The following is a 72,089-nucleotide window of genomic DNA, read 5'->3' as shown; positions in this document are numbered from 1 at the left end:
TATACGTCTTGAGTGGACCTTGCTCAGATTTGTTAATTTCGTGATGATATCTTCAATTCTCTAATTTTGATGAATATATTTTGTAATTTTTGATAAGAAGTTATATTTTCGACTTCTTGTTGTAAACCACAAGTCGATTCCTTTGTTATTATACATTTAAGTACCTCAGATGTACCTCCATAAGATTTGTCTATGATGTCTTTGGGAAGATATCATAAATACTCGGCAGCTAACACCCGAGAGGCTGCTTGTTTATTTATTTTCTCAGCTCGTAAATAGTTGAATCAATAATTTTTTTAGACATATTGTAGAATTCTAGAATGGTAGCAACACTCACTATGCAAATGAGATAGATGCACTTAATCGTGCCATGTAACTCCCCATGTTAACACAATCGCCGTTGCATGCGCAATTGCGTTTTTAAATATTTCATAGAAATATGATATATTTATGTTTTACCATAACTCTTTTTATTATTGTTTTACGATATATTATACTATATTTTTGCCAAAACACAATTATTTAAGCAAATTTGTCCGTATATTCTGATGACGTAGAGAATTGTATTGTTTTGTAAAATAAAGAAAAACAAGACATGAATGTCACAGTCCCCGTCATTTAATTATTTTAATTATAAAATACTCATGTTAAAATAATACATGGAACATCTGCAAACAATTGAATTAATATGTACTCTATGTGGGTACAATTCATCATAAAGTGATTTACCTTAATCTAGTATTGTACTGATATAGCTGAAAATTCCATTGACCCATGTCCAAAATCTCAGAGTGCACAAGTGCAACTATGTCTCATACATGCTCAAGAATCTGCATTCATAAATCTGAGTAAACCTTGATGTACCTTTAATAACAACTTGACTTCTTTGTTAATTCAGGTCTTTTTATATTACCAGGACCTAGGTTTGTTTCATTATCACCACTATAATTCCCATCAAAATGTACGCCTGACACCCCTCTACAGTTTCCATTGAGATTGGTAATGGTATGACCCATTTCCCACTGATTCAGATCATGGTCATAACCAGGTCATGGCATCACTAAAAACCCTGGCATTACAATCTAAGCTAATTATTTATTCTGAGCATGCTCAGTTCTCTCAGTGGTGTTGGGAGAGGTAGTTTTGGATAAAAATCATGAAAACGACCTACTTAGGATTTTCAGATCTGGAAAAAAAATTACGTGCCTATTCGGCAGAGACTTGTTCATAAACCTGCCAAGTTTCATGGATATCTGCTGCAGAATTTCTGAGCAAGTGTTAGAGACGTCACAGACGGAAACCGGAAACGAGAAACTATACCGCCCTTTTCAGGCTGTGCCTGAAACGGGGACTAAAAAACAAGTAATGAAGTTTACTTATATGGAGAATGTCAAATTTCACTTTATATCGTTGCTACTTTAATGACCGTAACTTTATGCTTCTTTTTTAGTGCAAGTTTTTGTTTTGCTTTTTTATACTCTGCTTTCTCTGATTCGTTTGGGTTTAATAATATTTCAAGAACTTTGGCAACCAAGAAAACAATCAAAATCCCTCCAGCGACACCAATAGCGATTACGGCATGGATATTCAAAGGGTCATAGTTCGTGTAGAAACTAACACAGTTTACATCGTCCGCGGACGAGGTGTAACCATCACTTATATTGATGACGTAACATATTGTGTACAACGTTCCCGGTGATAAACCGCTCAGGTGGTATGACGTAGTCAAAGGGTCATTGATAATGATTGTCATTGAGTTATATGTCAGGGTATAACCTGTAATGTTTTCTAACGTCACGTTAGCAGGTATTGTCCAATTCACAGTTGCGGTAGATTCGGTGATGGCACGTGTATCCATGGAAGCCATGCAAGGAACATTCGAGCAGACGATAATAGTTAAGATGAGTAAAGCTGTGGCATGCATCGCCATGATCTTGAGTATCTGCAAGAAACAGCATCGTTTAATTAGACATTGAATAAAAACAATTAAATGTTCATTACACGTCTTGCATTATTTCATAAGAATAATTTGGAATGACATTGGAATAATGAAATCCATGAAAACACAGAGCAGAAGTTACACAATACAAGATAAACATGATATACATGTATATGCATCCCGTATATCATTGCAGTTTTTACAGTAGCCTGACATGTAGGCGTGAGTGACGAACGGAATCAGACCCTACTAACGCCTCACAGAATATTGTATGTCTTGTCGGCAACATCAATACTGCGAATTAACAAGGTTCACGCCCTCTTGCAATGAGTTTCATTCTATATTCATGTTAGTGGTCATGGTAACAACAACAATCAAAGCCCTGTTTGCATTGTTCAACAAGATGATATAATACATTGGGCTGAAATTTGCCAGTACCTTATTATACATTATGTCAACAAACAAATAAACTCGTGAATAAATGGTTACTCTTCGATGGCTGTCACTATCTGACGTTCTTGCAATTTGATTGGTACCGACAAAAAATCGTCGGGGAAGTGAAAAACTACATCGTTCTGTCAGGCGTGTGTTTGATTTGGAGTACCGCGAAGGGCGAAACTCACGCGACCTTGTCATGCTAGTATTCCTATAATGGAGAATTTTCAATATACAATATTTCATTAGTCATGTCCAGGATTCGAGATGGTAAATGTTAGTGAATTACTTGCGTCAGCTGACTGAGCTGAAAACATGTGAAAACGACGTCACTGAATTACTACACTCATTTTAACTAATATCACGTTTCACTCATCGAAGATCATCTTTATCCTGTGAATCCGTCGCATCCCATCTCATTTGCATACAAGAACATCGTTCTGTGAACGGACATTTTACTGAATGTTAGAGCAAATGCTGCAATGGTCTATACACATCTCATGAGATCTCGGCAACGGTACATTTGGGTAACGAATTTGTTGAGCTGCCAAGTTAAAGGGCGGTAGTCGTCGCGCCACGCATGCGCGAGATATATGAGTCACATATAAACAAAGACGGCGACTTTGACTGTTGCGCAGATCAACGAGTGCAAACTGAGACGTTACCAAGCTTTAATTAGGTATTTTTTAGGTGATTGGAAGGTATTGAAGTAGTCACGGCGGCGAATAGTGCAAGTCGTGAGCAAATGTGATTTCCACTAGAAGAGCGCATTGGATTGTGGGAATATCTATGTTTATCAACACAAATGTCGCACATGCGCAGCGCGATGACTGCCGCCCTTTAAGTTTGAGATAGAAATTTCAGTGAATGTTACCCGGCCCGGTATATAGCGAAATGATTCAAATTCATTGAAAATAGTCGCAAGTCTTCAAATGTTTTTGCATTTATTGAGATGACGCAAGAACCATGAATTTCGCGCAAGGTCCAATCGAATTGCATATTTGGGGTGAGATACCGAAAATATCCAATGTGTTGTACAATCACCTAAACCTAAGTTCGGTTCATGGAAGTTTTAAATTACAGTAAACAGGAATAGTTGGGCAGTTCCATATATGGAACAAAGTGATTTCTCGCTTAAAAATCGCAACTCTTGACCCCGCGACACAGCGAATGTGAATCATGCGTCATTAAAACGACGCCACACCGCACATTTCATTCAGTGTATGAATCTTCGGCGAATATTTTAAGTCATGCATTAACATTAACCACACAGTTTTATTTTGCGCGATAAAGTTTATTTTTCAAAGGAAATTCAATTGAAGACTACCACAGTATTGTAATGATATGTTCATTTGTGATTCACGTGACGTTATGACGTAGTTCCATAGGAAGGTCCTGACAAAGACGTATATCACGAAGTTGTGTTATTATATATAAAAAGAACTACTATTATATGTTATTGACAAAATATCGTTTTTGCAAATTACGGCACAGGCATTGTATTATTCATCTAAACGTGATGATTATCAGAGAATTTTTTGTAAACGCCTATTGAGTAATATTTTGAATTAACTTTGCGATGATAGTTCGTGGTATGCAGGTAATGTTAGATACCTTTGTCAGAATCTTCACCTGTCAAGGTTTGTTTATTCGGCATTCGGCCATCTCCTCACCATTATACCTTTCGGCAACTCTGATTGGGTGCATGTTCTTGACGCGCTTCCAATCAGATCTGCGTATTTTACCGCCATCTATCGGCAGAATCAATATGTTTAGTTTACATCGAGTTTACAAAATTATGCGATTTAGACAACGCTTGTCGGATGAGTAATCCTATTTAATTATGGTTCATGGTAAAGTCATCAATAAGAGGTTCGATTTAAGAATTAAATATTCTTGTTTTGCAGTAGTTAACGTTCAGTTACGACAGAATAGGACGGTCTGCAACAAATGTTGAGGACCATTTTGTTGAAATTCTTTCAAATGGTAATTTGAACTCAATCGTTAAAATAATGATCACATTCAATGTATACCGTCATGAAAAACAGCGTGCGTGAAACAAAGAGTTGATTCGTCGCGTCATTGTTCTTAGTGGCGTCTATAAACAGTGGTGAGTTTTCAATTGCCCCTATTCATTGTATGGCAGATAATAAAATGTAACAAAACCCAAAAAATGCCGTTGATGAGTACAAGCCACCTAACAGTCGGATGTCGGTATGGTTGCTACTGTAAATCGAGATTTCTAAACAAATCAATATACCTATGTTAAATGGCGACTTGTTATGAAATGAATGGTCACATAAGGTACCATCAAGGAATATTGCTGAATTCTTCTGTTAGCAGCACAGTTCAGCGCCATACTATCTAGATTTGTGACGTAGTAGTGACAAAGGTGTCGAATACAGCATCCATCTAATTGTCATTCAGACAGTTAGAATGACAAGACGGAGATCAATCAATTGAGCTGACAATAATTACGGAGCGCGTATTGCACTCTAACATATTATTTTAATTTATTATTTTTAATTTTAAAAAAATCTGATTATCATCTCAAGAAAACTATCTAATTTATCTTAGGCTTGACTAAATTAAACTTATGCACTTACCTTAAAAAGTTTGTCCTCTTCCGTAACGTATTAATCAGACGTACTAATAGTGTAACCCAGAATCCTCTTTATTGTTTCGATACCGTAAAGCACGTATTACGTCACATACAAAGAATGCTGGGATATTCATCTGACAACTTCCTCTTCCGGTTAATGTTTCGTGGACGGGTGTCATTTTCGTATTTATCTTTAATTAACAATTGGGGTGAAGTTTTTAGCCGAATACGCACACCCAAGGAGAAAATATGAGGGGGTCAACAATACCGTGAGTTTTAACCAGCCATTGAGATTTATTTGCCAACGTCGAGACGCGATTGTTTTTCACAAGGCAGCTGACCAATAAAGCCAAAAGTGTTGAATATTGACCCTGACCGTGGGTGAATACATAGTTTTCACTGGGGGTACTCCTACAGTTGAAATACTGGGGCATGTGACACTGTTTTGACTCCCATTTACATGGTCCAGACGATCGATTTGTCGTCAAATTTTAAGTATTTCAGCAAAATTTATGCAATTTTTTGCAAAAAAACGTATTTTTTTAGTCATTGCGCCCTCAACGTCCAGTTTTCAACTGGCTGCGAAGCACTGCCACCCAACATCCCCGTGAGTATCTCTCTAAGTGTTCATGCATGACACGTGTGTGCATTTTGACCAATCATCGTGTCAACAATGACTTAATATTTATCGCAGATGTGGTATAACGGTTAGCGCGTCCATCTGTCTAACAGAACATGTAATAGACTAGCATACATTCTCTTGTTTGTTTTTGTTTTTGTGAAAGTTTGTGGGGGACGATACGTTGCGGATATGGAAATGTAACGAAATATAGTATGCAAAATTATCTGCTACACAATCAGCACCAATCACCACAGAAGAACGACTTAATGAAAACTCAGAATTTATTCACTAACGGAAAACCCGCTGGCAATCCGGAGACTTACAACTCGATATCAACGATATAACACAACTTGTAAGAATGATACAGAACTGGCAGTATGCCCTTGATATACGTCGATAAACTCTTGACCGTGTAAGAAAATTAGTGGGAAAACTTCTAATTGGATGAATATAAAAATTGAAACAAAAGAACACACTGCGGTGGTTTCTACCACGTTCGCATTCATGTCGTCGTCTCACTTCAGAATCCGTATTTTGCAACAATGTATGTCAGAATACAGTATTATTGAACTTGTATAAAACGAAATGAATAAAGCGATTAACAAATATTGCATGTTTCAATTACAATGCTTCACAGATAAATGATTCAGAAATTACTCCGACAAAGTTTCAAAGTACAGCAAATAAGCGAGCGAGTACGAAAGCCGAGAAGGGACCTCCCACTTCGTACTTCCCATTTCTCACTTCTTACTTCTCACTTCCCATTTCTCACTTCTCATTTCTCACTTCTTACTTCTTACTTCTCATTTTCTGACTTCCCAATTCTTACTTCTCATTTCCCACTTCGTACTTCTCATTTCTCAGTTCTTACTTTCTCATTTCTCACTTCTTATTTCTTATTTCCACGTATCTGCCCACTTTCCGTTCCACGTGACTAAGTTGAAAGGTCATACAGTATGCGAACGCGCAATTTTTGATGAACATGGCGACAAATGAACAGACGACGCAGCTGCGAAAGGTATGTATTTAGCACCTTTTACGCATATTTTCCCAGTGTGAATATGTGTAGTTGACACGCTAGTATAGACTACGTCGTGTAAAGTTGGACAAACATGACCAGAGTTGCAAAAATCGCGCATCTTACGTGTTACCACAATCGCTACACTGAAGGTTGAATAGATATGTGGACGGGTCATGTGACTTTACGTAGAAGTTCGTGCACGAAAGTTTCTCTATGGGAAATATTATCCAATTTATTAGCATGTCAGTCCTTTGTCCCGAAGACACATCGGTGTGTAATGTCAATCGTGTAGAAATCATCTGTACTTGTCATTCTGACTAGTGCCATTTGTTATTGAGGCTCATTTTATTATTTTGTGTTATTTTGTGTTGTTTTGTGTTGTTCACTTGGAACATCAATGCAATTTTTGTTACTGTACTTGTCAAACGAGCATTAATACAGGCCACCCTGGAAAATGTGCTCATCTATAATTAGAGTGGTAAACATACTTTCCCTGTTTTGGTGTGGCGCCAGTGTATTTAAATTATCTGGACTGGTTTTCTAGTAATTATCATAGACTAATTGTTTTTTTCTTTTTTTCTTAATTATTTTGTTTATAAATGGTGCCTCCTGAGTCTAAGGACATGTGTCTCTCTTCATGTGTTCTTTCTACTCATTATCCTACACTTAGGGACGAAAAGGGGAATTTTCGTAATAACTTGTTTTAACGTTCGTAATGATGTACTTTAAATAAATAAATAATTAACATATTCCATAGGCATGGGCAAGGTATAACATGGAATCAGCTATTTTATTCCCCTGTATTTCGTACAAAGATACTTTTAGTTGTAAGCATATATTTTCCACATTAATTGTCAGTATTCATACAATATCTTCGATACTGGACTCACATGTGAATGGTCGAAAATAATAAAAAATTGTAACATGTAATTAAAAATTTGCTTTATATATAAACTCTAAAAACTGTTATTTTTAACGTAAAATGGAACTTTTATTTCCTATAAAAATGAAAACACCGTTTTTATTTCCTGTAACCTGACCAGCAAACAACTCCCCCCCCCGCCCCCATTTTACACTGCCTGGAACGAAAACAATTTCTTCACACTTCACACTTCAATGCATACTCATGTGTTTGTTTTGCAGCTGTTGTGTGAAATCTTTACAACAGAAAGAGGAAATACAATTTATGAAACTTTTTTGCAAGAACAGGTAAATGATCAAAGATGCACTTTTATGCAAAATGTAGTTTGAGTTATAATTTTCAATGTTAATAACTAAAGCTTGGATTAAAAGATAGTACCGTACTTGCTTTATTACAAGTGCATCTCCATTAGAATTGCACCATTGCATTCATTGTATATTGTAATATAAAATATTACTTATTGCGATCATAAAATCACCTGTCATTAACGTAAGTGCATGACTCTTCTAATAGAGCAAAATCATTACTTATTTAATTCACTACTTTAATTTCTCTAAAGGTACTTGAAAAGGAAACTATTTCTCTAATGAGTAATGAAGACCTGAAAGGAATGGGTCTTAAAGTTGGAGAAATTGTAAAGTTAAAATCTGCAATTAACAAAGGTAAACTTTAATTAATGTAATTCATTGCCCCCCCTTCCTGCCTTGCCTATCAAATATAGTTGACTATTATCCCATATTTAAAAATTATAGCCGTGTAACGAGATGTGTTGCAACCATAATTTTGCAATTCAAGTGACACCAGTACATAACTGGTAACTGTGCATATAAACATAATATTTCTATACACAACTCTTAATCATTACCTTCATTTACTCATGATATCAATAATCATGAAAATATAGCTGACAAGTCATATTTCACCACAACAATCTTATGTAGGCTCCAAGTATGACTTTCATTGAATTGAATAACAATGTTATAAGATATGCATTGCCATTTTTTTTCCAGATCAAAAGAAAACACGTGTTGTGGAGCTTGTGAAGCAGATAAGAGAGAGAAAAAAAGGGCTCGTGCAATAAGAAGTCAGTACCCGGTACTTCTAGAACTGCAACAAAGGTATGTTTATTAATTACTTTAGTGGTATAATGTATACTATTGATGTTAATATAGAAACAAACAATCAAACAGTGATCAACATTTATTTCTAAACACTGGCGTGGGTATAAAAGTTGACCGAACGGAGCTTATCATATTACTGATTGTCCGTCATTGTCCGTCCGTCATCCATCATCTTACATTTTCATCTTCTTCTTCGAATGCTTTCAAATTTGGTGTTTTGGTACCTTAGGAGGATCTCTCGCAGATTTGTTCATTTTATGTCAAAATTGTGACATTGGATTTTTGCTGAATATTTCAAATTTTTTATTATGGTATCTTAGGTTGTCCCTCTGATTTGTCTAGTTGCTAATTTGCATAATTTTAAATACTAGTATTTAAAAAAAATACAATTCTAGTGCTACATCAACATTTTTTAGACATGCTTTGACTGATTTTTCTGCAAATTTGGTATGTTTGAACAAACTATAGGGGTAACATTAAGAATATTGTATTACGTCAGTGCTTTATTTCTCACCAAACAATGCCACAAGATACTACAAATAAATGCAACAGGCTTTATAATAAAGTCTACATTAACCAGTAAACCAGTGAATTACAATATCAAAATAATTTAATTTCGATTTCTATATTTTCTGGCCATATTTTCCATTGACGCGAGTTGTTTATGAGAATTTTGGAATCTGTTTTTTTTCGTCACCTGTATAAATTTTCACAACTGGCTCATACTGTTGAGAGAAAAGCAAAGTAAATGTGAATATATCTCTAACGTGCATAAACTTATACATATGATTCCCTATCAGGTACCCTGCCCTATACCACGAAAAACACAGAAGAAGTTATACCTTGGTTGGTTACACTCGGAAAACGGCAAGCCATTCAAACAAATAAGATTCAATGATGGAGGTGGTACAAGGGCTATTGATTATGATGATGAAGATATGACTGTTGAAACGATGATCAACAAAGCAACAAAATTGTTTCAAAAGAGCATTGAAAAACTTGGCAATATCATTGAAATGAAGAAAGAGTTAGGAAATTTTGCTAGAGACAAAATTGATTCGTTCACTGACATTGATGGAGAACAATGCAGTTTTGAAGAGTATTTAAAATCACATGGTATTTATGCCAACAAATGTAAACTTTACCTTATGACAAGCACGAATGCAGATACAAAAGATGATGATATGAGTGAGAGTCAACCGGAAATACATGAAGCTATGTCAGATATTAGCAATGATTCAAGCCCTATAGCTAGTAGTACAGTTGCCAGCTGCAATTCTCAGACAGACTCCAGTATTTGCAACAGTTTGGAGGAAAAAGTATTGAACTTTGATATTGAGAGCCAGTCATCTTCCCTACAGTCTACAGGAGAGGATTTAAGTATTTATTACTTTCAAGAAATGCAGTCAAGCTATTCAGAAGTAACGTGTACAATCACAGCTTCATCTAGGTCTGAGTGTCGTGAATTATGTTCATTTACACAACCTAATGTAGAAACTTTATGTGAGTTTGACCCACTATCCAATGGATACAAAGTCAAGTCATTATCAAAGAATCGGGTGTGTTATCTGAATTATGGGTGTGATGAAAATGATGCCTTAAGATTTGTTTTCCCAATGTCGAATGGATCAGAAAATTCTAAAATCATACTTCATGGTCCAGAAGAATTATGGGGTTATGACAAAACCAAACAACTAATACTTGCTGTTATTACATCTTGTCATGGACAACCAAGAGCTAAATACACATGGAGAAGAAATGGTGCCATTACTGTTGAAGATTCTGATCGTTGCTGCATTTTTGTGAGTGAACCTGGTATGTATAGCGTTGTCGTAACGTTTGATGACTTGTTCGAAGAATCTGAAGCCGTGAGTATTGTTAAAGTATGCTTAGGACATTCAGCAAATCCAAATGAAGGAATACTTGTGAAGGAAATCAAAAGTTCCACAGGAAATAATAGCCAAGTTTTAAAATGTGGAAAAAGGCCTACTACAGAAGACATGGATAGCCAAATTTCAGAATCTGAAAAACCTGTACCTGTAGCAGCACTAGATGTACCAAAGATCAACAGAAAAGATTTGAAATTTGAGAAAAAAAATGAAATAGGCAGAGGATCATTTGGAGTTGTATATAAAGGGAGTTGGATCGGCACAGATGTTGCTATAAAAGAAGTCAAAGTCAGAAATGCCAGGCTTCTGCAAGCAACTGTTAGAAGAGAGATCCAGGTGCATAGTAGAATCAGACATCCAAACATTGTTCAACTGATGGCAGTTGCTACAGAGAAAACTAGTATATATATTGTGTCGGAATTTATAGATGGAGCAAATATGGAGGACATTTTGTTCCATGAGACTGACTTCAATATACCTGAAGCCCAGAAATCGTATGTTGCTAAGCAACTTTGTCAAGCCGTAGCTTACACGCACAATGCTGATATAATTCACCAGGACATCAAACCTGCCAATGTACTAATATCTCGTGATACATTGAACACCAAGCTATGTGATATGGGAATTAGCAAAGTTAAACAAGTGCACAAAACTCTTCAACTAGGCACAGGTATGGGGCTTCCTGGTACTCCTTCATATATGGCACCAGAGTGCCTGCTTCATCAAAGAAATGGTACAACAATGTCAGATATGTGGTCTGTTGGAATAACCTTACTAGAACTGTACACTGGAAAGGACGCTTGGGGTTTTGATGATGATTCGCAAATATCTGAAGGTGACAATGCTGGAAATAGCGATGCAATAGCTGCTGCAATAGAACCACTGTATTCAATGTTGCAAGGAGGAAACAAACCAAGTTGCCTGAAGCTCTTGTCATCACATGCATATATCCATGATATGTTGGCTGTGAATATTGATAATTGTTTGGACTATGACCCAGAAAAAAGACCAACAGCCTTATTGATTTTACAGAGCATTATTTAAGCATGTCCCACTTGAGCACACACAAACAATAGAAACATGTTGAGTACTAATCTTATAACAGTTTCAGAATAGTTAAGGGTCTAGTCTATGGATCTGTATATGTTAAATGAAATGCAAAGTAGAATGAAACAAACAACTCTTTACATAATATTAATATCACTTCTGAATCGCTAGATATTTTACTTTAAATTAATCAACATGAAGCCTATGAAGAACTGAGTTGGCAGCCAGTGTATTATGCAAATTAGTTGGAGGCAGCCATAGTGCGACATAATATCCTCCGATATGAAAATATCAGAAATGATTTCCATTGTAACTTCATAACTTTGACTGATTGTACAGACACATGTTACTGTCTGTAAATACCTTGTGAGATTTATAAATACAGCCTTATCTGTGTCGAAAATGTATGTATGCCTAATAAATATGTTAGTTATCAACCGTCACATACGACTTGTAGTTATTTGCAGTGTATTGATATATTTGATTGTTGACAATATGTATGCTATATACTATACTATATCGGTTCATGCAGAATACGTTTATACTAAGTCGATTCGCAATGAATGAATACACAAAACCTCAAATAGATTCACAAGTAGTATGCATAGTTCAGTCTTTATTTTATTTTATTTTATTTTATTTTATTTTATATTGTTATTCTTGATTGTAAAAGTTTTAAAAATATTTGGTTCAAATTCAGGAACTGATCAATGTGATTTATGGGTTGTTAATACTTAAGCTTGTATTAGTCGGGTATTGAAACTAGTGTTCCCTTAGGTAATGTACATCAACTAGTAGTCAAGCCACCTCATGTTGATAGAGGATGTTACTGTTACTGTTTAGTTGTACCATAATCAAGTACTAGCACTTGCTCATGAGTCATTTATGGCAGGTCATCTTGGTGCTAAGAAGACTACAGAATAGCAATAGCCATGGATTTTATTGGTCCGATCAGTCCAGCGACTGAGAGAGGTCATAGGTACGTTTTAACTGTTGTAGACTATGGTTCACGATACCCTGAGGCTGTAGCGTTAAATAAATTACCCCCGAGGTAGTTGCCAATGCATTAGTATATATAGGAGGTTGGTGAACCCAAAGAAGTTTTAACTGATTTAGGGACACAGTTTGTATCTGACATTATGAAGGAAGTGAGTAGAGTGTTGTCTATTAGTAACTACTTCATATCAGTCAGCATGTGGTGGTTTAGTTGAGCAGTTTAATGATAATTTGAAAAGTATGTTGAAATGCATGTGTCAAGAACGGCCCGAGGATTGGGATAGGTATCTTGACCCAGTACTGTTTGCCTATAGAGAAGCTTCTTGGGAAAGTTGAGGGTTTTCACCTATCTATCTTATTCATGGTAGAACTGTGAGTGGCCCAATTAGGAGAGTTGTGGACAAAGGAGACCACTACTTCAGAGGCTGAAACTATTTACCAAAAATGCCTTGATTTACGAAATCGCCTTGAAGAGACATGTAAATTGGCTCAAGCTGGGTTAGCTAAGGCAAAGGTTAGACACAAAAAGTATTATGAAAGGAAGGCCAGGGATAGGAAGTTTCAACATGAATGCGTCCACTGGCAATTCGCCTCGTCTTGGTTACTGCTGCACTGCTCAGTTGCTTTCCAAAGGCAAATGGGGGAATGTTCAAAGTGGCTCCTTGAAAGGCAAGTAGGTCACGTATCAAAAATCCCCGATCAGCCATAATATCATCACCTGTCTTCACTTTGTCCAAAAAACCACTATCTTTCACAATCTGCTTGTCGGACACTGATCCAGTCCACAAATCAGTCACAAAAGTAAAAGCTCCAGTGGGTGAAATTGCTACAAGTGCCTTGAATGTATTGTGGTACTTATAAGATGACCAGGTAATTCTTTGTGAAGAGGGGATTGATGGCTTTTGAACAAAAAATTCTGTGCAGTCAATAACGGCGACAGTTCTTTTGAAGTGTCGAAATGCTGCTGGCAGAGATGCTCTTACTTGGTCTTGTGTTGGCCATTTTATGAGAAATGAAAGTTCTTTATTAATAAACTCTATCCAAGTATAGCAGTAACGGCTTGCTGTGGATTGCGCAATTCCAAAAGTGTCTGCAAGGTGTTTAGACCTCTTCTTAGTCGAACAAGTACTAAGACAAAAGCCTCAAAATTTGATAGTGCTCGACCATGACCATCACGCCGACTTGTAGATGTGGCTTCTCCTTTCCACAGTTTTATTCTTTCTCCCCTTATTTTTATCCAATTGAAGATAAACATTAACACCTGTATGGATGTAAAACCTACAGGAAAATCAGTAAAAAACATAAAAATATGGTTCTATAAAAAATAAAAACAAGTTCTAGAAGAAATGGATTTACTATTATGTAACAATCACCTGTGTAAAATTTGCAGGACTTGGCATCCGTTAGTTCATCTTTCATAAAGAGATCTCTCTTCAAAAAGTTTTGGTCTGTGAGTGCCCTGTCTGAATATTCACCCAAATGTTCATGGTTGATATCATTGTCTGTGTGGCAGCATTGCACATATATGGTTTGGTCTTCTGAAGTGGTGACTTATCCACAATGGTATTTGTATTATTGCAAGTTAAGGTATCTGAAATGGCAAAAAAAAACATTAACTAAATAGTAAATTATATGCACATAAACGCTTGACATATGTGACAACATGCAGACACATTCACAACATGATGCCCAGCCCCATTTTTATATATTGAAATGTTGTAAAATTTAAAAACAATCCTGCATAAAAAAATAAAATGTCAAAACGTGGATCAGCTGTCCGCCAACACTTAAATATAGATAGAAACCTTTATTTTTATTGTTGATATTTAAATTTGTACATGTGTTCATTTCATTTCATTTGTTACACATATAAATCTAAGAGTATTGTACAAAATAGAATTTAAAATAGGTATAGGGAAAAGAAAATAGCTGCAGTTCCCCGTTCAAAAAAAAAATTTGGATAAATAAATTATAGGACGAAAAGTAACGATACATCATACTATTAATTTGTAATGAATTATATAATAGAAATATATAAATAAACACTAAACCTATATATATGTTTATATTTATACACACACACACATAATCAAAACTCTGATGTATAAACAGAACAGTTTATCAGGAGAAGTTAGAAACTGGAAGCAAATACTAAATATGTACACTCCAGTGACTCCAAATTTTAACTGTCAATTACAATTTTTAAGTACATAGAGGACAAATAAAGCAATATGCTGAAAGTAAAACCAAAATGCGAGAAACCACCAACAGAGACATTTTTTATTAAAATAAAATTACATTTTATGATTTATACATATCCATCCCTTAAGTGTTTTTTAAATGATTGGCGAAAATGTGATTTTGGAATTTCTTCCCTGATTTTGATTGGAATGTCATTTCAAAATTTGGGGCCTGTATATGTTATAGCAAATTGTCCTAATGTTGTGTTTGCATGAATAGAATATAACAATTTTTGAAGGCGATGTCTTGTATTATATTCAGGGTCAACAAATGTAAAATAATCTGACATGCTATCACAGCATATTATTTGTTTGTGAATAAAAGGTGTATAAAAATTGATAAAGACAGTGTTATGCATACATACCACAGGCATAGGCTATATTATTATTATTCTCTTTGTTGGGTGATGTAATTGGGGTCTTTTGTACATTATTCATATTATCAGTGGTAAGTACAGGGTTCAGACATGGTGGACTCTGAGGAGGCACGATAGGTGTATTTCTATCAGTTACCTGAAAATAAGAAACCATACTAAGCATCACTGCATTCATGTAAGATGTGTAAAAAATATGTATAACAAACATAATGGAAGATTCATAATAAAAAACAATGTTGCTGTCCCATGAATAACGTGTAGAAATGCTCTATATACATGCAGACGTATAAACATACAACTACAGTTAGGAAAAATATCAACTGACTTCAAAGATATTTTGTTTCCATATGTTTTATATTGTTTATATATATATATAGTGAAAACATATACTAACAAGATATGATAGTAATAAAAAAGAATGGGGTGAACGGTCTGGTCTGTCGAGCTTCCTTTCCAAAGAAAAGATACACAGTACTCACCAACTGTTGTACCTTTGGTCGTTTTGGTATATTTCCTGTAACGGTAACGGTTCGGTCTTTCGGGGGTGGTCTTTTCTTTCTTGTCACAAACATTCTCAGTTCTACTCCTCTAGCTGTGGCTGGTATAGGATCGGGATGTTCTTCCGTAGGACCATTACCACCAACAAAATGTAAAGAACATACGTACGTGTCTTGTTTGATTCGATGTCTTCCGAAGTCGTCACCACGAGAACACGCACTGATCCACCGATCACATTTTTCTGGTTGGCGTTTCGGCTTCGGAAAACGCGCAAAAACACTCCATTCATCCTTCTTTTCAAACCTCGAATCACTCTTACATTCGCCATACGCACAACGTTTAACTCCCATTGATGCTTTAAATGCCGATACTGTTGAGTGATTGTTGTTTACAACACTGCAATCAATATGGTTGCCACCGTCGTGAATGAAAAGCTTGACCTTTGTCGCGCGGTTGCTAAGTGCGTGATTTAAGTCACACGAGATTTCGTATGATCTCGCTTAACGCGGAATATGGCTTATTGAGAGAGAGTGGGTATGATGGATTACAGAATGGATGTGAAATGCAAGGTGAAAATTTATCATACTAACTTGCTGAAAGCATATTATGAAAGGGGAAAGAAAGTGGTTACAGGTGTGATGAACTGCGTGCACTGCAGCTTAGAGAGATTGCTGGAGTTATAAGAGAAATTTCCGATGTTCTCAATGATTGTCCTGGAAAGTCTAAAATTGGTGAGCATGATATTAAATTGGTAACATCTGAAGCAGTTAGGTCAAAACCATACCATTTACCATCCGATATGACAGATATAGTGAGGTCAGAGTTTAAGAGTATGTTAGAGATGGGACTAATTGAACCATCAAATTCACCTTATGCCTCACCCATTGTTTTGGTAAATAAGAAAGGGGGAGAATTGTACAGGATGTTTTGGCTCGTTTAAGGAAGGCAGGGTTAACTGCAAGACCTTCAGTGTGTTTCTTTGGTTTTACTAATTTAGAGTTTATTGGTCTTCAGGTAGGTGACGGTATTGTGCAAGTATTATCAGATGAAATAGAAGCCATGCAGCATGTAGCCAGACCTGAAGCACTAAAGCAAGTAAGGTCATTTGTAGACATAGCTAGATATTATCGCAAATTTGTACCAAATTTTGCTACAAAAGTAGCTCCTCTCAGTGATTTGACCAGAAAAGGTAAGCCTAGAAAGGTAGTCTTGGGAGATCCCCAAGGATCTTGAATCACTTGAAAGTTGTATTGGGTAAGCAACCAATGTTAAGGTTGTATGAGTTTTATTTATCAGAAGTTTGTTTTGGTGTAGTCTTATTGCAGCAATATGAGAAAGGAAAATTTCAAGTGCCATACGCCAGTCATAAATTGCTAGCCAGAGAGAAGTCTTATTCTGTAATAAAAAGATTGTTTGGCAGTGATTTGGGCATTGCATAAATGTTCAGTCTTGATGAGGGGGCAATGTCAGCATCCTTTATTATTATGTTTTTGTCATACCTGAAAACCCTGCAAATAGAAGTGTGCATGGAATCATGGGAAGAAACTGTGCATTTCCGTGTGATAACTCTCATAAAAATGATTGACAGGTCATACTTGTTTACAACTCTAGAAGGACAATTGGAATCAACGAGGTGTGTTTGTGATTTACATAACAAAGGATGTTTACCACTCTGGAGGACAATTGAATCTTCCAGGTGTGCTTGTGATTTATATAACAAATGATGTTTCCGATCTACTGAGTTGCCTGCGTGAAACACCTGCTCGCAAGACCACATTGGCTCATGTGAAAACCCAGGTGGTATACCTGAATCTACGCAATTTATGCTTATGAATAGGCTAGACTGAGAACTGCCAGTTATCTATTGCTTTTCACAATCTTTTCAACAGATTAGAGCGACCATTGCTAACTGCAATAAGCAATATTTTATTAAATTTTATTAAATTTTCATGCGCAAAGTTTTAAATTGTATTAAACATAAAAAGTCAATCTTTACGATTTTCTACAAAAATACTTTCAAATACGTAATTTCAAAGTGTTCAATGAGTGATTTGTTGAGATGGTCTCCCATGCAAGTATTTGACACGTCTGATGAGTCTTAACATTTCATACAGACTGATCTGATCACATAACTAGAGTCTAACTAATATGATTTTAACTGGCGGGTGTTGAATCTTTCAAAATTTATATTGATTGTGCTTGTATGCTCCGAATTTGATCTATGACCTAAACATAATTCGAACGACAAATCAAATATAAGAGAGAATATTTGAGAGGCTTTTCATCGTTGTTTCAATAATACAACCACTTAGTTCAATTTTCCAAACAAGCCTAGCAGCTTTGCAATCGCTTACGTAACTTTGTATGATATTCCTAACACTTTACTTTCAGGTCGTATGACCATCTGTTTTGCATATAGGGCTTTCAATCGACTTTTGGGTATGTTTGCAAACGTCTAACTGCGGGGTTCGATATGACAACCATTTTGATAAAACTTTTCAATCGCTTTTCACAACTCTATTTTCTTGCATTGTACGTTCAGGTCAAGCGACAGTATGGTAATACATCTAGTGCTTTCACTCGACTTAACTGTGGGCTTCGTACGACATCCACTTAGGTTAAATTTTCAAACAAATTTACCAACAATTCATCGCTTTTCACAAATTTGTAAATTTTTTCCAACAGATTTAGGTCACCATTGCCCACTTCATTCAACAGTATGTTATTGAAATTACGTGTAAACTTTAAAATTTCTTTCAACATTAAAGTAAATATTTACGATTTTCTACACAACTATTCGTCATCACAGTCACAAAAACGACACATTCAATTGGAATATGTATTTTATTCAGTTATTCGTCAATGCAAGTACTTGCCATGCTTAGCATTTCATACGAACAGATAACCAGATAACCTCTTCTATAGAGGTCTATTAAATTTGATTCTTTTTGGCGTCTAATGTTTGGAAACGTTATAATGAGTACATATTTTGGCACATTCAACCACAGCTGTCGTTGTCTGTCGTACGCCGTCCATCAACTTTTTTCAATCAAACGCCAAAACAGTCAGCTGAATTGCCTTGCTATTCATGACATACCTAACTGTCAGATTTGTTCATTTCATAACACCACATGTGAACCTCTATTTTGGGGGGATATTTTTGTCATTTATGGTTAAAAATGATTTTTCCACAACCGCTTGTCAGATTTCTTTGAAATTTAGCATGAATATTGTTGACATGGATTACTCTCAGAGTTATTATTTTCATAGTACCATATACAAGTGTATATTTTAGTGCAATTTTTTTGGCATATTTGACTTCTAAATTCATAATGTAGACACGTAGACTGGATCCTTTTTTTAAGTTTGTTCATTTGGTGCATATATCTCCATTTTTGTGGAAGTTATGTTTTTTGGATGTATTAGTTGGAAACTGGGCTTTCTCACTATTGTTTTCTAAAAATGATCAAGTTCAGGTCAAGGTAATTTGAAGGTTTATATGTTTGCTGCTTCTATATGGTAGACACTGAACAGTGAGGCTGGGAGGCACTAAAACACCTTTTCAAAATCCTCAACGCCGGGTCAGGGTCATCGCAAGGTCACATATTGATTGCATGTGTATTGGGGATCAGAAGGTCACCCCTCCGTCAAGATCTTTCAGGGAAAGAATGATTATCTCAAGATCACGTGGCATTTTGTCATATAGTCAAACTTTGTCATTCTCAATTCAGTCACAAATATTGCAAAAATACATTCTGGTGATAGTGACAACAACTTCGTGTTTTAGCTTCAATTTCCTGTACACCCACATCATCAATTATACATTTCCATGCATTACATACACAGATATATTTCACATATATGTCTTGATTATATGCACTTATATAATATGGAATAACCAGTGGTGGGTGAATACTAGTATATGCTGTTATTAATAAATAAATAAATTCCAAAATACCAAATCTCTGACATTTACAAGTTACTTGTTTGGTTTTTACTTTGTGGATTTACAACTATTTTATACAAATTTGAATTCTTGATTACACATCGTGAACTATTATTGTGTTTATATGATCTGGTTACATACACTCAAAACAAACTTGAGCCAATTGCACTACGAGTGACGCCTGCATATGATGCCATGCAGCGAAAATTTAAATTACTGCCATGCAGTATAATTTTATAGCCGTTTGTTATGTCCGGATGTGTCGTGAAATCTCTTGTCTAAATATAGTCATGCCGGGCAATACAGACACCTGCCATATAATCATTTACAAAACAATGGAAATATATAAAGAAATAAAAAAGGTTAGACAAATTAATGCCCAATATAAGAACTTACTGAAGATTTTAAATTACACTTAAAATGAAAATTATTTATTTAACACTGAAAATGCCAAAATGATCTAAAGAAACAATCAAACATATTGTCAATTGTACCGACATGATTGATGATAACAAATTCTAAATTGTAATAAGCAGCAACTGTTTCAGTAGCCAAGTTCATGCTGAGCAGTTCAGCACCAGACAACAACCCATACCAATTCAAAATTTATTATTTTCATCTCCAATTTAGTATCACTCTATTATTGCTTTCACTTTTCTTTGTAATTTATGTAAATTTTCGAGGCTTTACTGCTGTTCATGTTGGACGCCAAGCAAAATGTTTATATCACTTCAGCAGCATACACGAACAATCCTGTAAGACATCCAGAAAATCCGCATGCTGAATGCAAGTTTATAAATCATTCCCACTATTCACAGACAATAACATGTGTCTGTACAATAAAACAAGGTTATAACAAATCATGTTAATCATGCAATAACAAATCAAATGTCTGAATCAACACAGATTACATAGATAGCATACAGGAAAAATGTTTACAGTTATGACGATATGGGGAATTGGGTCTTCAGTTGGATTGTATAGAAACACGTGTACTAAAACAATATCGTATGAAATGTCAGTACATCAAGACTTTTCACTGATTACCTGTGAGGATTACATTAATTCATGAATCTAACTCGTCGATTTGATTGAACACAGACACGTTTAGCATCGATTTTGCAATGCTATTAAAATACTGCGGCATTGTATTTTTGACTATTGGCGCTGCCATCTTGATTTTCTGTTATGTTCATTTAATAATAGCGAACACATACGCCTACGAACCTAATATTCGTTATGATTCACAATTACACCCAACACTAAACCACAATTTTCGACTTACGACCCGTTTTAGTTTCAATTAAAACTAAGATTCTTAGTAGATACATCGGCAAATTGCCCTGGAAATTTGATATGGTTACACTAATATTGTGCAGCAGTGGTGGTGGGTGATTATGACTCTATCACAATAAATTGGAAATTCATCATTATCAATGCGCACATTATCAATGCATCCTGATAGGTATCAATTAACACTTTCATTAAGATGTTCAAGAATCTAATTACTTTTTGAAATTAATTTTATTTCATTTAGTTAAACATTTTGTAAAACACAAATGACACAGACGAAGTATACCTAGTATTCAAATCGGTATTCTAAAGAAACATTAGTAGCAAATTACTCTAAAACGTAAAACTGAAAATTATAGTGTCTTGCATTACAAAAAAATGTGCACGTACCACCATTGATATAGTTCTGGTATAGTATGTAGGATGGCATTTCAACTATAACAACCATAGCACTCATCTGGTTTCGTTGTGTACCACCAGCAAACAGATTTGATTACTATAATGATAACAAATAATACATGTGTAATAAACACAATGACAGCTACATATTGGTTTCTGTATAACAATATATATGTAACAAATATTTTTCCATCGAGAATGTAATACTGTAATTGTGTCAAATACATTTTAACACTAACATTTACTATTCTGTCCCTGCTAAAATGCCACACTCACTTGTTCAATATTTGTCCATCATATGCATAAGTTGTCCCTCACAAAGTTCCCAATTTTAAGTAAGTTAATTCACAGTCACAGTCACATATAATGAAATACCATTTTTATTTGGGCTAACAATATAATTAAGTACATCGCATTTATAATATACCACTTGGAACGTAAAAAGATACTATAGTTACAGTACTATAACAAACTGAAGGTTTGTCTAAACTGCTACATTCACATGGTTGGCAAACTACTTCTCATTCAGAACAGGACTTTTCCAGTCAAAATACATCTTTCAAACCATTGAGAAAAATGTTATAATAACTGTTCAGTGCAATCTCGATGCACATACACTAAATGCCTGACATTATCCACAAAATACAGTATTGTATCTCAACTAATTCTCGTGTCAAGTGCGACACCGAATTGTATTCACAATATACGCTTCTCACCATAGTATTGTGTATGTGAGCAATTATTCAACGGCATATAACAAAACAATTTCCCAAAATACTAACAGGCAGTTCAATAATTAAAAATACTAAATACAATAAGTTGTGTACATTCACAAGATAAATTAATATATGAATTCAGTTATCTGTCATGATATATATATATATATATATATATATATATATATATATATATATATATATATATATATATATATATATATATATATTATATGAAAGTCCAAATCACAAGATGCCAGTAGACACTTAAAAAAATAAGAGTTTCTCTCGCTAAATTTCCCTGAAAAAATAATAATCATCGATGAGCAGCAACAAGTCAAGCAGAGTGAATTATTCGATTCTAATTAAATGAAACTGGGAATCACATTATGTAGTGCAATAAGTAAATATATTTGATAATGTATTATACAGTCCAATCCACCCGTAGTATGTTGTAACTTCTAATCCTGTATATTCCCAAGGACTCATACTAGGTTTCTTCAGTACTCGTTTACAAAGCTCGTGGTGTTTGTCAATCAAGTCTGTGAAAATATATTCATACAATTATATGAAACTGTTAAAGCACTCGAACAATGACCCATGCGAAGCATGTTATACATATTGACTTGGTTTGATTTAAATATGCGCAATTAAATTGAGGCGGCGTCTCTTTATGAAAGGTACATACTAGTGCAAAACTCAATTTTGAGTGCTTGATATTCTATATCCCTTTCCGTTCTTTTATTAGTTTTCAACAAATGTAAACAACAACCCAATTATATTAAATTGATAAAAAAAGAAATGTTATGTTGTCACTTGCAAATGGACAAACTATATTATACCAAAGATATTACTTGGATATCAGTATTAAAAATAATTACCATCGACAGTGCAAGCAGTTAGACACGTTTCAGCCAAGGCAGTTGCATAAATGTCCGATGTTTGTTCTACCATTTCTTTTGGAGAATATAATGTCCTCATCATAGTTGGATGTTTGGCAACTTCATCAAAATCAAGAAGGTTTTCGGCTATGTCTGCGGCAAATGTTTGAATGTAACTACACATTCCAATCATTCCTTTGTGTTTTGGGGCAGTGACCTTTTTACCACTTCTAAGATGCAATAGCGCCTGCCATGAATCACCATTTTCATAGACAATGTTATAGACAGTTGGCTGACTTGGATCAATTCGACCATTCACTTCAACTAATTTAAAATCACCATCAACCATGAAAACTTCACAATGTACAAATTGATTACCAAAAGCATGATCAATCATCTTTGATATAATTGCATCTGTCAATTTCCAGACATATTTTACATCATCATTTGACAATGAAGCAGGAGTGAAGCCTCCAATTTTGCAATGTATGTGTTTATTCTGGTAGTACGGCCATTCAGCTGTAGCCCAATGAATTATTTGACCATTCTGTACACAACATTCTCCTTGAATCAGTCGGTGACAAGGTACATATTCTTCTACCATAATAGTATCATTTACTGTGTAAGGGTATGACTTCACGTTTATGTACTGATTTAGAAAACCAATGTCGTCTATAGAATTTGGTAGTTGATTGAGCTGTTGAACAGCCAATGGCAAATCTTCGATTGAGTTTACACACATAATACCTTGACTAGAACAACGAGTTGTGGGTTTAATGAATAACCCGTGCTTCCCAATAACACGTGTGGCTATTTTGATGATATCTTGCGCTGATGTGTTAGCCTGCACAATGCCGTATTTGTTAGGTGTTGGGTCTTTATCTAGGTAAAGTCTTGTATAATATTTATGGTACGCGAAAAAGGTAGAAACTACTGAAGGACCTTTAATGTGTTCAAGATAGTTGCTAAACATGAAACACCACTGTTCAAAATATATGCAGTGTCTGAGGAAAATTCTAAACATTTCTATAAATTTCAATTTACAATTAGGGTTATTATTTAGTTAATCGAAACTCTCCTGGCATGTACCCGACATATATGCATGTTACGACAATCTCAGCTACCAGCTTCTATTTTCAACACGTGGGCGTGACATCTAAATTTGGTTCACGCTGTATTCTTCGCTACGCCATCAATAAAAAAAAATATTTTAACGCCGTTGTACTGTCAGCAACACAGATAAACCGAATAAATAACACCAAATACTTGGTAAGGCAATTGCGTACCGTTTTCAAGTAAAGTAAACCTGTACTATGTACGTGACTCGAACCAATATCTTCGCATTATCAACCTGACATCCGCCAACAGAGATGTTTCATAACTGTGCTTGTTACGTATAGAGATCATAAAACCCGTTCATGCTGAAACCCTTCGATCTTACTGCACAGGTGGTGAAACTTGAATGGTAACAGCATTGATACCAGTATGTAATACTGAGAAATGATTCTAAATGTTATATTCTCATATGAGTAATGTTTTTATTTTACTTCCTGTGTTAGCAGATATTATTAGTTTTTATAATGATTTAGCATGTAAACACTCCTACACATGAACAGAGGAACAGTTTTTACCGATACTAACCTGTAGGGTACCATATAAAAATGGTTATTCATTCTTACCAGCTACGTACCTACAGGTTATAGTATGAAATGAAATCTAGCAGCACAAGTCTTCACTGTGAATAAATACTTATCGCATTTACACCCACACATAAACCAGTGAAACATTCATCGCAGGGGGTCCTATTAGTGTACGTGTGATTGCTACTTTGAGGGCGTTTCATAGATATATATTTAAAATATCACCATATCACGTCCACGAGAATCACGTACATGTTACTTTCCAACAATATTTGTTAAGTCGTTAATCGTTAGCACCAAGCATATATTGTGTATGCAGAGTTTGCAATGATGGTGGTTTGTTAGATTTTACCACGCCTGTTTACAATAATTTAGTTGAAACCGGGCTCGAACAGTTAAGTATATTATGGTTACATATTACAGAATGCAACACACTGTCGAGAGTATACTAGGATGGGTGCTGCAACTACTGCTTGTGGGATTGCCATATTTGGATTAATTACTCTTTCATCGCTGTCACGATTATTGTGTGCTTAGGATTAACCCCTGTATACCGCCATTGTGTCGTTATCAGGCGTTTGTCGTTGTCACGTATATCCGCGTACTCGGAGGGTGAATCGTGAAACATTAATGCACCTTATTTTACAGGTGAAACCAAAGCAATGTGTATGACAGATCCTATCTTTGGTTTAATGGTTGGAAATATTGCTGAAGTTAAACCTACTCCTGATGAAAACTGGATTCCAGGCAAAGCTATAATTCCAGCATCAGCAGTATTAACCACATCCCAGGCAGAGGCAGAAAAACAATCAATCAAACCACTGAATGTGACGACAGAGAAGGTGGATGCCATTAACATTGACAAGTTGAAAGAATCTCAACTAGAAGATTCTACCCCGACAAAAATGTGGAAGTCAGCACAAAAACAAGGGCATAAGCATACGAATAATGCTAAAAGTATGCATAGAATGGGAATTAAAAAAGTGTATTGTTCAGAGTTTACACGCAGCCAGATAAGTATCGGAAACAGATAATGGTTTTAGCTCATGAATCTGTAGTTGGTGGGCATTTTGGTGTGAAGAAGACAGTTGAGAAAATAACAACCAGCTTTCCTTAGCCAGCTGTTGCTGGTGACGTTTTTTTTCAATTTTGTGACATTTGCCAAAAAGACATACCAAGGGGCAAGGTTCCAAAAGCACCACTGGGATGAATGCCTCTCATTGAGATGCCATTTTCAAGGGTCGCAGTAGACCTCGTTGGACCAATTTATCCAGTTTCAGACAAAGGGAACAGTTATATACTTATAATGGTGGATTACGCTACAAGATATCCTGAGGCAACCCCGATGCTAAAAATTGAGACTGAGCGGGTGGCTGAGACACTGTTTGAAATGAGTCGCCATCTTCACAGAAGGTAGTAGGTTGCATCACCTCTCCGTACCATGGGATTTTCCACTCGGTTCTACAGTGAACTGCCGGAAATCGTACTTCTCCTACCTTGTGAATGTATATAGTAAGTGTCTGCATTATATCTGTGAGAAAGTTGCCAGAAGAAAACTAACTTGCCGTACGGCTTAGCTTGGCTAAGCTAGCTTGGTTACTTCATTAATAATTTACTAGCATTGATATCTTAATTGCGTGATCAACTATTATCGGAACATGCCTAAATGTGTTGACTGCGGTAAAATAAAGAATGTCACACTCACGATGAAGATAAACCATTGTGTAACAAATGTGACCGGAGAGTTTAGAGATAGTTCATGGAGAAAAACAACCATCCTTAGTTAAAATTATGAAGGATTTGTCTTGTATTAGCAAGGATATTGCTGAATTAAAATCAGTACAAGAGGGCGTAGTTAAATCTGTAACATCCATGAGTGACAAATTTGAAGAAATGGCGAGAGAAATTGCGCTACTCAAGAAGACGAACGCAGAGCTAAACCAAGAGAATCACCGACTACGCAATCAAGTTAATACTATAGAAAAGGACCTCAATGAACTGAATCAGTACCACCAAGTTAATTTGGAGATTACTGGCATCCCAGAGACACGTGATGATGAAAACACAGAAAACATTGTACTCAATGTACTAAAGAAAATCGATCCCGGAACTACCGAGCACGATATCGATGTTATACATCGTATTGGTAAACGTGAAGATTCACAGTGGAACGATAAATCATTAATTTTAAGTTTTGTGTATGATATAATTCATGAGAATCCCCCACAATAAATGTCAACAATTTGCACAATATACATCATAAATATAGAACACGACAAAGATGTCGAGATGATTTACTTGTACCTAGAATGAACACAGTAGCGGGACATTTGCAATATCTTATTTAGGGGCATATCAATTTCTTTAAGGTCTAAAGAAAAACTTATATTCAAAAATACTATACGGGGAAATTTTATGTTAGAGTATTTAGAATAGAATTAATATTTATTATAAATGTATGTTTATATATTTTATTATTATTATATTTTGATGTATAACTACCTACTTAAGTCATCAAATTAAAGTTATATCAGGGATCCTACTCGACTAGCATTTAAGCTATTTCAGATTCCAGATTATTTGTATTATTGTTATTATTATTATATTATTAATTTGTAGAGTGGGGTTCCCCAAAGCAATCCCATGTGACCGTACACAATTTACCTCTGAGGCCCCATGCAACTACTGAAAGAGCTGTGGACACAGAGTGATCAAGAGTTACGTAATACCTACCAATACGTGATTGACTTGAGAAACAAACACGAATACACGTGCAAAATCGCCCAGGAAAACCTATTTGAGGCACAGGAAGACACACGCATCATTATGATAAGAGAACAAAGGCTTGCCATCTTAAAGGTCAGTCAAAAGGTAACTATCCTACTACCAACAGACAACAACAATGCACTGACAACTGGTGACGAGACGTCACACATTTTATCGTTAATCGGTACAACACCAGTACATTTATTATTTAGAGATACTCTTCCAGAATAGCACCTTCGTAACCATATAAATAGCAAGATTTATCCCTGCTTCGAAACGTAATGTTTAATGGCGCAGTATTTTATTGACAAAGAGCAAGATTATTTAAGGTAGAGATGCAGGTTCGTGGGCACTTGGGAGTGATTTTTTTTTTTTTTTTGGCTTTTTATTATCCAAACAGTCTTGGCTATAGACTGTTAAAATTTTGTAGAATTGTGAAAAAACGAATTTAAAATATAGATAACAGGTGCAAACGTTCTCTCTTTTGAATGCTTAGCAGGATTTAGCAAGGCTGTACATAAATAATCAAAAAGAAACATGGTGAAAAAAGAAAAGGGATCTCCATATTATGCACTATATTTAATAACACAATGATAATACATTTAAATTTGGAACAGTTACAGCCATTTATGAGCATTAGCAAACTTCTTACTGAATGAATTGTTATTAGCAATTATCCCAGCTTCTTTTTAGTGCACATCCCAGAACTTTAATAAAATAGCTCCTAGACGCTTTGAACTTTTGTTTTGAAATTTCCACAAATGATTGACAATGAGTTTATCTTCAAAACGCTGTCGAGCATTGTTTTTGGCTGAACAATCGTACTGACAACAAGCCTGGGTGTTAATTATGTATAAACTTGAAGTAGTGAAATTTGAGCTTCTGCCCTGCAAAATGACAACTGGTAGACAGTTTTCAAGACGGTACTTTCTTCATTGTAAAAAGATGTACCCATCAACCAATTTTGACAGGAAACAGAAGCATGGTTTAGAAGCAAATTTTTTTTGAAATCACTTTTGTGCATATTTCAAACAAACTACAGTGTCCATAAAAATAATACTAACAAAATTTTAAAATTCATACAATAAACTTTCCGAAAATATATAGTTTTGTGGACAAGGGAGGTCATCTTGGTTTTCCTTCTTAACTAATTAAAATACCTGTCAGGTAAACTGCATCCCTACCTTAAGTAAGAGGGAAATGACTTTTAATTTTCAAACAAGGCAAAACAACTAGAGAGGCATAAATTTGGCTTTTTCATTCCAATCCAATACAGTTGCACACTGGCTCTATTCGTCTGTTTCGCAAATAGATATTATGTTACCAACTAACTATATTATGTACTTATTATGTAGTCAGCTTGAACAGGTCTGTATTGAATATGTCCCACCAGTGACTAGATGGAAATGCACAAGCTGAATGTCGGGCTACACAGACATTGTAGGTATTGTAACTACACACGCTTAGAAAACGCGTTACCCTGTCCACGTGCAATGATTCGTATCACCTACACTACGAAGTCAATTGTTTTAATTTCTCTGTAATAGCAATCATTTCATAGAGAATGGATAACGTGCCTAGATATATTTTGAAATTGCGAAAATGATACGGCAGTTACTAGATGTCTTTAACTAATACCCTGAATGTTTATGAGATCTACTATAGAGAATGTGTGATACCACACAACCATTGTACATGTTGTCTAAAAATAACAGGAAACATAGTTTGGTGTCAGACAAGAATGCTGTTTCCAGGCTGCTCAAAAAAACCTTAAATCGTACCTGCTTTCAAAATAAAAATGACGGGTAAATCTGGACCTTGATCCAGAAATGCTTTTTCTTCTAATAGATTGTGTTATGCAGCTTGCTTGTGACGTCACTAAATAACCCATTCATTGTTATTGTATGTACCAGTAGAATTCAGAAAATACGGGAATTCAAAATGGTAAATTCAAATACCCGAATGTAGTTGATCTCTAGTATATTGTTTTTGTTTTCTGAAAATTGTCACTAAGATATAGTTTATGAGATAATATGCAAATAAATCCCGATAAGTGTAACAATTTTAACTGATACGAACTTATCAGTATCAAACGTGTTTAAACTTGTAGAGGTACATGTTATTGCACTATATAAGAACGCCCACAGATCTAAACAATTACAGCAATGTGACCGGCCTTTCCATTGTATATACAAGTCACATATTTGCTTCATCACCAGAAGGCGCCTTTATGGTTGTGTGGTAATAGATCGGTAATATTGAGGTATTAAACTTTTACTAAAGATAGAATACGTCATCCAAAATTGGGAGAATTTGTCACAGACTCAGGGCAAAACCGTTGACTGAATTTTGGGGGAACCTTGTTTGATGTGGTATCACAAAGCCCTGGCCAACAAATCCAAGTTGTCTCAAACATATGACATGGATTCTGTGATCAAGTGCACGTTATGTGCCACAATTACTATTGTATATCCGTATATATAAAAATTGTTCAACATCTCCTAATTGTAATACTGGACGTTTCACGTCGAACGTGTTTCCATGTAAAATAACTGTTTTTGGAATAAATACAATAAACAAACTTGAGATAATTTAGTCTTATGATTTACAAATTATGCAAAATAATTACATTAGTACATTATATTGATATATACTACTGATAGATTTCATGTAAAGCCCTAATTGTTAAATGGGTCGACGCAACTCACAACCATCTTATTTACATGTTCCTATTTGAGATTGGTGCATTCACTAATATTATCAGTATTAGCAAGAGGTTTTAAATTTAAATTCATTTATCACTGGACAGTACGAATTAATAAAATTGACTTCCAGTTTCAAATGTAATATATATTCGGAGATATATATCACTTCTTGCAGACAAGAAACATCTAATTCAATGCAGTTCACATTGAATCATGCAAGCAACCTGACGAATTTCAAAACAATAGAGTCCAGCTCATTCTTTTGAACCCTTAGTAAGTATTGCAGTAGCTCGATATATACACAATAAACAGCCTAAAACAATTCCGACATTACTTAATAAACAGGCAGTTTAGCAATAATGTCGCACATTTAACATATCTTACTGAAATTCCAGAAATACTGTTACTATTGTGCATCTATCAAAGTGTGGGCCACGCAGCAAATAAAAGTCATAATAGTGCATATTACATCAGACAGCTGTCAATAGACTTCTTTTGAATAGAGGACAGGCAATTCAGTAAGCATGATTTCCGTAATAGCATCATCTGCGTCAAATACAAAGCAGAAATAAAGAAACTGATCTCAAACAGCTCGACCACAAGAACAGAAACCTTTTATTCAGAAAAAGAATAACATAAAATACAATGCAAATAACTAATATTTCAAACACGAGTGCATAAACCGAATATAATATTATATACTGTATGTGCAGTCTGCAATAAAAAACCATTCTCTTTTCTTTAGAACGTCAAGCAACCATTTCAGCAGTGTGAACAAATCCTTTGTAACCGTTAGTGACTAACATAATATTATAACTTTGAATGAGCAACATACCCGTATAATAGCACACGACTACCAACTAAAACACAACTTACATCATCAGTGATAATAATAAATATTCAATGCAATCGTTGCTCGACGTTACCTGATATTAGCTACTAAATACAGTTTTAAATCTAAATTAATTTGTGTTGCAAGTGATTCTTCGCAACACCACATTTAATCACAATATGCACGACAAATGGGTGCTTTGCACTTACGTTAAACAACTAATGTCATATTCCAGATGCGCCCCACATTGGAACGACCACAATTGGAATAGAATGGAAATTATGATAATATATTTATTTTTCTCAACTTAGTCTTGTATGTCAACGGCATACCACAACAATATTACAACAATGTCACAAAATACTACCATGCAGTTTAAAAATATTGAATATAGTTTGCATTACAATTACAAAATAAATTAATATATAGTAGTTATAGAACAATCCATTCACATCGCCTGAATCATTGATGAAATCATGCACAGAAGAATCATATTATCAGATGATATATACATACTAAAACATTAATGGATATCACTAAATAGATATCAAATAAACATTTCTCTCGCTATATCTGTCTGAATTATTTCCGAGGTAACATGCAATGTAGAGAATGTTAATTACCAAAACTTGATTTTTAATGAAGCGTTTTTGTGGGAATCTCATGCTATGATCCGAATACCTTAGTAATATGCTGTATACCTAGTAAGGAATGTCATTTTGTTTCAACTTCTAATCATGATTATTCCCAAGGAGTCATGTCTGGTTTCTTCAGTACTCGGTTACAAAGCTCATGGTGCCTTTTAATCAAGTCTGTGAAAATAAATTCACAATGTTATAAAATTACGAACAAATTTATAATGCATAAGGTAAACAATAATCCATTTAACGATTTAACATGACATGATTTCTGAATTTGTTTCACATATGAGCCAATCACACGCACAGTTCTGCCTCTTTATTTGACGTTAATACTACTAGACAAAAAAAAACTTAATTATGTCCAATTAATAAAATAACATGTCATTTTGTAATTTGCAAAATGGACAAACTATATTATCACCGCGGATTATTTTAGGAAATTAATATAATAATAATAATTACCATCGACAGTGTAACCAGTCAAACACGTTTTAGCCAAGACAGTTGCATAGATGTCCGATGTTTGCTCTATCATTTCTTTCGGAGAACACAGAGTTCTCATCATAGTTGGATGTTTGGCAACTTCATCAAAATCAAGAAGGTTTTCGGCTATGTCTGAAGCAAATGTTTGAATGAAACCACACATTCCAATCATTCCTTTGTGTTTTGGAGCAGTTACCTTTTTACCACTTCCAAGATGCAATAGCGCCTGCCATGAATCACCATTTTCATAGACAATGTTATAGACAGGTGGCAGACTTGGATCAATTCGACCATTCACTTCAACTAATTTAAATTCACCATCAACCATGAAAAACTCACAATGTAGAAATTGATTATTAAAACCATGATCAATCATCTTTGATATAATTGCATCTGTCAATTTCCAGAGGCGTTTCGTGTCATCATTTGACAGTAGAGGAGGAGTGATTCCTCCTATATTACAATGGGTATGTTTATTCTGGTAGTAAGGCCATTCAGCTGTAGCCCAATGGATTATCTGACCATTCTGTACACAACATTCTGCTTGAATCAGTCGGTGACCAGGTACATATTCTTCTACCATAATAGTATCTTGTACTGCGTAAGGGTATGACTTCACGTTGATGTACTGATTGAGAAAACCAATGTCGACTTTCGAACTTGGTAGTTCATTGAGTTGTTGAACGGCCATTGGCAAAGTTTTGATCGACTTTACCCTCACAATACCTTCACTGGCCCAACGAGTTGTGGGTTTTATGAATAACCCGTGCTTCCCGATAACACGTGTGGCTATTTTGATGATATCTTGCGCTGATGTGTTAGCCTGTACAATGCCGTATTTTTTAGGTGTTGGGTCTTGATCTAGGTAAAGTCTTGTATAATATTTATGGTACGCGAGAAAGGTAGAAACCACTGAAGGACCTTTAATGTGTTCAAATGTTTCAGATAATGCAGCATGCACAAGAGCACTGTAATCATTGGCACTGAGAACTACATCTATTCCGTGTGTGGTTACCATCAATGAACACTTATTCATGAACTGCAGAAGATCCAACACAGATCCAGTATCATGTTTGACAAACATAAATTCATATTTCTCTTCTTCTTTACGTTTGACACGGTCATATAAGGCTTTATATACCTCATATTCCGTCTCAGAGGTGCACAGAGCAAGTACTTTCTTAGGGGATGTCATTGCAACTATATGAATCTAGATGATAAAATAAAATAGGTAGAAGTTTTGAAATTGTAATTTAGTGATTTTTAATATTAATCTATATACTTAAAGCCTTTGTAACTTTTTAAGTCTACATTTCCGCACTGTGTCTCATTTTGTCACATACACGACCATTTTCAGTAATTTTGATTATATCATTAGAACCGTCTGAATCTCTTTCACAATAATGTAAGATTACATCTGAGTCACCTGTGAGTAACTGTTACTGTAATTAGTGGTGCGTTTTTGTGACTCTCAGTTATGGACCATAAATTAATAGGCATGTACACATATTGCTCACACCACATGGAAATGTGTTTGCATAAATAAAATTAATAAAATAAGAACAAACTGCAGTGGACACAAATTGTAGTGGAAATGTTGATACGATTTGAAAGATATTTGCCAAGCATGAAATATCACTGTTCAAAATATATGCAGTGTCTGAAGAAAATTCTAAATATTTCTATAAATTTCCATTTACAGTTTATTCAGTAAATCAAAACACTCCTCGAATGTACCCCACATATATACAGGTTACGACAAACTCAGCTACCAGCTTCTATTTTCAACACGTGGGCATGACATCTAAATTTAGTTAACGCTGTTCTATTCGCTACGCCCTAGATAAAAAAATAAATTTATTTAAACGCCATTGTACTGTACTTGGTGAGGTTAAATACAATTTTCAATTAAAGTAAACCAGTATTGTGGAAGTGATTCGAAGCAATATCTTCGCATTATCAACCTGATATCCACCAACAGAGATGTTATAACTGTGCTTATTACGTGTAGAGACAATGAAACCCGCCCATGCTGAACCGTGTCGCACAGCATAGCCAGATACTTGTGCAAAAACTCTCCGAACTTACTGTACGAGTGGTGAAATTTGAAAATTTTCCACTGAATAAATGTTTATCCAATTCATATCCACACATAAATCAGTGAAACATTCATCGCGGGGGTCATATTGGTATTGGTGTGATTGCAACTTGTGTGGGTATTTCCTAGATATACATTTTCTGTTTTGCAAATAGATATAATGTTACCAACTAATTATATTATGTACTTATTATGTAGTCAGTTTGAAAAGTCCTTTATGGAATATGTCCCACCAGTGACTAGATGGAAATGCACAAGCTAGATATAGGGCTACGCATACATATACGTAGGTATTGTAACTACACACTCAGTGTAGTAAACACGTTACCCTGTCTACGTGCAATGATTCGTATCACCTACACTACGAATATTTTTTTTTTAATTTTCTGTAATCGCAATAAATTCACAGGGGTTGGATTAAAATAACGTACCTAGATACACTTTAAAATTGCGAAAATGTTACTAGATGTCTTTAACTAATACCCTGAATGTGTATGAGATGTACTATAGAGAATGTGTGATACCACACAACCATTGTACATGTTGTCCAAAAATAATAGAAACATTTTTTCAACAGATTTTGGTGTCAGACAAGAATCCTGTTTCTAGGCTGCTCAAGAAATCGTTAACTCGTACTTTGCTTTAAAAATAAAAATGAGAATGGATAAAATGACTAACTTACTGGTAAATCTGGACCTTGTTCAGAAAATGCTTCTTCTTTTAATATATTGTGTTATACAGCTTGCTTGTGATGTCACGAAATAATCCATTCAATGTTATTGTATGTACCAGTAAAAATTAAAATGGTAAAGTCAAATGCCCGGATGTGGTATATCTGTTGCATATATTATTTTTTCTGGCCATAAAAACTGTCACTCGAAAATAGTTAATGTATCCAGCCAGATTATTTATTAACAGAACAGTAATTGATTATGCCACTAAAATAAATATTGTATTTTTTAGAACGTCGGGAAGCTGCTTGACAAAAATTTCAGAAAAGATAATTAACACAATTGGAAATTACATTACGATAATAATTGGTAATAATCTATAATTGGTAATGTCGCCAACAAAAACAATTGTGGGGATCATGTTCCCCTTAGCTTAATTCAACTGACCCCATCAATGTTCTGATGCATTGTGTTTTAAGAGTTTAACGATATATCTATCAAAATACTTGGACGAACGATTTAAGGAGAGAACATCCCCCAACCTATTTAAAATATTGTATACCCTTATATACCAATAGTTCATCAATATCTCGTAATTTCAACACTTCACGTCGAAACATAACACAGTGTCCGGATGTGTTGCCATGTAAAATATATATTTTTTATTACAACCCACAACCATCATATTTACAGGTTCCTATTTGACACTGGTGCATTAACTATTGTTAACAGTATTAGCAAGAGGTTTTAACTTTAAACTCATGTATCGCTGGACAGTACGGCTGAATGAAACTGACTTCCGCTTTCAATTGTGATATAAATGCCATTAGTATACATCTGTCGCCGTACGCCATAAGTTACAGCGTGCCGTAATTTTGCGGTATTTTACAGGGTATTTTCACCCTATCATATAAGGAAAAGTTCGCTGATTCTGTTTCAAATATTTTGGATTTCGCCATTCCCATTATGTATCCTTGGATGGAAAAGATGTGTAATAATAACTCAAGACAGTACACCGTCGCATCGACTTCCGTTGCGCGTCGGTCTGTACTGTTTTCATACATACTTTGAGGTATCCTCGTAATATTCTTATATTATCCAGCAGAGCGGTACCCAAATGTCTTTGTAATAGGGGACTGGAACACAGATCTAAGGTCGCACTCGCGTTTTTGTAACGAGCTACGCGAGCTTGTAGTGAGGAAGAGTTACTGATATCTGATCTTGAATTTCTTGGCAACTCTGATAATAATTTTGCGTACCTGAGTGAAGCACATAACACTACCTCTTGGTTAGATCATTGTATTTCTACTGTAAGCGCGCATCGGACAATAATATTTTCCACGACTATGTTGTGTCCGATCATATGCCCATGTCGATTACCTGCCGGGCTGAGAAAATAGTTACAACCGCAACTAATAATAGAAATGTGCGTGTAAGCTGGGCAAAATACAGCAATATACCCATAATAATAGTGAACTTTGTATGCGATTGGTTAATATTCAAGTGTACTAATATTAACTGTCAAAATAGAGACCACCATACATGCATATTATTATGACATTGTAAATTCACTCAAAAAATCTACGAATATCACGTTTAGACATATACATTTTAACCGGTACCTGGGTGGAATGATATTGTTAGGAATGCTCCTACCTTAGCCCGTGACTAATTTCCAGTATGGCGTGCAGCAGGAAAACCGAAGCATGGTTATATTTCGCAAATGATGACGTCATCGAGGATGCATAAAACAGAAGTGATGGATCATCTTAATAATCTGGAAAAATTACCTCTTGAGAAATCGGGTGGTAACTGTCCTGGTGGATCTGTCCTGAGCATTTAAAATACGCCAGCTCAACACTGAGTGTACACTTGTCTTAACTCCTGGAACAATTCCGCAACGTATGACAGAAGTAATTTTAGTGCCAATAATTAGAAGCAAAAATGTTGACGTAACAAGCTAGGACAAGTATCGCCCAATAGCAATAACATCAGTGTTTTCTAATATCTTGGAGCGAGTACTGCTTGTGAAGTGTGAATCCTAGATTGAAACTCTAGATAACTAATTTGGTTTTAAGAAGAAACATTCAACTGATTTCTAACAACCTGTCGCGGTTCTTTGAGGTTACCAATGGAATTCGTCAAAGTGGTATTATGTTCAACCTTTATGTAGATGACTTAGGTCGAGAATTAAATAAGCTTGTATTTGGTTGTCAGGTTGGTACCAAAACTGTTATAATTTAAGTTATGCAGACGACATGTGTTTTATTGTGTCTCATTATTTAGAAGGCTGGGAAATGAGGTGAATTTAAATGAATTCGTAAATGCGAAGAAAAAATTCAAATTAGTCTGTAAAGAAAAAAAGAAAAAGTAGCAGGCATTCATCAAAGACCGTTTAAATGATGCAGCTATGTCTGGTTCAGTTGAATTATCGGAAATCCTAAAGAGATTTATTCAGGTCAAAAGTAAATCATTGAATAACATCAGCTTGCATGAATGGTATGTCCATTTCAGTAACCCGTATAGTGTGAATCATGGCAAATCGAGGGATCTTGTTTTCATGAATACAGTTGATGAAGCAGTTTTACATGGGGATATTCCAGGGTTGTCTGTTCAAAATAATGGTGGGGTTGATCATTTGAACCAAGAAATTACGGAGGATGAAATTTTGAAAAGTTTACATAAACTCAAGTATAGTAAAGCGCCAGGTGACGATGGACTTCCAAATGAGTTTTTTAAATTTTCGGTCCCAATTATTCTTCCTGTTTTAATTCTTCTGTTCAACTGAATCGAATCGAATCTTTCAAGTTCCTTTGAACGTCCGATATGGGTCAGACAAGGATGTATATTGAGTCCTATTTTATTTAGTTTCTTTATTGAAGATTTAAATTTGATGTTGGTTAACTCAGGAAATTTGGGGATTCAACTAACACAGGACATATATAATCTGTTCGCTTTACTTAATGCAGATGATGTAGCCATTTTTAGTGACTCAATTCCAAACCTGCAGAATTTGATTAATATTTTATCGCAATTTTCTAGCAAGTGGTGTATGAAAGTTAATATGCAAAAAGCAAAGGTTAAGGTTTTCCGCAAAGGTGATCACGCTTCAAGAAACGAGAAGTGGTACCTTGAGGGATGCGAGTTAGAAGTTGTCTCCTATTATAAGTATTTAGGTCTCGTGCTTTCTTCCAGGAACATTTGGTCTAAAGCAGTTTCTACTTTAGCGGATCAGGCTGGGAAAACGCTTAGGATTCTTTCATCGGTATCTGTTAAACTTAATGGGGTTCATTTTGACACCCATTTGAAATTATTTGATTCAATTATATCTCCTATTCTGTGTTACGGATCTGAAATATGGGGATTTCAATACTACGATCAAATTGAAAAAGTACATAGGCAATGGTGCAGGAGGCTTCTTGGGCTCCCTCAAGGTACTGTCAAAGAAGCTATAGTTGGAGAATGTGGGCGACTTCCAATCTTTGTTTCCACACTTAAACGTTGCATTAAGTATTGGCTTAGAATCTTAGAACTCCCCCCCCCCCGACGAGAATTCCCAGGCATGCCTATTCAATGTTGCGTTATCTCAATGACCTAGGTAGAAATAACTGGGTGACGGCAATTAAACATATTTTGTATTCATATGGCTTTGGGTATGTCTGGCTAGCTCAAGAAGTAGGTAACAAGGTCGTTTTTCTTTCTGAATTTGTACTGCGAGTCTCTGACACGCAGACACAGCTTTGGAAAGCAAATGCGTCCTTGAAACCTAAATTACGTAACTACATTGAGTTCAAGAGTACCTTGCAACCGGTGAAATATTTATCTTTAAATTGCAATCTGAAACTCGTCCGCATTTTTGCGTGTTTTCGTTGTGGGATTTTACCACTTAGAATTGAAGTAGGTCGGCGCGAAGGTTTGCCTTCAACGGAAAGAGTCTGTAAAGTATATCATGCTAATTTTGTTGAGAATGAATATCATTTTCTGTTGATTTGCCCAGCCTATAACACATTAAGACGAGAGTTAATCCCCCAACATTATTCACTCCAACCAACCATGGATAAATTTCAAAGGCTTGTTCAAGCAACAAATGGTGTTATTCTACGAAATATTTGTGTGTTTGTGCACAGAGCATTTAAAGTTATGAAACAATTGTTAACAAATTAATTATTATTTAATTCCATGTGATTCTATAACCGAGAATATTATCATATTCTACTTGTACCTGTTACATTTTAAGCATTGTTTTGATATGTTTGTATATGGGCCGGTGGCCTAGGAAAGCAATAAATACTTATAACAGTAAAGTGTGTCATTGCCCCCTCTATTAAAGGTCTACGCAAACTGTTTGTGCAAAGTGCAAGTGAGCTATATGGTAACGATCGTGATATTATTTATAACACTAATAAAACAAAATTTATGTATTTTCCTAGTCGTCATAAACTGAGTAATATACCACCAGTTTATTTATATAGTCAAGAATTAGAATTTGTTGAATTATTTGGATCACAAAATTACTCCTGATCTTAGAGACGATATTAACATTGATCACCAGAAACGTTTGTTTTGTGTTCGTGCTAATATGTTGCTTCGACAATGTGTTAAGTGTAGCACTGACGTTAAGCAACTGTTATTTAAAACTTACTGTTCTAGTTTTTATTGCTGTACCTGTTCGTTTTGAAAGGCAACACTTAATGCCATGGGGGTTTCACATAGCAATACTTTTAGGATTTTTTCGAATACACACATTCTCTTGTTTAATAGAAAGCTGGTATCGTTATTTACTGAACGCGTTTATACCTCTACTAATGACATTGTCTCTGTAATATTTATTAGGGACATACGTTGGAAGTCACAGTTGGAGCAGCACAAAAATAACTTGATTTTTTTCATTTTGTAGCAAAAGATTTATGACTGTAATTTAATATTATTATTATTTTGTAAGTTATTTTATATGGACTCTGTCTGAAATAAAATGAATAATAATAAGTAATAAATATATTCGGAGATATATATCACTTCTTGCAGACAAGAAACATCTAGTTCAATGCAGTTCACATTGAATAACCTGTCAGATTTCAAAACAATAGTCTAACCATTGAGACTAAAATTCAGCTGATTCTTTTTATCATTTAGTAAGCATGACAGTGGCTCGTCAGTGCACAATATATACACAATAAACAGTTGCCTAAAAACAATTCCCAAATTACTTAATAAACCAGCAGTTCAGCAAGAATGTCACACATTTACCATATCTTACTGAAATTCCAGAAATACTGTTACTATTGTGCATCTTGTGAGACACGACGTGAAATCATTTTGACTACACAGCACCCCCCCCCCCCGTTGAAAAATGTATTCAATTTGTTTTTTGTATAATATAAAATAAAGTTAGGTTTGAAAAATCCTGTATCGGTCCCTGTTGTTAATATACTTTATTTGAGTGGTTTACAGACAATTTAATGGCCATGATTGCGTTACATACAAAACAGAAATAAAGAAACTAATCTCAAATAGCTCGACAACAAAAACAGAAACCTTTTATTAAGAAAACACAAAAATACAGTGCAAATGACTATTTAACTAGGCATACATAACAATAATTCTAACTAGTACTACCTAGGCAGCCAGAAATTATTTGGACATACCTTCACCTGTATTATGCAATTTTACAAATCTATTTACAGACAGTAGCAAGCACGTGTTATTTAAAATAAATGTCAGAATCAGCACTCAAGAATTGCACACAGTATCAGTGTTTACATTCACGTTGATGCGGGGAAAAGAAAGATACTATCCTTGCAATAGATGTGGACATTGAAATGAGACCTAGAACCCATGAAAATTATTGAAATGTAAATACGATAATTATAATAACTTTGAATGAACAGAATACCCATATATGATTCAGTGAAAATAAAATCCAGTCATATTTCAGATGAGTCCCACTTTTGTAGGACCATGATTGAAAGGAAAATAGGAAAATATCATAATTTTTGTCTTGTGTATCACGAGAACATTACGACAACGGCATAACACAACAGAATCGAAAAATACATACAGTTAACTAATACCAAATACAGTACTCACTATAAAATCACAACACAAAATGACGATATACCTGTCTTACCAGCTAACATATCAAGCAGGGAAAATTATTCTTTGTTAATTACCCGAATGGACTTGAATGAAGCGTTTTGTGGGAATTTCCTTGTGTGGTTCAATAAATATGTCGGTTGCTATTTGGTAATATTTTTCATAGTCTGGATCGATCCGTAGTATGATGTGTATCTGCTGATGATTGTCATTTTGTTTCAACTTATAATCATGATTATTCCCAAGGAGTCATGTCTGGTTTCTTCAGTACTCGTTTACAGAGTTCATGGTGCTTTTTAATCAAGTCTGTGAAAATAAATTCATAACATTATATGAAACTACTAACGTACTCATAATTGTCATAAGAAGAACAATAATATATATGAAGCTTTAGCATGGCATAATTATTGACTTGATTTGAGTTGTATATACGCTATCAAATTGAGGTACCGCTTCTTTATGTAAGGTTTTTACTAGCGCAAAACACAATTTTGAGGGTTTGACATTCTATGCCGCTTTCAGTTCTTTTATTAGTATTCAACTATTGTTAAATATAAACAGATGAACAAACTATATTATCACCACATGTATTACTTAGATTGTAATATTAAATATAATTACCATCAACAGTGTAACCAGTCAGACATGTCTCACCCAAGGCAGGTGCATGAATATCCGATGTTTGTTTACCACATCTTTTGGAGAATACAATGATCTCATTACAGTTGGATGTTTGGCAACTTCGTCGAAATCAAGAAGGTTTTCGGCTACGTCTGAGGCAAATGTTTGAATGTAACCAATCATACCAATCATTCCTTTGCGTTTTGGAGCAGTGATCTTTTTACCACTTCCAAGATGTAATAGTGCCTGCCATGTATCACCATTTTATAGATAGGTGGCAAATGTGGATCTATTCGTCCATTCACTTCAACTAATTTAAAATCACCATCAACCATAAAAAAACTCGCAATGTAGAAATTGATTATCAAAACCATGATCAATCATTTTTGATATAATTGCATCTGTTAATTTCCAGATACGTGTCGTATCATCATTTGAAAGTAAAGCAGGAGTAATCCCTCCAAGATGGCAATGTATGTGTTTATTCTGATAATAAAGCGATTCAGCTGTAGCCCAATGAATTATCTGACCATTCTGTACACAACATTCTGCTTGAATCAGTCGGTGACCAGGTACATATTCTTCTACAATAATAGTATCTTGTACTGCGTAAGGGTATGACTTCACGTTGATGTACTGATTTAGAAAACCAATGTCGTCTATTGAATTTGGTAGTTGATTGAGCTGTTGAACAGCCAATGGCAAATTTCGATTGAATTTACACACATAATACCTTGACTTGAACAACGAGTTGTGGGTTTAATGAATAACCCGTGCTTCCCAATAACACGTGTGGCTATTTTGATGATTTCTTGCGCTGATGTGTTAGCCTGTACAATACCGTATTTTTTAGGTGTTGGGTCTTGATCTAGGTAAAGTCTTGTATAATATTTATGGTACGACTACCGCGCTTTAAGCAACACAGGTGACTATTTACGAATGTACCTAAATATTTATTCATATATATTTAAATAACCACTTATACCTAATTTACTGAAAAAGTTTGTTACTCAAAATGTTGCGTTAATCAAGTTATATATCGGTATATAATGAGTATCTCTTTGGCCTTGGATTCAGGCCATTGTCAGAGAGGGCATTATTTATAATTGGTCATCGGCTGCCCACTAAACACCGCCATGATCGATTTTTTGAGGGTTCAATAAAATAGATATTATTTCCGATAACACTTCATCCTGTACTCTTTTTTATGTGCAATTTAAAGTTGTCATTATTTCTATATGTGCAATCACGGGATAATTGCAGACGATTATACGAGATATGCCTAGAAACTGGTCGGTGTGACAGACGATGATGGATTCTTGTCGTAAATGCACAAAATGATACAATATTGTAAAATAGTTCTACCCAGTACATAGTATTGTTTTCGTATACGCCACATGTTGTGCATGTTTCAAAACATTACCAACTTGCATAGAGTAGCGGCAAACCTGACCGTGTAAACTATGGAAGCAAATATTCAGCTGACCATGACTAAAAAAATGTACACTTACCAGTTGAGACAGGCTCGGACAACGTTACTTGATTTCAAACACAAAATGCAATTCACTAGGCAGTTGTAGTGAATATATTATATATGATTGCTGTTGACTTCGGGTCTTGGCGAAGCAAACAAACACTGAGAAAAATATCACGTATCAGCAACGTGGCAACGGTACCTGGTCACTCACTAACACCAATTTATTGTATGGCAGGTCATTTAGGTTATAATGGACTGTCCTCGTTCTTTTCAATTACTATGTTCATGCTAGTCGTGCTCATGTACCATACGATTTTTACGATAAAAAGGTCACTTTAAAAGGCGGTAGTCGTCATGCCGCGCATGCGCGAGATATGGGTATCAAATAAACATACGATTATTACGATAAAAAGGTCACTTTAAAAAGCGGTAGTCGTCACGCCGCGCATGCGCGAGATATGGGTCTCAAATAAACAAAGATGGCGATTTTTATTGATGCGCACTTCAGCTAGTACACACTGGAATGTTACCAAGATTTAATTAGATACTTTTTTGGTGTTTGGAAGGTATCAAAAGAGTCGCCGGCGGTAAATAGTGCAAAAATGCGCCCAGGGGCAAAACTCGTATTTGTGATTTCATTAGAAAAGCGTATTGGATTATGGGGGAAATGAATGTTTGTCAATGTCAGATGTCGCACATGCGGGGCGCGACGACTACCACCCTTTAAGTTCATAGCCATTTAAAACAAGCAAGCGTTTGCAGTTAATTGTTTCGTGTGCTCAGCTCCTTAGCACGGGTTAAGGAGGCAAAAACGTAAGTCCGTGCTAAAAAAAAAAAAAAATAAACGTACGCGAACGCTTAGCATGGGCTAAGAAACGCCAGATCCCGGCTTAGCGCGGGATAACGAACGTTAATCCCGAGCTGATTATTTGACTGATTGTCCATCGTCGTCCGCCGTCCTGAGTTCGCATCAACTGAAAACCGAAATTCCTTTGACATTTGGTATACAATATTGTGGCAATATTTTTAATTCTCTATTTTTAGCGAATATTCATGTAATTTTTAGTGAAAAATACTATTTCGACTTCTTTTTAAAAACAACTACTTAATACTTGGTGTAAAAGTACCTTGGGTGAACCTCTCTCAGTTTTGTGACGATATTTTCAATTCCCCGATTTCAGCAAATATTTATGTCATTTTTAGTAAAAAAAATGATATTTTCGTCTTCTTATTGATTGCTTTGATACGTTATACGTCTTGAGTGGACCTTGCTCAGATTTGTTAATTTCGTGATGATATCTTCAATTCTCTAATTTTGATGAATATATTTTGTAATTTTTGATAAGAAGTTATATTTTCGACTTCTTGTTGTAAACCACAAGTCGATTCCTTTGTTATTATACATTTAAGTACCTCAGATGTACCTCCATAAGATTTGTCTATGATGTCTTTGGGAAGATATCATAAATACTCGGCAGCTAACACCCGAGAGGCTGCTTGTTTATTTATTTTCTCAGCTCGTAAATAGTTGAATCAATAATTTTTTTAGACATATTGTAGAATTCTAGAATGGTAGCAACACTCACTATGCAAATGAGATAGATGCACTTAATCGTGCCATGTAACTCCCCATGTTAACACAATCGCCGTTGCATGCGCAATTGCGTTTTTAAATATTTCATAGAAATATGATATATTTATGTTTTACCATAACTCTTTTTATTATTGTTTTACGATATATTATACTATATTTTTGCCAAAACACAATTATTTAAGCAAATTTGTCCGTATATTCTGATGACGTAGAGAATTGTATTGTTTTGTAAAATAAAGAAAAACAAGACATGAATGTCACAGTCCCCGTCATTTAATTATTTTAATTATAAAATACTCATGTTAAAATAATACATGGAACATCTGCAAACAATTGAATTAATATGTACTCTATGTGGGTACAATTCATCATAAAGTGATTTACCTTAATCTAGTATTGTACTGATATAGCTGAAAATTCCATTGACCCATGTCCAAAATCTCAGAGTGCACAAGTGCAACTATGTCTCATACATGCTCAAGAATCTGCATTCATAAATCTGAGTAAACCTTGATGTACCTTTAATAACAACTTGACTTCTTTGTTAATTCAGGTCTTTTTATATTACCAGGACCTAGGTTTGTTTCATTATCACCACTATAATTCCCATCAAAATGTACGCCTGACACCCCTCTACAGTTTCCATTGAGATTGGTAATGGTATGACCCATTTCCCACTGATTCAGATCATGGTCATAACCAGGTCATGGCATCACTAAAAACCCTGGCATTACAATCTAAGCTAATTATTTATTCTGAGCATGCTCAGTTCTCTCAGTGGTGTTGGGAGAGGTAGTTTTGGATAAAAATCATGAAAACGACCTACTTAGGATTTTCAGATCTGGAAAAAAAATTACGTGCCTATTCGGCAGAGACTTGTTCATAAACCTGCCAAGTTTCATGGATATCTGCTGCAGAATTTCTGAGCAAGTGTTAGAGACGTCACAGACGGAAACCGGAAACGAGAAACTATACCGCCCTTTTCAGGCTGTGCCTGAAACGGGGACTAAAAAACAAGTAATGAAGTTTACTTATATGGAGAATGTCAAATTTCACTTTATATCGTTGCTACTTTAATGACCGTAACTTTATGCTTCTTTTTTAGTGCAAGTTTTTGTTTTGCTTTTTTATACTCTGCTTTCTCTGATTCGTTTGGGTTTAATAATATTTCAAGAACTTTGGCAACCAAGAAAACAATCAAAATCCCTCCAGCGACACCAATAGCGATTACGGCATGGATATTCAAAGGGTCATAGTTCGTGTAGAAACTAACACAGTTTACATCGTCCGCGGACGAGGTGTAACCATCACTTATATTGATGACGTAACATATTGTGTACAACGTTCCCGGTGATAAACCGCTCAGGTGGTATGACGTAGTCAAAGGGTCATTGATAATGATTGTCATTGAGTTATATGTCAGGGTATAACCTGTAATGTTTTCTAACGTCACGTTAGCAGGTATTGTCCAATTCACAGTTGCGGTAGATTCGGTGATGGCACGTGTATCCATGGAAGCCATGCAAGGAACATTCGAGCAGACGATAATAGTTAAGATGAGTAAAGCTGTGGCATGCATCGCCATGATCTTGAGTATCTGCAAGAAACAGCATCGTTTAATTAGACATTGAATAAAAACAATTAAATGTTCATTACACGTCTTGCATTATTTCATAAGAATAATTTGGAATGACATTGGAATAATGAAATCCATGAAAACACAGAGCAGAAGTTACACAATACAAGATAAACATGATATACATGTATATGCATCCCGTATATCATTGCAGTTTTTACAGTAGCCTGACATGTAGGCGTGAGTGACGAACGGAATCAGACCCTACTAACGCCTCACAGAATATTGTATGTCTTGTCGGCAACATCAATACTGCGAATTAACAAGGTTCACGCCCTCTTGCAATGAGTTTCATTCTATATTCATGTTAGTGGTCATGGTAACAACAACAATCAAAGCCCTGTTTGCATTGTTCAACAAGATGATATAATACATTGGGCTGAAATTTGCCAGTACCTTATTATACATTATGTCAACAAACAAATAAACTCGTGAATAAATGGTTACTCTTCGATGGCTGTCACTATCTGACGTTCTTGCAATTTGATTGGTACCGACAAAAAATCGTCGGGGAAGTGAAAAACTACATCGTTCTGTCAGGCGTGTGTTTGATTTGGAGTACCGCGAAGGGCGAAACTCACGCGACCTTGTCATGCTAGTATTCCTATAATGGAGAATTTTCAATATACAATATTTCATTAGTCATGTCCAGGATTCGAGATGGTAAATGTTAGTGAATTACTTGCGTCAGCTGACTGAGCTGAAAACATGTGAAAACGACGTCACTGAATTACTACACTCATTTTAACTAATATCACGTTTCACTCATCGAAGATCATCTTTATCCTGTGAATCCGTCGCATCCCATCTCATTTGCATACAAGAACATCGTTCTGTGAACGGACATTTTACTGAATGTTAGAGCAAATGCTGCAATGGTCTATACACATCTCATGAGATCTCGGCAACGGTACATTTGGGTAACGAATTTGTTGAGCTGCCAAGTTAAAGGGCGGTAGTCGTCGCGCCACGCATGCGCGAGATATATGAGTCACATATAAACAAAGACGGCGACTTTGACTGTTGCGCAGATCAACGAGTGCAAACTGAGACGTTACCAAGCTTTAATTAGGTATTTTTTAGGTGATTGGAAGGTATTGAAGTAGTCACGGCGGCGAATAGTGCAAGTCGTGAGCAAATGTGATTTCCACTAGAAGAGCGCATTGGATTGTGGGAATATCTATGTTTATCAACACAAATGTCGCACATGCGCAGCGCGATGACTGCCGCCCTTTAAGTTTGAGATAGAAATTTCAGTGAATGTTACCCGGCCCGGTATATAGCGAAATGATTCAAATTCATTGAAAATAGTCGCAAGTCTTCAAATGTTTTTGCATTTATTGAGATGACGCAAGAACCATGAATTTCGCGCAAGGTCCAATCGAATTGCATATTTGGGGTGAGATACCGAAAATATCCAATGTGTTGTACAATCACCTAAACCTAAGTTCGGTTCATGGAAGTTTTAAATTACAGTAAACAGGAATAGTTGGGCAGTTCCATATATGGAACAAAGTGATTTCTCGCTTAAAAATCGCAACTCTTGACCCCGCGACACAGCGAATGTGAATCATGCGTCATTAAAACGACGCCACACCGCACATTTCATTCAGTGTATGAATCTTCGGCGAATATTTTAAGTCATGCATTAACATTAACCACACAGTTTTATTTTGCGCGATAAAGTTTATTTTTCAAAGGAAATTCAATTGAAGACTACCACAGTATTGTAATGATATGTTCATTTGTGATTCACGTGACGTTATGACGTAGTTCCATAGGAAGGTCCTGACAAAGACGTATATCACGAAGTTGTGTTATTATATATAAAAAGAACTACTATTATATGTTATTGACAAAATATCGTTTTTGCAAATTACGGCACAGGCATTGTATTATTCATCTAAACGTGATGATTATCAGAGAATTTTTTGTAAACGCCTATTGAGTAATATTTTGAATTAACTTTGCGATGATAGTTCGTGGTATGCAGGTAATGTTAGATACCTTTGTCAGAATCTTCACCTGTCAAGGTTTGTTTATTCGGCATTCGGCCATCTCCTCACCATTATACCTTTCGGCAACTCTGATTGGGTGCATGTTCTTGACGCGCTTCCAATCAGATCTGCGTATTTTACCGCCATCTATCGGCAGAATCAATATGTTTAGTTTACATCGAGTTTACAAAATTATGCGATTTAGACAACGCTTGTCGGATGAGTAATCCTATTTAATTATGGTTCATGGTAAAGTCATCAATAAGAGGTTCGATTTAAGAATTAAATATTCTTGTTTTGCAGTAGTTAACGTTCAGTTACGACAGAATAGGACGGTCTGCAACAAATGTTGAGGACCATTTTGTTGAAATTCTTTCAAATGGTAATTTGAACTCAATCGTTAAAATAATGATCACATTCAATGTATACCGTCATGAAAAACAGCGTGCGTGAAACAAAGAGTTGATTCGTCGCGTCATTGTTCTTAGTGGCGTCTATAAACAGTGGTGAGTTTTCAATTGCCCCTATTCATTGTATGGCAGATAATAAAATGTAACAAAACCCAAAAAATGCCGTTGATGAGTACAAGCCACCTAACAGTCGGATGTCGGTATGGTTGCTACTGTAAATCGAGATTTCTAAACAAATCAATATACCTATGTTAAATGGCGACTTGTTATGAAATGAATGGTCACATAAGGTACCATCAAGGAATATTGCTGAATTCTTCTGTTAGCAGCACAGTTCAGCGCCATACTATCTAGATTTGTGACGTAGTAGTGACAAAGGTGTCGAATACAGCATCCATCTAATTGTCATTCAGACAGTTAGAATGACAAGACGGAGATCAATCAATTGAGCTGACAATAATTACGGAGCGCGTATTGCACTCTAACATATTATTTTAATTTATTATTTTTAATTTTAAAAAAATCTGATTATCATCTCAAGAAAACTATCTAATTTATCTTAGGCTTGACTAAATTAAACTTATGCACTTACCTTAAAAAGTTTGTCCTCTTCCGTAACGTATTAATCAGACGTACTAATAGTGTAACCCAGAATCCTCTTTATTGTTTCGATACCGTAAAGCACGTATTACGTCACATACAAAGAATGCTGGGATATTCATCTGACAACTTCCTCTTCCGGTTAATGTTTCGTGGACGGGTGTCATTTTCGTATTTATCTTTAATTAACAATTGGGGTGAAGTTTTTAGCCGAATACGCACACCCAAGGAGAAAATATGAGGGGGTCAACAATACCGTGAGTTTTAACCAGCCATTGAGATTTATTTGCCAACGTCGAGACGCGATTGTTTTTCACAAGGCAGCTGACCAATAAAGCCAAAAGTGTTGAATATTGACCCTGACCGTGGGTGAATACATAGTTTTCACTGGGGGTACTCCTACAGTTGAAATACTGGGGCATGTGACACTGTTTTGACTCCCATTTACATGGTCCAGACGATCGATTTGTCGTCAAATTTTAAGTATTTCAGCAAAATTTATGCAATTTTTTGCAAAAAAACGTATTTTTTTAGTCATTGCGCCCTCAACGTCCAGTTTTCAACTGGCTGCGAAGCACTGCCACCCAACATCCCCGTGAGTATCTCTCTAAGTGTTCATGCATGACACGTGTGTGCATTTTGACCAATCATCGTGTCAACAATGACTTAATATTTATCGCAGATGTGGTATAACGGTTAGCGCGTCCATCTGTCTAACAGAACATGTAATAGACTAGCATACATTCTCTTGTTTGTTTTTGTTTTTGTGAAAGTTTGTGGGGGACGATACGTTGCGGATATGGAAATGTAACGAAATATAGTATGCAAAATTATCTGCTACACAATCAGCACCAATCACCACAGAAGAACGACTTAATGAAAACTCAGAATTTATTCACTAACGGAAAACCCGCTGGCAATCCGGAGACTTACAACTCGATATCAACGATATAACACAACTTGTAAGAATGATACAGAACTGGCAGTATGCCCTTGATATACGTCGATAAACTCTTGACCGTGTAAGAAAATTAGTGGGAAAACTTCTAATTGGATGAATATAAAAATTGAAACAAAAGAACACACTGCGGTGGTTTCTACCACGTTCGCATTCATGTCGTCGTCTCACTTCAGAATCCGTATTTTGCAACAATGTATGTCAGAATACAGTATTATTGAACTTGTATAAAACGAAATGAATAAAGCGATTAACAAATATTGCATGTTTCAATTACAATGCTTCACAGATAAATGATTCAGAAATTACTCCGACAAAGTTTCAAAGTACAGCAAATAAGCGAGCGAGTACGAAAGCCGAGAAGGGACCTCCCACTTCGTACTTCCCATTTCTCACTTCTTACTTCTCACTTCCCATTTCTCACTTCTCATTTCTCACTTCTTACTTCTTACTTCTCATTTTCTGACTTCCCAATTCTTACTTCTCATTTCCCACTTCGTACTTCTCATTTCTCAGTTCTTACTTTCTCATTTCTCACTTCTTATTTCTTATTTCCACGTATCTGCCCACTTTCCGTTCCACGTGACTAAGTTGAAAGGTCATACAGTATGCGAACGCGCAATTTTTGATGAACATGGCGACAAATGAACAGACGACGCAGCTGCGAAAGGTATGTATTTAGCACCTTTTACGCATATTTTCCCAGTGTGAATATGTGTAGTTGACACGCTAGTATAGACTACGTCGTGTAAAGTTGGACAAACATGACCAGAGTTGCAAAAATCGCGCATCTTACGTGTTACCACAATCGCTACACTGAAGGTTGAATAGATATGTGGACGGGTCATGTGACTTTACGTAGAAGTTCGTGCACGAAAGTTTCTCTATGGGAAATATTATCCAATTTATTAGCATGTCAGTCCTTTGTCCCGAAGACACATCGGTGTGTAATGTCAATCGTGTAGAAATCATCTGTACTTGTCATTCTGACTAGTGCCATTTGTTATTGAGGCTCATTTTATTATTTTGTGTTATTTTGTGTTGTTTTGTGTTGTTCACTTGGAACATCAATGCAATTTTTGTTACTGTACTTGTCAAACGAGCATTAATACAGGCCACCCTGGAAAATGTGCTCATCTATAATTAGAGTGGTAAACATACTTTCCCTGTTTTGGTGTGGCGCCAGTGTATTTAAATTATCTGGACTGGTTTTCTAGTAATTATCATAGACTAATTGTTTTTTTCTTTTTTTCTTAATTATTTTGTTTATAAATGGTGCCTCCTGAGTCTAAGGACATGTGTCTCTCTTCATGTGTTCTTTCTACTCATTATCCTACACTTAGGGACGAAAAGGGGAATTTTCGTAATAACTTGTTTTAACGTTCGTAATGATGTACTTTAAATAAATAAATAATTAACATATTCCATAGGCATGGGCAAGGTATAACATGGAATCAGCTATTTTATTCCCCTGTATTTCGTACAAAGATACTTTTAGTTGTAAGCATATATTTTCCACATTAATTGTCAGTATTCATACAATATCTTCGATACTGGACTCACATGTGAATGGTCGAAAATAATAAAAAATTGTAACATGTAATTAAAAATTTGCTTTATATATAAACTCTAAAAACTGTTATTTTTAACGTAAAATGGAACTTTTATTTCCTATAAAAATGAAAACACCGTTTTTATTTCCTGTAACCTGACCAGCAAACAACTCCCCCCCCCGCCCCCATTTTACACTGCCTGGAACGAAAACAATTTCTTCACACTTCACACTTCAATGCATACTCATGTGTTTGTTTTGCAGCTGTTGTGTGAAATCTTTACAACAGAAAGAGGAAATACAATTTATGAAACTTTTTTGCAAGAACAGGTAAATGATCAAAGATGCACTTTTATGCAAAATGTAGTTTGAGTTATAATTTTCAATGTTAATAACTAAAGCTTGGATTAAAAGATAGTACCGTACTTGCTTTATTACAAGTGCATCTCCATTAGAATTGCACCATTGCATTCATTGTATATTGTAATATAAAATATTACTTATTGCGATCATAAAATCACCTGTCATTAACGTAAGTGCATGACTCTTCTAATAGAGCAAAATCATTACTTATTTAATTCACTACTTTAATTTCTCTAAAGGTACTTGAAAAGGAAACTATTTCTCTAATGAGTAATGAAGACCTGAAAGGAATGGGTCTTAAAGTTGGAGAAATTGTAAAGTTAAAATCTGCAATTAACAAAGGTAAACTTTAATTAATGTAATTCATTGCCCCCCCTTCCTGCCTTGCCTATCAAATATAGTTGACTATTATCCCATATTTAAAAATTATAGCCGTGTAACGAGATGTGTTGCAACCATAATTTTGCAATTCAAGTGACACCAGTACATAACTGGTAACTGTGCATATAAACATAATATTTCTATACACAACTCTTAATCATTACCTTCATTTACTCATGATATCAATAATCATGAAAATATAGCTGACAAGTCATATTTCACCACAACAATCTTATGTAGGCTCCAAGTATGACTTTCATTGAATTGAATAACAATGTTATAAGATATGCATTGCCATTTTTTTTCCAGATCAAAAGAAAACACGTGTTGTGGAGCTTGTGAAGCAGATAAGAGAGAGAAAAAAAGGGCTCGTGCAATAAGAAGTCAGTACCCGGTACTTCTAGAACTGCAACAAAGGTATGTTTATTAATTACTTTAGTGGTATAATGTATACTATTGATGTTAATATAGAAACAAACAATCAAACAGTGATCAACATTTATTTCTAAACACTGGCGTGGGTATAAAAGTTGACCGAACGGAGCTTATCATATTACTGATTGTCCGTCATTGTCCGTCCGTCATCCATCATCTTACATTTTCATCTTCTTCTTCGAATGCTTTCAAATTTGGTGTTTTGGTACCTTAGGAGGATCTCTCGCAGATTTGTTCATTTTATGTCAAAATTGTGACATTGGATTTTTGCTGAATATTTCAAATTTTTTATTATGGTATCTTAGGTTGTCCCTCTGATTTGTCTAGTTGCTAATTTGCATAATTTTAAATACTAGTATTTAAAAAAAATACAATTCTAGTGCTACATCAACATTTTTTAGACATGCTTTGACTGATTTTTCTGCAAATTTGGTATGTTTGAACAAACTATAGGGGTAACATTAAGAATATTGTATTACGTCAGTGCTTTATTTCTCACCAAACAATGCCACAAGATACTACAAATAAATGCAACAGGCTTTATAATAAAGTCTACATTAACCAGTAAACCAGTGAATTACAATATCAAAATAATTTAATTTCGATTTCTATATTTTCTGGCCATATTTTCCATTGACGCGAGTTGTTTATGAGAATTTTGGAATCTGTTTTTTTTCGTCACCTGTATAAATTTTCACAACTGGCTCATACTGTTGAGAGAAAAGCAAAGTAAATGTGAATATATCTCTAACGTGCATAAACTTATACATATGATTCCCTATCAGGTACCCTGCCCTATACCACGAAAAACACAGAAGAAGTTATACCTTGGTTGGTTACACTCGGAAAACGGCAAGCCATTCAAACAAATAAGATTCAATGATGGAGGTGGTACAAGGGCTATTGATTATGATGATGAAGATATGACTGTTGAAACGATGATCAACAAAGCAACAAAATTGTTTCAAAAGAGCATTGAAAAACTTGGCAATATCATTGAAATGAAGAAAGAGTTAGGAAATTTTGCTAGAGACAAAATTGATTCGTTCACTGACATTGATGGAGAACAATGCAGTTTTGAAGAGTATTTAAAATCACATGGTATTTATGCCAACAAATGTAAACTTTACCTTATGACAAGCACGAATGCAGATACAAAAGATGATGATATGAGTGAGAGTCAACCGGAAATACATGAAGCTATGTCAGATATTAGCAATGATTCAAGCCCTATAGCTAGTAGTACAGTTGCCAGCTGCAATTCTCAGACAGACTCCAGTATTTGCAACAGTTTGGAGGAAAAAGTATTGAACTTTGATATTGAGAGCCAGTCATCTTCCCTACAGTCTACAGGAGAGGATTTAAGTATTTATTACTTTCAAGAAATGCAGTCAAGCTATTCAGAAGTAACGTGTACAATCACAGCTTCATCTAGGTCTGAGTGTCGTGAATTATGTTCATTTACACAACCTAATGTAGAAACTTTATGTGAGTTTGACCCACTATCCAATGGATACAAAGTCAAGTCATTATCAAAGAATCGGGTGTGTTATCTGAATTATGGGTGTGATGAAAATGATGCCTTAAGATTTGTTTTCCCAATGTCGAATGGATCAGAAAATTCTAAAATCATACTTCATGGTCCAGAAGAATTATGGGGTTATGACAAAACCAAACAACTAATACTTGCTGTTATTACATCTTGTCATGGACAACCAAGAGCTAAATACACATGGAGAAGAAATGGTGCCATTACTGTTGAAGATTCTGATCGTTGCTGCATTTTTGTGAGTGAACCTGGTATGTATAGCGTTGTCGTAACGTTTGATGACTTGTTCGAAGAATCTGAAGCCGTGAGTATTGTTAAAGTATGCTTAGGACATTCAGCAAATCCAAATGAAGGAATACTTGTGAAGGAAATCAAAAGTTCCACAGGAAATAATAGCCAAGTTTTAAAATGTGGAAAAAGGCCTACTACAGAAGACATGGATAGCCAAATTTCAGAATCTGAAAAACCTGTACCTGTAGCAGCACTAGATGTACCAAAGATCAACAGAAAAGATTTGAAATTTGAGAAAAAAAATGAAATAGGCAGAGGATCATTTGGAGTTGTATATAAAGGGAGTTGGATCGGCACAGATGTTGCTATAAAAGAAGTCAAAGTCAGAAATGCCAGGCTTCTGCAAGCAACTGTTAGAAGAGAGATCCAGGTGCATAGTAGAATCAGACATCCAAACATTGTTCAACTGATGGCAGTTGCTACAGAGAAAACTAGTATATATATTGTGTCGGAATTTATAGATGGAGCAAATATGGAGGACATTTTGTTCCATGAGACTGACTTCAATATACCTGAAGCCCAGAAATCGTATGTTGCTAAGCAACTTTGTCAAGCCGTAGCTTACACGCACAATGCTGATATAATTCACCAGGACATCAAACCTGCCAATGTACTAATATCTCGTGATACATTGAACACCAAGCTATGTGATATGGGAATTAGCAAAGTTAAACAAGTGCACAAAACTCTTCAACTAGGCACAGGTATGGGGCTTCCTGGTACTCCTTCATATATGGCACCAGAGTGCCTGCTTCATCAAAGAAATGGTACAACAATGTCAGATATGTGGTCTGTTGGAATAACCTTACTAGAACTGTACACTGGAAAGGACGCTTGGGGTTTTGATGATGATTCGCAAATATCTGAAGGTGACAATGCTGGAAATAGCGATGCAATAGCTGCTGCAATAGAACCACTGTATTCAATGTTGCAAGGAGGAAACAAACCAAGTTGCCTGAAGCTCTTGTCATCACATGCATATATCCATGATATGTTGGCTGTGAATATTGATAATTGTTTGGACTATGACCCAGAAAAAAGACCAACAGCCTTATTGATTTTACAGAGCATTATTTAAGCATGTCCCACTTGAGCACACACAAACAATAGAAACATGTTGAGTACTAATCTTATAACAGTTTCAGAATAGTTAAGGGTCTAGTCTATGGATCTGTATATGTTAAATGAAATGCAAAGTAGAATGAAACAAACAACTCTTTACATAATATTAATATCACTTCTGAATCGCTAGATATTTTACTTTAAATTAATCAACATGAAGCCTATGAAGAACTGAGTTGGCAGCCAGTGTATTATGCAAATTAGTTGGAGGCAGCCATAGTGCGACATAATATCCTCCGATATGAAAATATCAGAAATGATTTCCATTGTAACTTCATAACTTTGACTGATTGTACAGACACATGTTACTGTCTGTAAATACCTTGTGAGATTTATAAATACAGCCTTATCTGTGTCGAAAATGTATGTATGCCTAATAAATATGTTAGTTATCAACCGTCACATACGACTTGTAGTTATTTGCAGTGTATTGATATATTTGATTGTTGACAATATGTATGCTATATACTATACTATATCGGTTCATGCAGAATACGTTTATACTAAGTCGATTCGCAATGAATGAATACACAAAACCTCAAATAGATTCACAAGTAGTATGCATAGTTCAGTCTTTATTTTATTTTATTTTATTTTATTTTATTTTATATTGTTATTCTTGATTGTAAAAGTTTTAAAAATATTTGGTTCAAATTCAGGAACTGATCAATGTGATTTATGGGTTGTTAATACTTAAGCTTGTATTAGTCGGGTATTGAAACTAGTGTTCCCTTAGGTAATGTACATCAACTAGTAGTCAAGCCACCTCATGTTGATAGAGGATGTTACTGTTACTGTTTAGTTGTACCATAATCAAGTACTAGCACTTGCTCATGAGTCATTTATGGCAGGTCATCTTGGTGCTAAGAAGACTACAGAATAGCAATAGCCATGGATTTTATTGGTCCGATCAGTCCAGCGACTGAGAGAGGTCATAGGTACGTTTTAACTGTTGTAGACTATGGTTCACGATACCCTGAGGCTGTAGCGTTAAATAAATTACCCCCGAGGTAGTTGCCAATGCATTAGTATATATAGGAGGTTGGTGAACCCAAAGAAGTTTTAACTGATTTAGGGACACAGTTTGTATCTGACATTATGAAGGAAGTGAGTAGAGTGTTGTCTATTAGTAACTACTTCATATCAGTCAGCATGTGGTGGTTTAGTTGAGCAGTTTAATGATAATTTGAAAAGTATGTTGAAATGCATGTGTCAAGAACGGCCCGAGGATTGGGATAGGTATCTTGACCCAGTACTGTTTGCCTATAGAGAAGCTTCTTGGGAAAGTTGAGGGTTTTCACCTATCTATCTTATTCATGGTAGAACTGTGAGTGGCCCAATTAGGAGAGTTGTGGACAAAGGAGACCACTACTTCAGAGGCTGAAACTATTTACCAAAAATGCCTTGATTTACGAAATCGCCTTGAAGAGACATGTAAATTGGCTCAAGCTGGGTTAGCTAAGGCAAAGGTTAGACACAAAAAGTATTATGAAAGGAAGGCCAGGGATAGGAAGTTTCAACATGAATGCGTCCACTGGCAATTCGCCTCGTCTTGGTTACTGCTGCACTGCTCAGTTGCTTTCCAAAGGCAAATGGGGGAATGTTCAAAGTGGCTCCTTGAAAGGCAAGTAGGTCACGTATCAAAAATCCCCGATCAGCCATAATATCATCACCTGTCTTCACTTTGTCCAAAAAACCACTATCTTTCACAATCTGCTTGTCGGACACTGATCCAGTCCACAAATCAGTCACAAAAGTAAAAGCTCCAGTGGGTGAAATTGCTACAAGTGCCTTGAATGTATTGTGGTACTTATAAGATGACCAGGTAATTCTTTGTGAAGAGGGGATTGATGGCTTTTGAACAAAAAATTCTGTGCAGTCAATAACGGCGACAGTTCTTTTGAAGTGTCGAAATGCTGCTGGCAGAGATGCTCTTACTTGGTCTTGTGTTGGCCATTTTATGAGAAATGAAAGTTCTTTATTAATAAACTCTATCCAAGTATAGCAGTAACGGCTTGCTGTGGATTGCGCAATTCCAAAAGTGTCTGCAAGGTGTTTAGACCTCTTCTTAGTCGAACAAGTACTAAGACAAAAGCCTCAAAATTTGATAGTGCTCGACCATGACCATCACGCCGACTTGTAGATGTGGCTTCTCCTTTCCACAGTTTTATTCTTTCTCCCCTTATTTTTATCCAATTGAAGATAAACATTAACACCTGTATGGATGTAAAACCTACAGGAAAATCAGTAAAAAACATAAAAATATGGTTCTATAAAAAATAAAAACAAGTTCTAGAAGAAATGGATTTACTATTATGTAACAATCACCTGTGTAAAATTTGCAGGACTTGGCATCCGTTAGTTCATCTTTCATAAAGAGATCTCTCTTCAAAAAGTTTTGGTCTGTGAGTGCCCTGTCTGAATATTCACCCAAATGTTCATGGTTGATATCATTGTCTGTGTGGCAGCATTGCACATATATGGTTTGGTCTTCTGAAGTGGTGACTTATCCACAATGGTATTTGTATTATTGCAAGTTAAGGTATCTGAAATGGCAAAAAAAAACATTAACTAAATAGTAAATTATATGCACATAAACGCTTGACATATGTGACAACATGCAGACACATTCACAACATGATGCCCAGCCCCATTTTTATATATTGAAATGTTGTAAAATTTAAAAACAATCCTGCATAAAAAAATAAAATGTCAAAACGTGGATCAGCTGTCCGCCAACACTTAAATATAGATAGAAACCTTTATTTTTATTGTTGATATTTAAATTTGTACATGTGTTCATTTCATTTCATTTGTTACACATATAAATCTAAGAGTATTGTACAAAATAGAATTTAAAATAGGTATAGGGAAAAGAAAATAGCTGCAGTTCCCCGTTCAAAAAAAAAATTTGGATAAATAAATTATAGGACGAAAAGTAACGATACATCATACTATTAATTTGTAATGAATTATATAATAGAAATATATAAATAAACACTAAACCTATATATATGTTTATATTTATACACACACACACATAATCAAAACTCTGATGTATAAACAGAACAGTTTATCAGGAGAAGTTAGAAACTGGAAGCAAATACTAAATATGTACACTCCAGTGACTCCAAATTTTAACTGTCAATTACAATTTTTAAGTACATAGAGGACAAATAAAGCAATATGCTGAAAGTAAAACCAAAATGCGAGAAACCACCAACAGAGACATTTTTTATTAAAATAAAATTACATTTTATGATTTATACATATCCATCCCTTAAGTGTTTTTTAAATGATTGGCGAAAATGTGATTTTGGAATTTCTTCCCTGATTTTGATTGGAATGTCATTTCAAAATTTGGGGCCTGTATATGTTATAGCAAATTGTCCTAATGTTGTGTTTGCATGAATAGAATATAACAATTTTTGAAGGCGATGTCTTGTATTATATTCAGGGTCAACAAATGTAAAATAATCTGACATGCTATCACAGCATATTATTTGTTTGTGAATAAAAGGTGTATAAAAATTGATAAAGACAGTGTTATGCATACATACCACAGGCATAGGCTATATTATTATTATTCTCTTTGTTGGGTGATGTAATTGGGGTCTTTTGTACATTATTCATATTATCAGTGGTAAGTACAGGGTTCAGACATGGTGGACTCTGAGGAGGCACGATAGGTGTATTTCTATCAGTTACCTGAAAATAAGAAACCATACTAAGCATCACTGCATTCATGTAAGATGTGTAAAAAATATGTATAACAAACATAATGGAAGATTCATAATAAAAAACAATGTTGCTGTCCCATGAATAACGTGTAGAAATGCTCTATATACATGCAGACGTATAAACATACAACTACAGTTAGGAAAAATATCAACTGACTTCAAAGATATTTTGTTTCCATATGTTTTATATTGTTTATATATATATATAGTGAAAACATATACTAACAAGATATGATAGTAATAAAAAAGAATGGGGTGAACGGTCTGGTCTGTCGAGCTTCCTTTCCAAAGAAAAGATACACAGTACTCACCAACTGTTGTACCTTTGGTCGTTTTGGTATATTTCCTGTAACGGTAACGGTTCGGTCTTTCGGGGGTGGTCTTTTCTTTCTTGTCACAAACATTCTCAGTTCTACTCCTCTAGCTGTGGCTGGTATAGGATCGGGATGTTCTTCCGTAGGACCATTACCACCAACAAAATGTAAAGAACATACGTACGTGTCTTGTTTGATTCGATGTCTTCCGAAGTCGTCACCACGAGAACACGCACTGATCCACCGATCACATTTTTCTGGTTGGCGTTTCGGCTTCGGAAAACGCGCAAAAACACTCCATTCATCCTTCTTTTCAAACCTCGAATCACTCTTACATTCGCCATACGCACAACGTTTAACTCCCATTGATGCTTTAAATGCCGATACTGTTGAGTGATTGTTGTTTACAACACTGCAATCAATATGGTTGCCACCGTCGTGAATGAAAAGCTTGACCTTTGTCGCGCGGTTGCTAAGTGCGTGATTTAAGTCACACGAGATTTCGTATGATCTCGCTTAACGCGGAATATGGCTTATTGAGAGAGAGTGGGTATGATGGATTACAGAATGGATGTGAAATGCAAGGTGAAAATTTATCATACTAACTTGCTGAAAGCATATTATGAAAGGGGAAAGAAAGTGGTTACAGGTGTGATGAACTGCGTGCACTGCAGCTTAGAGAGATTGCTGGAGTTATAAGAGAAATTTCCGATGTTCTCAATGATTGTCCTGGAAAGTCTAAAATTGGTGAGCATGATATTAAATTGGTAACATCTGAAGCAGTTAGGTCAAAACCATACCATTTACCATCCGATATGACAGATATAGTGAGGTCAGAGTTTAAGAGTATGTTAGAGATGGGACTAATTGAACCATCAAATTCACCTTATGCCTCACCCATTGTTTTGGTAAATAAGAAAGGGGGAGAATTGTACAGGATGTTTTGGCTCGTTTAAGGAAGGCAGGGTTAACTGCAAGACCTTCAGTGTGTTTCTTTGGTTTTACTAATTTAGAGTTTATTGGTCTTCAGGTAGGTGACGGTATTGTGCAAGTATTATCAGATGAAATAGAAGCCATGCAGCATGTAGCCAGACCTGAAGCACTAAAGCAAGTAAGGTCATTTGTAGACATAGCTAGATATTATCGCAAATTTGTACCAAATTTTGCTACAAAAGTAGCTCCTCTCAGTGATTTGACCAGAAAAGGTAAGCCTAGAAAGGTAGTCTTGGGAGATCCCCAAGGATCTTGAATCACTTGAAAGTTGTATTGGGTAAGCAACCAATGTTAAGGTTGTATGAGTTTTATTTATCAGAAGTTTGTTTTGGTGTAGTCTTATTGCAGCAATATGAGAAAGGAAAATTTCAAGTGCCATACGCCAGTCATAAATTGCTAGCCAGAGAGAAGTCTTATTCTGTAATAAAAAGATTGTTTGGCAGTGATTTGGGCATTGCATAAATGTTCAGTCTTGATGAGGGGGCAATGTCAGCATCCTTTATTATTATGTTTTTGTCATACCTGAAAACCCTGCAAATAGAAGTGTGCATGGAATCATGGGAAGAAACTGTGCATTTCCGTGTGATAACTCTCATAAAAATGATTGACAGGTCATACTTGTTTACAACTCTAGAAGGACAATTGGAATCAACGAGGTGTGTTTGTGATTTACATAACAAAGGATGTTTACCACTCTGGAGGACAATTGAATCTTCCAGGTGTGCTTGTGATTTATATAACAAATGATGTTTCCGATCTACTGAGTTGCCTGCGTGAAACACCTGCTCGCAAGACCACATTGGCTCATGTGAAAACCCAGGTGGTATACCTGAATCTACGCAATTTATGCTTATGAATAGGCTAGACTGAGAACTGCCAGTTATCTATTGCTTTTCACAATCTTTTCAACAGATTAGAGCGACCATTGCTAACTGCAATAAGCAATATTTTATTAAATTTTATTAAATTTTCATGCGCAAAGTTTTAAATTGTATTAAACATAAAAAGTCAATCTTTACGATTTTCTACAAAAATACTTTCAAATACGTAATTTCAAAGTGTTCAATGAGTGATTTGTTGAGATGGTCTCCCATGCAAGTATTTGACACGTCTGATGAGTCTTAACATTTCATACAGACTGATCTGATCACATAACTAGAGTCTAACTAATATGATTTTAACTGGCGGGTGTTGAATCTTTCAAAATTTATATTGATTGTGCTTGTATGCTCCGAATTTGATCTATGACCTAAACATAATTCGAACGACAAATCAAATATAAGAGAGAATATTTGAGAGGCTTTTCATCGTTGTTTCAATAATACAACCACTTAGTTCAATTTTCCAAACAAGCCTAGCAGCTTTGCAATCGCTTACGTAACTTTGTATGATATTCCTAACACTTTACTTTCAGGTCGTATGACCATCTGTTTTGCATATAGGGCTTTCAATCGACTTTTGGGTATGTTTGCAAACGTCTAACTGCGGGGTTCGATATGACAACCATTTTGATAAAACTTTTCAATCGCTTTTCACAACTCTATTTTCTTGCATTGTACGTTCAGGTCAAGCGACAGTATGGTAATACATCTAGTGCTTTCACTCGACTTAACTGTGGGCTTCGTACGACATCCACTTAGGTTAAATTTTCAAACAAATTTACCAACAATTCATCGCTTTTCACAAATTTGTAAATTTTTTCCAACAGATTTAGGTCACCATTGCCCACTTCATTCAACAGTATGTTATTGAAATTACGTGTAAACTTTAAAATTTCTTTCAACATTAAAGTAAATATTTACGATTTTCTACACAACTATTCGTCATCACAGTCACAAAAACGACACATTCAATTGGAATATGTATTTTATTCAGTTATTCGTCAATGCAAGTACTTGCCATGCTTAGCATTTCATACGAACAGATAACCAGATAACCTCTTCTATAGAGGTCTATTAAATTTGATTCTTTTTGGCGTCTAATGTTTGGAAACGTTATAATGAGTACATATTTTGGCACATTCAACCACAGCTGTCGTTGTCTGTCGTACGCCGTCCATCAACTTTTTCAATCAAACGCCAAAACAGTCAGCTGAATTGCCTTGCTATTCATGACATACCTAACTGTCAGATTTGTTCATTTCATAACACCACATGTGAACCTCTATTTTGGGGGGATATTTTTGTCATTTATGGTTAAAAATGATTTTTCCACAACCGCTTGTCAGATTTCTTTGAAATTTAGCATGAATATTGTTGACATGGATTACTCTCAGAGTTATTATTTTCATAGTACCATATACAAGTGTATATTTTAGTGCAATTTTTTTGGCATATTTGACTTCTAAATTCATAATGTAGACACGTAGACTGGATCCTTTTTTTAAGTTTGTTCATTTGGTGCATATATCTCCATTTTTGTGGAAGTTATGTTTTTTGGATGTATTAGTTGGAAACTGGGCTTTCTCACTATTGTTTTCTAAAAATGATCAAGTTCAGGTCAAGGTAATTTGAAGGTTTATATGTTTGCTGCTTCTATATGGTAGACACTGAACAGTGAGGCTGGGAGGCACTAAAACACCTTTTCAAAATCCTCAACGCCGGGTCAGGGTCATCGCAAGGTCACATATTGATTGCATGTGTATTGGGGATCAGAAGGTCACCCCTCCGTCAAGATCTTTCAGGGAAAGAATGATTATCTCAAGATCACGTGGCATTTTGTCATATAGTCAAACTTTGTCATTCTCAATTCAGTCACAAATATTGCAAAAATACATTCTGGTGATAGTGACAACAACTTCGTGTTTTAGCTTCAATTTCCTGTACACCCACATCATCAATTATACATTTCCATGCATTACATACACAGATATATTTCACATATATGTCTTGATTATATGCACTTATATAATATGGAATAACCAGTGGTGGGTGAATACTAGTATATGCTGTTATTAATAAATAAATAAATTCCAAAATACCAAATCTCTGACATTTACAAGTTACTTGTTTGGTTTTTACTTTGTGGATTTACAACTATTTTATACAAATTTGAATTCTTGATTACACATCGTGAACTATTATTGTGTTTATATGATCTGGTTACATACACTCAAAACAAACTTGAGCCAATTGCACTACGAGTGACGCCTGCATATGATGCCATGCAGCGAAAATTTAAATTACTGCCATGCAGTATAATTTTATAGCCGTTTGTTATGTCCGGATGTGTCGTGAAATCTCTTGTCTAAATATAGTCATGCCGGGCAATACAGACACCTGCCATATAATCATTTACAAAACAATGGAAATATATAAAGAAATAAAAAAGGTTAGACAAATTAATGCCCAATATAAGAACTTACTGAAGATTTTAAATTACACTTAAAATGAAAATTATTTATTTAACACTGAAAATGCCAAAATGATCTAAAATACAGACTATGAAGACGACTACCAAGAAAGATTTGTTCTCTCTGAAGAAACAATCAAACATATTGTCAATTGTACCGACATGATTGATGATAACAAATTCTAAATTGTAATAAGCAGCAACTGTTTCAGTAGCCAAGTTCATGCTGAGCAGTTCAGCACCAGACAACAACCCATACCAATTCAAAATTTATTATTTTCATCTCCAATTTAGTATCACTCTATTATTGCTTTCACTTTTCTTTGTAATTTATGTAAATTTTCGAGGCTTTACTGCTGTTCATGTTGGACGCCAAGCAAAATGTTTATATCACTTCAGCAGCATACACGAACAATCCTGTAAGACATCCAGAAAATCCGCATGCTGAATGCAAGTTTATAAATCATTCCCACTATTCACAGACAATAACATGTGTCTGTACAATAAAACAAGGTTATAACAAATCATGTTAATCATGCAATAACAAATCAAATGTCTGAATCAACACAGATTACATAGATAGCATACAGGGAAAATGTTTACAGTTATGACGATATGGGGAATTGGGTCTTCAGTTGGATTGTATAGAAACACGTGTACTAAAACAATATCGTATGAAATGTCAGTACATCAAGACTTTTCACTGATTACCTGTGAGGATTACATTAATTCATGAATCTAACTCGTCGATTTGATTGAACACAGACACGTTTAGCATCGATTTTGCAATGCTATTAAAATACTGCGGCAATGTATTTTTGACTATTGGCGCTGCCATCTTGATTTTCTGTTATGTTCATTTAATAATAGCGAACACATACGCCTACGAACCTAATATTCGTTATGATTCAAAATTACACCCAACACTAAACCACAATTTTCGACTTACGACCCGTTTTAGTTTCAATTAAAACTAAGATTCTTAGTAGATACATCGGCAAATTGCCCTGGAAATTTGATATGGTTACACTAATATTGTGCAGCAGTGGTGGTGGGTGATTATGACTCTATCACAATAAATTGGAAATTCATCATTATCAATGCGCACATTATCAATGCATCCCGATAGGTATCAATTAACACTTTCATTAAGATGTTCAAGAATCTAATTACTTTTTGAAATTAATTTTATTTCATTTAGTTAAACATTTTGTAAAACACAAATGACACAGACGAAGTATACCTAGTATTAAAATCGGTATTCTAAAGAAACATTAGTAGCAAATTACTCTAAAACGTAAAACTGAAAACTATAGTGTATTGCATTACAAAAAAATGTGCACGTACCACCATTGATATAGTTCTGGTATAGTATGTAAGATGGCATTTCAACTATAACAACCATAGCACTCATCTGGTTTCGTTGTGTACCACCAGCAAACAGATTTGATTACTATAATGATAACAAATAATACATGTGTAATAAACACAATGACAGCTACATATTGGTTTCTGTATAACAATATATATGTAACAAATATTTTTCCATCGAGAATGTAATACTGTAATTGTGTCAAATACATTTGAACACTAACATTTACTATTCTGTCCCTGCTAAAATGCCACACTCACTTGTTCAATATTTGTCCATCATATGCATAAGTTGTCCCTCACAAAGTTCCCAATTTTAAGTAAGTTAATTCACAGTCACAGTCACATATAATGAAATACCATTTTTATTTGGGCTAACAATATAATTAAATACATCGCATTTATAATATACCACTTGGAACGTAAAAAGATACTATAGTTACAGTACTATAACAAACTGAAGGTTTGTCTGAACTGCTACATTCACATGGTTGGCAAACTACTTCTCATTCAGAACAGGACTTTTCCAGTCAACATACATCTTTCAAACCATTGAGAAAAATGTTATAATAACTGTTCAGTGCAATCTCGATGCACATACACTAAATGCCTGACATTATCCACAAAATACAGTATTGTATCTCAACTAATTCTCGTGTCAAGTGCGACACCGAATTGTATTCACAATATACACTTCTCACCATAGTATTGTGTATGTGAGCAATTATTCAACGGCATATAACAAAACAATTTCCCAAAATACTAACAGGCAGTTCAATAATTAAAAATACTAAATAAATAAGTTGTGTACATTCACAAGATAAATTAATATATGAATTCAGTTATCTGTCATGATATATATATATATATATTATATGAAAGTCCAAATCACAAGATGCCAGTAGACACTTAAAAAATAAGAGTTTCTCTCGCTAAATTTCCCTGAAATAATAATAATCATCGATGAGCAGCAACAAGTCAAGCAGAGTGAATTATTCGATTCTAATTAAATGAAACTGGGAATCACATTATGTAGTGCAATAAGTAAATATATTTGATAATGTATTATACAGTCCAATCCACCCGTAGTATGTTGTAACTTCTAATCCTGTATATTCCCAAGGACTCATACTAGGTTTCTTCAGTACTCGTTTACAAAGCTCGTGGTGTTTGTCAATCAAGTCTGTGAAAATATATTCATACAATTATATGAAACAGTTAAAGCACTCGAACAATGACCCATGCGAAGCATGTTATACATATTGACTTGGTTTGATTTAAATATGCGCAATTAAATTGAGGCGGCGTTTAGTTTTAGTTTTAGTTTTCAACAAATGTAAACAACAACCCAATTATATTAAATTGATAAAAAAAGAAATGTTATGTTGTCACTTGCAAATGGACAAACTATATTATACCAAAGATATTACTTGGATATCAGTATTAAAAATAATTACCATCGACAGTGCAAGCAGTTAGACACATTTCAGCCAAGGCAGTTGCATAAATGTCCGATGTTTGTTCTACCATTTCTTTTGGAGAATATAATGTCCTCATCATAGTTGGATGTTTGGCAACTTCATCAAAATCAAGAAGGTTTTCGGCTATGTCTGCGGCAAATGTTTGAATGTAACCACACATTCCAATCATTCCTTTGTGTTTTGGGGCAGTGACCTTTTTACCACTTCTAAGATGCAATAGCGCCTGCCATGAATCACCATTTTCATAGACAATGTTATAGACAGTTGGCTGACTTGGATCAATTCGACCATTCACTTCAACTAATTTAAAATCACCATCAACCATGAAAACTTCACAATGTACAAATTGATTACCAAAAGCATGATCAATCATCTTTGATATAATTGCATCTGTCAATTTCCAGACATATTTTACATCATCATTTGACAATGAAGCAGGAGTGAAGCCTCCAATTTTGCAATGTATGTGTTTATTCTGGTAGTAAGGCCATTCAGCTGTAGCCCAATGAATTATTTGACCATTCTGTACACAACATTCTCCTTGAATCAGTCGGTGACAAGGTACATATTCTTCTACCATAATAGTATCATTTACTGTGTAAGGGTATGACTTCACGTTTATGTACTGATTTAGAAAACCAATGTCGTCTATAGAATTTGGTAGTTGATTGAGCTGTTGAACAGCCAATGGCAAATCTTCGATTGAGTTTACACACATAATACCTTGACTAGAACAACGAGTTGTGGGTTTAATGAATAACCCGTGCTTCCCAATAACACGTGTGGCTATTTTGATGATATCTTGCGCTGATGTGTTAGCCTGCACAATGCCGTATTTGTTAGGTGTTGGGTCTTTATCTAGGTAAAGTCTTGTATAATATTTATGGTACGCGAAAAAGGTAGAAACTACTGAAGGACCTTTAATGTGTTCAAGATAGTTGCTAAACATGAAACACCACTGTTCAAAATATATGCAGTGTCTGAGGAAAATTCTAAACATTTCTATAAATTTCAATTTACAATTAGGGTTATTATTTAGTTAATTGAAACTCTCCTGGCATGTACCCGACATATATGCATGTTACGACAATCTCAGCTACCAGCTTCTATTTTCAACACGTGGGCGTGACATCTAAATTTGGTTCACGCTGTATTCTTCGCTACGCCATCAATAAAAAAAATATTTTAACGCCGTTGTACTGTCAGCAACACAGATAAACCGAATAAATAACACCAAATACTTGGTAAGGCAATTGCGTACCGTTTTCAAGTAAAGTAAACCTGTACTATGTACGTGACTCGAACCAATATCTTCGCATTATCAACCTGACATCCGCCAACAGAGATGTTTCATAACTGTGCTTGTTACGTATAGAGACCATAAAACCCGTTCATGCTGAAACCCTTCGATCTTACTGCACAGGTGGTGAAACTTGAATGGTAACAGCATTGATACCAGTATGTAATACTGAGAAATGATTCTAAATGTTATATTCTCATATGAGTAATGTTTTTATTTTACTTCCTGTGTTAGCAGCTATTATTAGTTTTTATAATGATTTAGCATGTAAACACTCCTACACATGAACAGAGGAACAGTTTTTACCGATACTAACCTGTAGGGTACCATATAAAAATGGTTATTCATTCTTACCAGCTACGTACCTACAGGTTATAGTATGAAATGAAATCTAGCAGCACAAGTCTTCACTGTGAATAAATACTTATCGCATTTACACTCACACATAAACCAGTGAAACATTCATCGCAGGGGGTCCTATTAGTGTACGTGTGATTGCTACTTTGAGGGCGTTTCATAGATATCACGTCCACGAGAATCACGTACATGTTCTTTTCCAACAATATTTGTTAAGTCGTTAATCGTTAGCACCAAGCATATATTGTGTATGCAGAGTTTGCAATGATGGTGGTTTGTTAGATTTTACCACGCCTGTTTACAATAATTTAGTTGAAACCGGGCTCGAACAGTTAAGTATATTATGGTTACATATTACAGAATGCAACACACTGTCGAGAGCATACTAGGATGGGTGCTGCAACTACTGCTTGTGGGATTGCCATATTTGGATTAATTACTCTTTCATCGCTGTCACGATTATTGTGTGCTTAGGATTAAACCCTGTATACCGCCATTGTGTCGTTATCAGGCGTTTGTCGTTGTCACGTATATCCGCGTACTCGGAGGGTGAATCGTGAAACATTAATGCACCTTATTTTACAGGTGAAACCAAAGCAATGTGTATGACAGATCCTATCTTTGGTTTAATGGTTGGAAATATTGCTGAAGTTAAACCTACTCCTGATGAAAACTGGATTCCAGGCAAAGCTATAATTCCAGCATCACCAGTATTAACCACATCCCAGGCAGAGGCAGAAAAACAATCAATCAAACCACTGAATGTGACGACAGAGAAGGTGGATGCCATTAACATTGACAAGTTGAAAGAATTTCAACTAGAAGATTCTACCCCGACAAAAATGTGGAAGTCAGCACAAAAACAAGGGCATAAGCATACGAATAATGCTAAAAGTATGCATAGAATGGGAATTAAAAAAGTGTATTGTTCAGAGTTTACACGCAGCCAGATAAGTATCGGAAACAGATAATGGTCTTAGCTCATGAAGCTGTAGTTGGTGGGCATTTTGGTGTGAAGAAGACAGTTGAGAAAATAACAACCAGCTTTCCTTAGCCAGCTGTTGCTGGTGACGTTTTTTTTTCAATTTTGTGACATTTGCCAAAAAGACATACCAAGGGGCAAGGTTCCAAAAGCACCACTGGGATGAATGCCTCTCATTGAGATGCCATTTTCAAGGGTCGCAGTAGACCTCGTTGGACCAATTTATCCAGTTTCAGACAAAGGGAACAGTTATATACTTATAATGGTGGATTACGCTACAAGATATCCTGAGGCAACCCCGATGCTAAAAATTGAGACTGAGCGGGTGGCTGAGACACTGTTTGAAATGAGTCGCCATCTTCACAGAAGGTAGTAGGTTGCATCACCTCTCCGTACCATGGGATTTTCCACTCGATTCTACAGTGAACTGCCGGAAATCGTACTTCTCCTACCTTGTGAATGTATATAGTAAGTGTCTGCATTATATCTGTGAGAAAGTTGCCAGAAGAAAACTAACTTGCCGTACGGCTTAGCTTGGCTAAGCTAGCTTGGTTACTTCATTAATAATTTACTAGCATTGATATCTTAATTGCGTGATCAACTATTATCGGAACATGCCTAAATGTGTTGACTGCGGTAAAATAAAGAATGTCACACTCACGATGAAGATAAACCATTGTGTAATAAATGTGACCGGAGAGTTTAGAGATAGTTCATGGAGAAAAACAACCATCCTTAGTTAAAATTATGAAGGAATTGTCTTGTATTAGCAAGGATATTGCTGAATTAAAATCAGTACAAGAGGGCGTAGTTAAATCTGTAACATCCATGAGTGACAAATTTGAAGAAATGGCGAGAGAAATTGCGCTACTCAAGAAGACGAACGCAGAGCTAAACCAAGAGAATCACCGACTACGCAATCAAGTTAATACTATAGAAAAGGACCTCAATGAACTGAATCAGTACCACCAAGTTAATTTGGAGATTACTGGCATCCCAGAGACACGTGATGATGAAAACACAGAAAACATTGTACTCAATGTACTAAAGAAAATCGATCCCGGAACTACCGAGCACGATATCGATGTTATACATCGTATTGGTAAACGTGAAGATTCACAGTGGAACGATAAATCATTAATTTTAAGTTTTATGTATGATATAATTCATGAGAATCCCCCACAATAAATGTCAACAATTTGCAATATATACATCATAAATATAGAACACGACAAAGATGTCGAGATGATTTACTTGTACCTAGAATGAACACAGTAGCGAGACATTTGCAATATCTTATTTAGGGGCATATCAATTTCTTTAAGGTCTAAAGAAAAACTTATATTCAAAAATACTATACGGGGAAATTTTATGTTAGAGTATTTAGAATAGAATTAATATTTATTATAAATGTATGTTTATATATTTTATTATTATTATATTTTGATGTATAACTACCTACTTAAGTCATCAAATTAAAGTTATATCAGGGATCCTACTCGACTAGCATTTAAGCTATTTCAGATTCCAGATTATTTGTATTATTGTTATTATTATTATATTATTAATTTGTAGAGTGGTGTTCCCCAAAGCAGTCCCATGTGACCGTACACAATTTACCTCTGAGGCCCCATGCAACTACTGAAAGAGCTGTGGACACAGAGTGATCAAGAGTTACGTAATACCTACCAATACGTGATTGACTTGAGAAACAAACACGAATACACGTGCAAAATCGCCCAGGAAAACCTATTTGAGGCACAAGAAGACACACGCATCATTATGATAAGAGAACGAAGGCTTGCCATCTTAAAGGTCAGTCAAAAGGTAACTATCCTACTACCAACAGACAACAACAATGCACTGACAACTGGTGACGAGACGTCACACATTTTATCGTTAATCGGTACAACACCAGTACATTTATTATTTAGAGATACTCTTCCAGAATAGCACCTTCGTAACCATATAAATAGCAAGATTTAGCCCTGCTTCGAAATGTAATGTTTAATGGCGCAGTATTTTATTGACAAAGAGCAAGATTATTTAAGGTAGAGATGCAGGTTCGTGGGCACTTGGGAGTGATTTTTTTTTTTTTTTGGCTTTTTATTATCCAAACAGTCTTGGCTATAGACTGTTAAATTTTGTAGAATTGTGAAAAAACGAATTTAAAATATAGATAACAGTTGCAAACGTTCTCTCTTTTGAATGCTTAGCAGGATTTAGCAAGGCTGTACATAAATAATCAAAAAGAAACATGGTGAAAAAAGAAAAGGGATCTCCATATTATGCACTATATTTAATAACACAATGATAATACATTTAAATTTGGAACAGTTAC

At 35.3% G+C, this 72,089-nt stretch overlaps 2 pseudogenes; both read right to left on the bottom strand.

Annotated features, from left to right (window-relative positions):
• Positions 1–13,109: 13,109 nt before the first annotated feature.
• Positions 13,110–16,066, bottom strand: LOC146733876 (uncharacterized; annotated as a pseudogene).
• Positions 16,067–57,329: 41,263 nt separating this feature from the next.
• On the bottom strand, positions 57,330–60,286 carry LOC146733875 (uncharacterized; annotated as a pseudogene).
• Positions 60,287–72,089: the final 11,803 nt, after the last annotated feature.

This window comes from Saccoglossus kowalevskii, chromosome 15, assembly GCF_978046115.1.
Source record: "Saccoglossus kowalevskii chromosome 15, keSacKowa6.1, whole genome shotgun sequence".
Lineage (NCBI taxonomy): Eukaryota > Metazoa > Hemichordata > Enteropneusta > Harrimaniidae > Saccoglossus > Saccoglossus kowalevskii.
Note: the sequence above shows the minus strand (reverse complement) of the source record. Positions and strands in the feature narration are given on the sequence as shown.